The sequence below is a fragment of the Pyrus communis genome, chromosome 2 (genome assembly GCF_963583255.1).
Source record: "Pyrus communis chromosome 2, drPyrComm1.1, whole genome shotgun sequence".
Lineage (NCBI taxonomy): Eukaryota > Viridiplantae > Streptophyta > Magnoliopsida > Rosales > Rosaceae > Pyrus > Pyrus communis.
In genome coordinates this window covers 28,423,627-28,476,700 of record NC_084804.1, presented here as the reverse complement: position 1 = coordinate 28,476,700, position 53,074 = coordinate 28,423,627, and the positions used below count along the sequence as shown (strand labels likewise).

The following is a 53,074-nucleotide window of genomic DNA, read 5'->3' as shown; positions in this document are numbered from 1 at the left end:
ACTAGAGCACACGTATATACAAAATGTTACCATTAAATAAGTGAGATCACATAAAACCATTGCTGACAAGCGAGGTCACTCAAACCATAACTCACAAGTGTGGCCACATCAAATCATCGATCATAATTGGGGCCACATCACCCGCTAGGCTAGACATTACCCGCTAGGTGTGGGACAAACAAACCTACACAAATCCGTGAAATGAAATCTTTTTGGTTGGCTTGGCTCTATCGATTGGCTCATCTCCACTCACAACTTTACATCTTTGAGTAGATGTCGGTGCTGCGAGTCAAGCAAGGCAAGTTCACCAAAAATCTGCCTAGAGAAAATTTAGTCAAAAGGAGCCACACATCCATGAAAATCAAGCCATAGAGCAAAGATCTTGGTGACTTTATAGGCCCATGTTGATCCACCACCAATATCATTGATGTTGTTCCAACTTAATCACTTATTACTAGATGTTGTGTTCTATCACAAAAGACCTCGGTGATATTATGAGTATAAACTCCCATATATTAATTGTACATTATTTCATTTTATGACGGATGTGAGATCCTATTCTTCAACATGCCCCGGGTGGCCCCACACAAGATCGCAAGGGAAACCAATTCCCACACTGGGAACTAGTCAAGTCATAATACTAGAGCTAACACAACTTTTCGAAAGCCCGGTCATCATTTAAAGACTAGAGCCAACACAACTTTCCAAGGGCCCATTCATTTAATAGCCTTAAGCTGAAGCTAGCACAACTTTTCGAGAACCCAGCTTAAGAAGGCAAATTCGAGACATGTTGAAAAGAATAGCATGCTCTATTACCATGACAAACTTTATAGGCTCATGCAAGTCCACCCCCAATATTGTCCTAACTTAGGGCTGGTTTGGTATTGTTGTGCTTTGAAAAAAGCTACTTCTGCTGTGCTGTGAGAATAAGTAGCTGTGAAATAAAGCAGTGGAGTGTTTGGTAAACTTTTTTGTAAAAGTGCTTTTGAAAAAAAAAAAAAAAAGTAGTATTATAGTGTTTGGTAAACTTTTATGTAAAACATATGTGAAAAAAAACCAGTTTTTCAAAGCTGGGTTTTGCAGCTTCTTGTTTTTGGCTTTTTTTCACCCAAAACTGTGAAAAAAAGTTGAAGCTGAATGTTTACCAAATACAAAAACAGCTCCCAGCTTTTTTTGATACCAACTTTTTTCAGAATCACCTCAGTACCAAATCAGGCCTTAATCACCTATTACTAGGTGTTGGGTTTATCACAAAAGGCCTTAGTGATATTAGGATGGAAACTCCCATAAATTAGTTGTATATTATTTGTCATATGATCTATGTTGAATCATATTCTCTAACAGATTTGACCCACCAACAACCAATAAACCAACCAAACCCGCTTATCTTGCCCTAAATCAAGGGAATTGGCCCTGAGACAGTAGATCTCAACTTTTAGGGCAAAGGCTGTAGCAAAGCCATGAAAATTGGTAGTCCACAAAATGGTGAGGGGTGAAGAGGTGTTGCACAACACAAAGACAAGAGAGAAAGGGAAAAGGACACTAGAGAGAAAGGGAACAAGAGAGGAAAGGTTGCAAATGAGTGGTTGGAACAAAAGGAAGGGGATGGGAAGGGGTGGAGAGAATAGGGAGATAGAGAGGTTACAAGGAGGGGGAGAGACTGCCATTGCCCCAAAGCTAAAGGAAAGGACTAGCGACTAAGATTTGTAGATCAATTAGAGTTATTGTTTGGAAAAGGAAAGTAAGGAGGCTCGGGAGAGAGCAAAAAGGCCAAAAAGACTTAGGAATACAGGAATTCTTCTTATCTTCTTTGTTTTCTTGAAGTAGACCCTTTAAACAAGATATTACTTTGAATAAAAATAAATAAATAAAAAAACAACAACAACAGCAACAACAAATTATGTATTTTCTGCTGCCAAAAAAAAAAAAACACTTTGTTGATTTGCAAATAACGTGTATTTGTCCTAACGAAAGATGCCCATTCATGACCCAATAAATATATACAAGAGTTCGAATTTCCACGAAGAGACAGGCGTGCGATGATTTTAGCATGAATCAAACATGAATAATAACTATCAACAAGTAATGATAACCCCATTAGGAGAGTTTTTTCAGTGTGTTGAGAACACAGCCCGTACACCAAGTGTAATAATACAATTGGTTGGAATTTTTTGTTTTTTAATTTCCAACTAATTGTATTATTACACTTAGTATACCGAACGTGGATTACACTTAATGTATCGAGCCGTATTATCGGCAGATTGAAAATTTTCTTCCCACTAAGCATTTGGAAGTTGACACATGGCAACTTTATCTGAATTCAAGCATAAGTTAAGGATGCATCATTGCATGAGGAGTACCTTTCGTATCTTATTTTCCTAGTAACTTTGTTCATCATCATAATGTCCATTGATACGATTGATACAATTGGTTGATACACACACACTAACCGATGAGCACACACTCTGTGTATGTGAATAATTTCATTTTGTTTTTTGTTTTTTTAATTAAGGAAGGTGATTAGTTTTTAAAATTTTAAAAAGAGTATGAAAAAATGATGGTGAGACAATTTCTTTTAATAAGCGCATATTTTATCTTAATATTATGTTTTTTGTTCTCCTTATTTAAATATTGTGTATCAAAAATAAGGGTAAAATAGGAAAAATAAGGATATGATTGTCATTTTGTCAAAAGGTACATAATTACTATTTTACCCTCCTCATGTCAATATTGTGTATTCAAAAGTAAGGGTAAAATTGAAAAAAAAGGGGGAAAAAGTTGACAAGGGCTCTTGTCTTAATAGAATAGATTAGCAGAGAGCACAAACTTTATGTGTGTGTGAACAATTTCTCTTAATAAGTGCATAATTTTTTTTAATATTACATAATTACTGTTTTGTCCTCGTTATGTAAATGTTATGAATCAAAGTAAGGGTAAAATTGGAAAAATAAGTACAAAAAAGAGGGTCAAATTGAAAAAAATATGATTGTCATTATCTAAAAAAAAAGAGGGTAAAATAGGAAAAATAGAGATATGATTGTCATTTTGTCAAAAGGTACAAATTACTATTTTTCCCTCATTTTGTCAATAGTGTATCAAAAGTGAGGGCAAAATAGGAAAAAAGTTGACAAGGAGGGTTTTCTTAATAATAGTAATGGATAGATAGATATATATATTCTTTATTCTTTTTTTTTTTTTTTTTTTTTTAACAAAGCCATGGTAAACTTTATTGTTTAGACCAATTGGCTGCAGCTACATGTTAGGGTTAGGTTTTTTTTTGCTCTAACATGTTAGTGATAGTTTGTCGTTCATTAGTATTTCCTTTTCAAAGTTTGATTCGCTATTTCTATGTTGCATTATTACTAATAAAACAATGCTCGACTATTCAAAATTATATAAGAATTCTTCCTCAAAACATTTCGAAGTCAATCTACAGAATTTCGAACTTATGGTAAAAATATTTTATTGTACGTAGAAGCTTCTTATACTATAAAGTGTTTCAATAAAATCATAAAATGCAAGCGCATAATTCAAAAGAGTTGTTATTATTTTATATACAATTTCTTTAACTGTTATTGGTGCTTAATTCCTAACAATAATAAATTTCCGCAATGAAAATGAGGTGGTGAATTCAAATTGTCGCTTCACCACAACACTAAGGTAGACTTTTGGCGTTTTGATGATGTTTAGTAGGACAACCATTTTTAACGTATTAAGATTACCTTTGTAATTTCCCCTTTTATTTTCCTTTCTCATCCCGGGTTTGCTAGGACTATGTATATTTTAATATGTAATGACCTTTATCGATATAAAACCGAGAGCTTGTATTATGCCACTCAGTACCACGGTTTGATGGTATTACTCTTTACTTGAAAGTGAGAGGTCTTAGGTTCGAAACTTGTGGATAGCGCATTTGATATCAAATTAGCCTGACCATAGTGTAATTGAGGCCACATCAAATCATAACTCACAAGTGTGGCCACATCAAACCTTAACTCACAAGTGTGGCCACATCAAATCATCGATCATAATTGGGGCCACATCACCCGCTAGGCTAGACATTACCCGCTAGGTGTGGGACAAACAAACCTACACAAATCCGTGAAATGAAATCTTTTTGGTTGGCTTGGCTCTATCGATTGGCTCATCTCCACTCGCAACTTTACATCTTCGAGTAGTTGTCGCTGCTACGAGTCAAGCAAGGCAAGTTCACCAAAAATCTGCCCAGAGAAAATTTAGTCAAAAGGAGCCACACATCCATGAAAGTCAAGCCATAGAGCAAAGATCTTGGTGACTTTATAGGCCCATGTTGATCCACCACCAATATCACTGATGTTGTTCCAACTTAATCACTTATTACTAGATGTTGTGTTCTATCACAAAAGACCTCGGTGATATTATGAGTATAAACTCCCATATATTAATTGTACATTATTTCATTTTATGACTGATGTGAGATCCTATTCTTCAACATGCCCCGGGTGGCCCCACACAAGATCGCAAGGAAACAATTCCCACACTGGGAACTAGTCAAGTCAGCATACTAGAGCTAATGCAACTTTTCGAAAGCCCGGTCATCATTTAAAGACTAGAGCCAACACAACTTTCCAAGGGCCCATTCATTTAATAGCCTTAAGCTGAAGCTAGCACAACTTTTCGAAAACCCAGCTTAAGAAGGCAAATTCGAGACATGTTGAAAAGAATAGCATGCTCTATTACCATGACAAACTTTATAGGCTCATGCAAGTCCACCCCCAATATTGTCCTAACTTAGGGCTGGTTTGGTATTGTTGTGCTTTGAAAAAAAGCTACTTCTGCTGTGCTGTAAGAATAAGCAGCTGTGAAATAAAGCAGTGAAGTGTTAAACTTTTTTGTAAAAGTGCTTTTGAAAAAAAAAAAAAAAAGGTAGTATTATAGTGTTTGGTAAACTTTTATGTAAAACATATGTGAAAAAAAACCGGTTTTTCAAAGCTGGGTTTTGCAGCTTCTTGTTTTTGGCTTTTTTTTCACCCAAAACTGTGAAAAAAAGTTGAAGCTGAATGTCTACCAAATACAAAAACAGCTCCCAGCTTTTTTTGATACCAACTTTTTTCAGAATCACCTCAGTACCAAATTAGGCCTTAATCACCTATTACTAGGTGTTGGGTTTATCACAAAAGGCCTTAGTGATATTAGGATGGAAACTCCCATAAATTAGTTGTATATTATTTGTCATATGATCTATGTTGAATCATATTCTCTAACAGATTTGACCCACCAACAACCAATAAACCAACCAAACCCGCTTATCTTGCCCTAAATCAAGGGAATTGGCCCTGAGACAGTAGATCTCAACTTTTAGGGCAAAGGCTGTAGCAAAGCCATGAAAATTGGTAGTCCACAAAATGGTGAAGGGTGAAGAGGTGTTGCACAACAAAGACAAGAGAGAAAGGGAAAAGGACACCAGAGAGAAAGGGAACAAGAGAGGAAAGGTTGCAAATGAGTGGTTGGAACAAAAGGAAGGGGATGGGAAGGGGCGGAGAGGATAGGGAGATAGAGAGGTTACAAGGAGGGGGAGAGACTGCCATTGCCCCAAAGCTAAAGGAAAGGACCAGCGACTAAGATTTGCAGATCAATTAGAGTTATTGTTTGGAAAGGGAAAGTAAGGAGGCTCGGGAGAGAGCAAAAAGGCCAAAAAGACTTAGGAATACAGGAATTCTTCTTATCTTCTTTGTTTTCTTGAAGTAGACCCTTTAAACAATATATTCCTTTGAATAAAAAAAAAAAAAACAACAACAACAGCAACAACAAATTATGTATTTTCTGCTGCCCAAAAAAAAAAAAAAACACTTTGTTGATTTGCAAATAACGTGTATTTGTCCTAACGAAAGATGCCCATTCATGACCCAATAAATATATACAAGAGTTCGAATTTCCACAAAGAGACAGGCGTGCGATGATTTTAGCATGAATTAAACATGAATAATAACTATCAACAAGTAATGATAACCCCATTAGGAGAGTTTTTTCAGTGTGTTGAGAACACGGCTCGTACACCAAGTGTAATAATACAATTAGTTGGAATTTTTTGTTTTTTAATTTCCAACTAATTGTATTATTACACTTAGTATACCGAACGTGGATTACACTTAATGTATCGAGCCGTATTATCGGCAGATTGAAAAATTTCTTCCCACTAAGCATTTGGCAGTTGACACATGGCAACTTTATCTGAATTCAAGCATAAGTTAAGGATGCATCATTGCATGAGGAGTCCCTTTCGTATCTTATTTTCCTAGTAACTTTGTCCATCATCATGATGTCCATTGATACGATTGATACAATTGGTTGATACACACACACTAATCGATGAGCACACACTTTGTGTATGTGAATAATTTCATTTTGTTTTTTGTTTTTTTTAATTAAGGAAGGTGATTAGTCTTTAAAATTTTAAAAAGAGTATGAAAAAATGATGGTGAGACAATTTCTTTTAATAAGCGCATATTTTATCTTAATATTATGTTTTTTGTTCTCCTTATTTAAATATTGTGTATCAAAATTAAGGGTAAAATAGGAAAAATAAGGATATGATTGTCATTTTGTCAAAAGGTACATAATTACTATTTTACCCTCCTCATGTCAATATTGTGTATTCAAAAGTAAGGGTAAAATTGAAAAAAAAGAGGAAAAAAGTTTACAAGGGCTCTTGTCTTAATAGAATAGACTAGCAGAGAACACAAACTTTGTATGTGTGTGAACAATTTCTCTTAATAAGTGCATTTTTTTTAATATTACATAATTACTGTTTTGTCCTCGTTATGTAAATATTATGAATCAAAGTAAGGGTAAAATTGGAAAAATAAGTACAAAAAAGAGGATCAAATTGAAAAAAAATATGATTGTCATTGTCTAAAAAAAGGAGGATAAAATAGGAAAAATAGAGATATGATTGTCATTTTGTCAAAAGGTACAAGTTACTATTTTTCTTTCATTTTGTCAATAGTGTGTATCAAAAGTGAGGGCAAAATAGGAAAAAAGTTGACAAAGAGGGTTTTCTTAATAATAGTAATAGATAGATAGATATATATATATATTCTTTCTTCTTTTTTTTTTTTTAACAAGGCCATGGAAAACTTTATTGTTTAGACCAATTGGCTGCAGCTACATATTAGGGTTAGGTTTTTTTTCTGCTCTTAACATGTTAGTGATAGTTTGTCGTTCATTAGTATTTCCTTTTCAAAGTTTGATTCGCTATTTCTATGTTGCATTATTACTAATAAAACAATGCTCGACTATTCAAAATTATATAAGAATTCTTCCTCAAAACATTTCGAAGTCAATCTACAGAATTTCGAACTTATGGTAAAAATATTTTATTGTACGTAGAAGCTTCTTATACTATAAAGTGTTTCAATAAAATCATAAAATGCAAGCGCATAATTCAAAAGAGTTGTTATTATTTTATATACAATTTCTTTAACTCTTATTGGTGCTTAATTCCTAACAATAATAAATTTCCGCAATGAAAATGAGGTGGTGAATTCAAGTTGTCGCTTCACCACAACACTAAGGTAGACTTTTGGCGTTTTGATGATGTTTAGTAGGACAACCATTTTTAACGTATTAAGATTACTTTTGTAATTTCCCCTTTTATTTTCCTTTCTCATCCCGCGTTTGCTAGGACTATTTATATTTTAATATGTAATGACCTTTATCGATATAAAACCGAGAGCTTGTATTATGCCACTCAGTACCACGGTTTGATGGTATTACTCTTCACTTGAAAGTGAGAGGTCTTAGGTTCGAAGCTTGTGGATGGCGCATTTGATATCAAATTAGGCTGCCCATAGTGTACAAATATCGATATACTAAAAACAAAAAAAAACAAAAGAAAAAGAAAAAAAAAAGAAACAAACCAACTTGTGTTATAAAGTCCTATCCGTGAGTGACCATTTGTGATCCTTTTAACGGTTAAACTATAACTTCCGCCGTGCCAGTTTATTCTTCACGAGCTTAACCATAATTCGAGTTGAAAAGTGATGACCCTCGTTCCCATAATTTCCTTACAAATAAGCATGTCAGGGAGATGCATTTTCTGAAGTTCAGTATCATTGAGACATTGAATGAACAAGCCAAACCAATTGACATAAAAAGCCATAATTGTAGCAACGTGGAATAGCCATAATGCCCCCAACTTCTCTTACATGTTAGTAAGTAAAATATGACGGGTGATGCTATCTACACACTAATTTGTGCTGTTAATTTTTGTCATATGATCCCCTTCAGTTCCAATTTATTTGATTTGACAGCCTAAAATTAGAACTTTGGGGAAGATAAAAAGGGGCACGTTGATATCACCACCCTATATGAAAGATGTTTCGTCAATACAACCCGCCCAGTGCAAACAACCAAATTGTGATTGGGGTAAATCATGAAACGTTATCAAAAAAATCATTCAATAGCATACATACCATCACCTTCATGACTTAATTGACTAATCCACCTGCTTACAATTCTATAATTAACTATCCTACGACAAATATGGTCCTCGTTTGGAATAGATTAGTACTAATCTAATTTCTAATGACAATGGTTGCCTTTGTCACCGCGTTAATTTAAATCCTAACACTGCCACTGACAATGTAAGTTGCAACCAAATGGAAGTTGTTCATCCGAAAACTGGGAGAGATTCAAAACCCAGAAAGAAAGACAAACATAAAAACACAGCATAATTAATGATTTATAGTTTAAAGGATTCACTCAAATCTAAGGTCGGTCAGAGTTGGGAGTTAAATTTACTTATGATGATTTCGATATATTCAGCCACAAGAAAAAAAAATCGAATAACGTAGGAAGCTGCTATCTGCACTTCAAACTAATCCTGCTCTACCTGGTGTAAAAAAATATGAGAGCGCGAATACTAGATGACCATTCCGGTGTGCCAGTGACGATAACTGTAATTCTAACAGGTAAGAAATCGCAAAAAGAACATTTAAATTTCTCAGAAGAAAACATATATCACGTAGCCAAAAGAGCATTGAAAAAGGAGAGGAATAAACACGAGAACTGTTTCTCGGTGTCAACACCTAATGCCTTAGTGACACCTCATCCTTTCTAAGAATGAGAAGGAGAGAATTGAGTTAAGGAGAGAATGAATCAAGGAGGTGGAGAAAAACAACAAGATATCAGGTACAACCGTGTTCCTGGCCTGTTTCTTTCCCCAACATTCCACCATTTTTCTAAAACCTATCCCCTGTGACCAAGAGCAATTCAAACCATGTTCCTGGAACCTAAACATAGAAATCCTGCATCTATAGTAGCATGACGAAAAAACCACAACAAAGTTATAGCAAGACAAATGTATGCATACCATAATCATTTTAGATCAAGCAACGCTAACAATAACACTATTGTTTGTTAGAAGCATTCAGTCTTTCATTCTATTTAATAAGTTCATAAACTAGTGCAGCAACATAAACACCTCAAGTGCATGCATAAGTATCTCCCTACATAGAGATAAATCCTATTAGACATTCCAAGTTTCCAAGTATGGTAATAAGGATCGATCATGATCCAGACAAAACAGCATGGAACATTTACCACACAAAGACACTTGACAAAGGTCACATCAAACGAGCATCTGGCACTTGTTACACCAAGCTTCCTCAACTGGCGTCAGACTTCTCCAAAGCTGTAACAAAACGTAGTGTCACTGTGTCAGTACATAAATTTAGTGGACACCTTTGTAGTAGATTTTGTGCATGTGCAGAGAGAGAGAGGGAGGGAGGGAGAGAGAGATAGAGATAGAGAGGGAGAGAGTGTGTGTGAGAGATTACTATTGTAGTTGAGAAGCTTCTCGATAAGATCAACGTGAGTCATAAGCATACGCCGGCAACAGTAGCGGACCAGACCCAATGCATCAAGTGCATCTCTGTATCCAGAAGATTCAAACCAGTAAGTAAATTTTCTTCCAGGACAAACTGATAGCTTTATTCCTACACTTCAGCCAGGCTGTCTACAACCAGGGAAGAGTACACTTTTAAAATTACTCATAGCTATTTGTCTGCACGTTAAACTCCAATATGTGCACATATCTGTATGCACACAGATTCAAAAGAAAAAATATTGGAAACATATTATGCAGCATTCAAGAATTTATAAACTACACCCAAATGATTACTCTGTAAAAACTGAAAAATGAGCACTGCCCATCAAGAAACCTCGTACCCATGTCATTTAAAAGCCTATTTTATTATGCATGCAGATGCAACAGTACAAATAACGGAAACAGATTCACTGTTCAAAGATCCATAAATTACACCCAACTGATTACTCTGTAAAACTGAAAAACGAGCACTGCTCCTCATCTAGAAGCCTCTTATCCATGTCATTATAAAGTCTATTTTATTATACACGCAGATGCAACGGTAAAATTGTTGGAAACAGATATGCACCATTCAAGGATCGATAAACTACACTTAACTGATTAGTCTGTCAAAACTGAAAAATGAGCATGGCCTGTCGAGAAACCTCTTATCCATGTCATTACAAGGCCTATTTTATTACCCACACTGTTCAAGGATCTATAAACTACACCCAACTGATTAGTCTGTCAAAACTGAAAAATGAGCATTTCCCGTCGAGAAACCTCTTATCCATGTCATAACAAGGCCTACTTTATTATGCACACAGATGCAACAGGAAAAATAATGGGAACAGATAATGCACCACTCAAGGATCGATAAACTACACCCAACTAATTAGTCTGTCAAAACTGAAAAATGAGCATTGCCCATCGGGAAACCTCTTATCCAATATCCATGTCATTACAAGGCCTATTTTATTATGCACACAGATGAAACAGTAAAAATAAGGGAAACAGCACCGTTCAAGGATCTATAAACTACACGACTGATTACTCAATCAAAACTGAAAAATGAGCATTGCTCGTTGAGAAACCTCTTATCCTTGTCATTATAGGGCCTACTTTATTATGCACGCAGATGCAATAATAAAAATAATGGAAACAGGTAATGCACCATTCAAGGATCTATAAACTACACCCAACTGATTACTAAGAACTGAAAAACTAGCATTGGTCATCGAAAAACCTTGTATCCATGTCATTATTAAGCTTATTTTACTATGTCTTTTTTCACCAATCGTACAACATACATATCATCATAAGCCCCTCATAATCAACCCAATTAAATCCTAGGTTATGCTTATGCCAGGCATTACAGAACTGGTTTTTGACATTATATTGTGCAATTCACAACATGGAACGACCGTAAACTTTATGCACGTTCTCCACCATTACCACAAACAAAGTAAGAATCTTTGATATTATTGAATTTTAAAAATCGGGGGGAAACACCTGAAAATTGACCAACTCACCCTTCAGTGTAATCGGCCTGCAGCAGGTCGAGATACGTATCCCACTTGTTTCCGATAACCTAAAATTAAACATATAAACCACCAATTATTCAATCATCCCCAAATTCAACCCTATCGAAACGCTGAATGAAATTAGAGGAACAGAAAACCCTAGGCCTAGGGTTAGGTTAAGGGCGAGTTGGGGGTACCTTGCCGCAGGTGAAACAGCGCACTGGGATGATCATTTTGATTTACCCTAACTCTGCTTCGCGTGTCCGAATGTTTCTCAGTCTTCGACAACCACGGGGGAAAGAGAGACACAGAGAAGGGGAGGAGAGAGTGCCTGAGTGCGGGTTCGCGAGAGGTTTAGGGTTTTTTGTTGATATAATAGGCTTTTACAGGTGGGCTATTGTTATTAAGTTTCCCTTCTCAAGTTTCAAGTTTCAAGTATTAACCCAGAAATTAAAAAGTTGAATTTTTTTTTTTTTCAAAACAAATTACTTTCTTTTTTTTTTAACAATATTATCGACACTAAGTGAGAATGAGTGGTTTAGCCTCACAATAGACTAGTAATAATGTGATTCAATTTCGACTTTAGCGAGAATCGAACCTTAGACCTCTCGCTTATAAGTTATAAGTGAAGATGAATACCACTAAATCGTAGTATTAAGTGACAACAAATTACTTCCATTAACTTGTCCAAAAAAACATTACTTTCATTGTAAAGACTAGTACAAGGAAGATAGAGACCAAAAGGCATCTCATAACCTAAATACAGGCACAACAACAGAAAACCAAAAAAAAAAAAAAAAAAAAAAAAAAAAGGCCCAAGAGGAGTCAGCTAAACAATAACATATAAAGTAAAAGACCTAAGCAAAATGATAGCTTCCACCTAAGATACAACGGGAGACCCATACAAACTTAGGCCGTATGCAACAAAAACAAATAACAAAAAATCCTAATCTCAAGCAGCATAAAGCAACCTACTGCACCGCCACATCCTCGAAGAAAGCCAAACTTCGAACAGAAAAAGTAGACAAAAAATATATTCTCCATTCATCTTTTCTTCATGCATATATACATATACAAACATTGACACACCCCGATCGAAATCGAGGCATGCTGGCCGTCACGTGAGGGTGACGTAGCCATGTGCACAATGCAGAAGTGATAGTATTATGTGAATGTGGGTGAACAAAAACCAAACTAGCTAACTTACACTAGAAAAATATATAAGTGCGAATGAAGGTATTTAAAGTGAAAATACACATATTTAGAGCATAGATAACCTAAGTGCAGTCCAGCAGGCTAAGTATTAATTATACTTTGTGAAATAAAGTTCCTACATTAATTGAAGTCTGTCAAAACCGCCGTAGAGTCCTCAGAAGCCACCAACATGAACGACTAAGTAGAACCTGAAGGGGTGCAAAATAGAAAACGTGAGTGGGCAAAAACAAAGTTTTTTAAAACCATTTATCTTTCCAAAAATAGTAACCCCTCGCCGTAAAACCCCTATAATTTCCCAAAAAATAGTAATACATACGTATGTAGAAATCATGCTCAAGAGTAGTGGAAACCAAATATATGCCTTGTCAAGTATCTCAGAAATGAAATAAGTAAGCCAAGTGAAATAATTCAATGTAAATTGATATGTCAGCCGTAGTCAACTAATGTGACCTATACGGCTGAGCCTATAACTCATCTACCAATTCCTGCAGACGAGTCGGAACCACCTAATGTGGTTTGTACGACAGGCTGGGTGTAAATAGATACGCTCAAGTGCTATAATTACGTGAAGGTTGTGCGAAGTATCGTAAGTCGCCTACGAGTCGAAACCACTTAATGTGGTCTGTACGACAGGTTGGCACTTGCCTTGGATCCAAGGTGAGCGTGTGGTGCGGGAGGTGAACGATCACGTGAAGGCTTGGCCTTGGCCTCGGGTGGAGCATTAACACCGGGGTGCAGGATAATGAGCACTAAATGCATATAAACATAACCATACACACTACAATTATTATCATCAATATGCACTCACCTGAAGCTTACCTGGGCGTCTCTAGTGTCATGCAATAATATGCATATCTATACTAATGCATATACTAAAATGTAATGCAATTGACATGGCATTTAAAAACGTAAATCCATTTAAAATAATTCCTGGGAAAATGGAAAACATATATATACGTATATATAGAAAACCAAAAGCCCACTCACTAGTATATAGCAGGGTCTTAACCCCCGAGTCTTGCCTGGTTACGCTCGTCCTCCAGAAACGTCTCATTTATATGTGAAACAACTAATTTAACGTTAATTTTAAGCACATAACCAAAACCGTGTAATAACTTCTCATACGTTGCTCCATTGGGGTGTTTGAATATACCATCGTGGCCAACTCATACGAGCATCCCTATATTTTTAGAAAAATTTTCTGGTGTGTCACGAGCCGGCCAAGGCACGGTCACACGCGCAGGCACATGTTTGGCACGCTAACGGAATCCCTAATGGCGTTAGGGAATATTCCATTAAAATTACCTGACGCCGTTAGTATATTCCATCAAGGTTAACATAATATTCCCTTTCCTTCTCCGGTGACTCACCGGGAACCGCTGCCGGCTGCTGTCTGCAACATCGGATTCTGGAAAAATTTAAAACTTCATTTTCTCATTCATTTTTCAACCAAATTCGACAAATCTTATATGGACTTGAAGCTCTCAACAAGGAGAACATAACCTTACCTATTTGAAGTCCTAAAACCGACGAAAAGTAGTTGGAAAATCCTTCGAAATTCCAGCAAGGTCTGCAACTTTGCGAACTAGCTTATTCTGATGTCTAAGTCACTTCAAAACTAACCTAGGGTCCCAATATAGTTGGTTAGGACCCTTTTTGGACCTTAAAATCTTGAAAATCTCAAAGATCACGCCAGAGTAACTTTTACCCCACCAGAGCTAGCGAGTTCTCGGGTTCCTGATGTTATTTCTTTAAACCAATGGTACCACCAGTCTTGTGAAGTCAAGAGAAGAGTGATGATGGTCTTAGAAAGGTCGATCTGTGAGGTTTGGAGGGTTTTCTGCACAATTGGTCTACAATTGAACGAACGAAAGAGAGGGTTCGAGAAAGAAGGAGAAGGGGAAGGGTTTAGCACGTGTGTATGTGTGTGTATGTCACGGGATAGGTCAGAAATGAAAGGGTCTCAAGCCCTAGTTGGGCTAAAATGTTTAGGGCTCAAACAATTGAGTACAACTAAAAAGAAACCAACCCAAATTTCACTTATTCCTTAGTAACATTTTCGCTACGAACTTGATCCGGCCCTAACTCGTGTCAACACTCTCTTGGCGTTGAGTACAATTTGATCACATTAGCAAGAAAAATAATTTAAAACTATTTATGTACATCCACATCACTAAGCCAACGAGGGCATAATCGTCATTTTCACACATTTGGGGAGAAAATATATATTTATTTGGGATGGGTAGTCACAACCTACCCCTCTTAAGAAAATTTCATCCCTGAAATTTCTGTACACTAGCATAACAACATATTAATATCCATAAAATAGGCGTGGATATAAATCTCTCATACGATCCTCCCTCTCCCAAGTGGCTTCCTCCATTAAATGGTTCATCCACAAAACTTTCACCGTGCAAATAGTCTTGTTCCTAAAAACCTTATTCTTGCAGTCTAAAATCGTCACTAGCTCCTCATCGTATGTCAATTCTGGATTAATTTCTAATGGATGAGGAGGTATCACGTGTGATGGAATAGAGACATAATGACGAAGCATAGAGACATGAAAAACGTCATGTACTCTTCATAGTTTTGGAGGTAACTCAAGTCTGTAGGCGACTTCACTGACTCACTCGGTGATCTGGTACCATCCAATGTAACGAGGACTTATCGTACTACGCCCTTCCACGGAGATAGCTTCAGAAATACCCAATCTCCAACTTTACACACCTTATAAGTGGCGTGTTTATCAGTAAGGCTTTTCTGTCGATCTTGAGCCTCTTTCAGGTTAGCTTTAATTACCTGAATATTTTGGGTAGTCTTATCAACAATCTCAGGGCCTACTAACACCCTTTCACCAACTTCTGACCAACATAGAGGAATACGACATGATCTACCATAGAGTGCCTCAAAAGGTGACATACCGATACTAGAATGGTAACTATTATTGTAGGCAAACTCCATCAAATCCAAACGCTTATGCCAAGCGTCGCCAAACTGCAGTACCGAAGATCTCAGCATATCTTTTAGTGTCTGGATAGTTCTCACAGATTGCCCGTCTGTCTGTGGATGGTACGCCGTACTATAAAGTAATCTTGAACCAAGAGCTTATTGGAAAGCTACCTAAAACTTAGAAGTAAACCTAGGATCCCGATCAGAAATAATACTAATTGGAACCCCGTGGTACTTAACAATCTCCGATATATATAGCTCAGCTAATCGGCTTAAAGAATGGTTATCTCGAACTGGTATAAAGTGTGCTGACTTAGTAAGTTGATCCACTATCACCTAGATGCTATCATAACCATTTCACATACGAGGAAACATGTACATGAAATCCATAGTAATATTTTCCCATTTCCACCTGGGGAACGGGAAGTGGCTGCATTAATCCAAAAGGCTTATTCTTCTCAGCTTTGACTTGCTGACAAATTACACATCGACTCACATATTCAGCAATCTCTCTTTTCATGCCAGGCCAGTAGTAGAAAGGTCGAATAGTGTGATACATCTTGGTACTTCCAGGATGCATCACATAGGCCGATATATGCGCCTTATCGAGTACATCTTTCTTTAGTTCTGCAATATTCGGCACGTACATCCAACTTCCCTGCATAAGCATGCCATCAGATTCCCGAATTCCGAGATCTTTCTTTTTCCCTCGTAACACTGCCTCTGATAATTCCTGAGACTCTAGATCTTTTGCTTGAGCTTCAAGCACGCGATTTATCAAAATCGGTCTGACCTGGAAACTAGCAAGTAAAGCTTCTTTTTGACCTTCTACCCCTAATTTCACTCTCTCAATTCTGTGAGGAGAGGAATGCGGCTAGCATGCAAAACATTAAGTATGGCACATGATTTTCTGCTAAGTGCGTTTGCCACCGTGTTCGCACGACCAGTGTGATACTCAATTGTGCAATCATAATTACTGAGTAGTTCTATCCACCTCCGCTGTCGAAGGTTAAGATCTTTCAGGGGTCAAAATATACTTGAGGCTTTTATGATATGTGAAAATTTGACACTTTTCTCCATACAAACTAGCATATGGGCACACACAAAGTGTGTGAGAAATTTTTTTATTTTTGTTTTTGAAATAGAAGGAAAGAGGAAGAGAGTGATAGAGAATGTGGGAGTAGAAGTTTGTTTGTTTTATTTATTTATTTATTTTTTTTAAATTAGAGATATGTTAGGATTATATGTAGGTGACGCTTTGAAAAAAAAAGTAAAATTTGGTTGTGTAAAATTACATTCATGTCCCATATTTCTTGTTCATGTTCTGTTTTAATTAGAGGGTTAAACTGGTAATTTCATAAGATTTTGGTTGACAATGAGTGTTTTATTAATTAGTAAAGATAATGCCTCCAAATTTTCAGGGCGAAAATAATGGTTGTTAGCTCAAGAACATGGGTAGGGTAATTCATCTTGTGTGGCTTCAACTATTGCGAAGCATATGCAATTACCCAACCATGTTGCATTAATACGCAGCCTAAGTCATTTAAGGAAGCATCACTATAAATCTCAAAATTACCACAATCGTCTGGAAGTGCCAAAACAGGTGCGTGAGTGAGACAATAATTTAGCTGCTGGAAGCTCTGCTCACAATCATCATCCCACTCAAATTTAACATCTTTTCTAGTCAACCTCGTCAGTGGTAAAGCTATGGTTGAAAAATCTTTAACAAACCATTGGTAATAACCTGCCAACTCGAGAAAATTCCGTACCTTGATGACGGTTAGCGGCTGCTCCCAATTTTCAACTGTAGCTATTTTCTGTGGGTCCACCTAAATACCCTGAACTGATATTACAAGCCCCAAAAATGCCACTTGATCTAACCAAAACTGGCATTTACTAAACTTAGCATATACTTGGTGTTCCCTCAATTTCTTCAAAACTAGAGTGAGATCTCGAGTATACTCTGCCTTAGACTTAGAATACACCAAAATATCATCAATAAAGACAATAACGAACTTGTCGAGGTATGGCTTAAATACTCGATTCATCAAATCCATAAAAGCTGCAAGTGCATTCGTTAACCCGAATGGCATGACGAGGAATTCGTAATGACCATATCGAGTCCTAAAAGTTGTCTTAGGGAAATCTTCACTTCTAATCTTTGATTGATAATACCAGACCTCAAATCAATTTTGGAGAACACGCATGTACCTCAAAGTTGATCAAATAAATCATCTATATGCGGCAACGGATAACGGTTTTTAATCATTACCCAATATAGCTGTCGATAATCGATACACAGCCTTAAAGTCCCGTCATTCTTTCGTACAAATAAATTGGAGCTCCCTAAGGTGAAGTACTAGGCTGAATGAAACCCTTATCAACCAATTCCTGCAACTGTGTTTTCAATTCCCTCAACTCAGCACGAGCCATTCGATAAGGAGATAAGGCAATAGGATCTGTAGTTGGAAGTAAATCAATAGTGACCTCTACTTCTTTATCTGGTGGTAATCCAAGTAAATCATCAAGAAAAACATCAGAGAATTGCCTAACTACCCGTACATCCTCCACATGGATAGAAGTATCCTCATTCAATACCACGTGAGCCAAATAACCTTGACAACCTTTCCTCAGTAGCCGTCTAGCCTTCACGGCAGAAATAACGCCATGTTTCAGTCCACTACGCACACCCACAAAGGTAACCACAAGCAAGCCTAGCCGATGGAAAACGACTGTCTTCTCACAACAATCCAATTTGGCATGATTGTAATTTAACCAATCCATGCCCGGAATAACATCGAAATCAACAATATCTAATGGAACCAGATTAGCTGGCATAACAATGTCCTTCACCAGAACAGGACATCTTTGATATGCCCAGCTAACATAACATGTCTCATCCCTAGGCATAGAAAACTCTAATTTATAACCAAGAGGTGTAGGGTAGGGTTGCGTCTTCTGAGTAAACATATGAGAAATAACAAAGTGAGTGGCACCAGAATCAATTAATACTCTAGCAAAATGGCCAAGAATATTCAACGTACCCATAATAAGATCAGGATTACTCTACGCATCATGCAGAATAATGCAATGAACACGGCTCTATGGCTACTGCTGTCCTCCACGACCTCTGTTAGCTTGATTTCCACATCCCTGCAAACCACGTCTTGACCAGGCTGATTAGGCTGCCTCGATGATCATGCACTGCTAGAAGTAACCTCAATGTTCTGGGACAGCCTTCCTGGATACCATTGTGATCCACCACCTGGATATGGTGGATATGGCGTGTAACCTCATGGGTATTGAGTGTAACCACCCTGGTGATACAGATCGTGTAGGTACTGATACGGTCCTCCAGAATATGGGGCTATATCTTCCTGATAATGATATGCGCCCTCATAACCTGTCGGGATATAACCACTAGGCCTTAGCACTTGCTGAATAGGAACTAATAGTGGCAAGGCAAGTGGTTGGGGCTTCTACTGGCTCTGAGGGCACTGATTAGCCTGGTGTCCCGTCTGACCACAAATAAAACATCATTTGTTGCCTTGTTTACAATCCCTAAAATGTCGACTATTACATCTACGGTAGAATGGACCACCAAAACCACCAAAATCTCTCTGTCTCTGGAAGCGAGAACCTCCTGAACAGCCGCACCTCCGCAGCGCAGTGGAACTCAAACCCCCATTAGAAGAACCAGAACCAATACCACTTCTTTTAAAACTCTGCGTCTTGCGAGGTCCCTGTGATGATTGTCCTTTATCTTTATTATTATTTTTCTTTTGGCTATTATCTTTTTCTTCTTCCTCCTCACTACCATCTGGAGCATTCTCAGAGTCATCAACCCGAAGTAGAACTTCATAAAACTCCTGATATGTAGAGCAGGAAGTCGTAGTAGCCATAAAACGCCACTTCTTTCAAGTACCTCACTTAAATCGTCGAAGTATTTCAGCAATCTCTGGACAATATCGGGACAAATTAGTAAACTTTCTATAGTACTCATTAGCTGACATTTTCCCCTATTTCAAACGTGAGAATTCTTCCTTCTTACGATCCAAATACTCTGGAGATACAAATCTCTTCTGGAATAGATGCTTAAAAACCTCCCAATCTGCAGCTTCTTCCGGTGACAACTAAAAAGATTCATGTCTCTACCAGGATGCAGCCTCCTAACCCAAAAACCAAGTAGTCGTCTCGACCCATCTATCCTCAGGGAAATTCTTCTGTCGCTGCACCCGATAGGTTTTCTCGACATGATTGAGCTAATGCTCAGCTCCCTTGGGCCCTTCAGTACCAACAAAATTATTAAACTTTAAGTTATATACAGTCTCCAAGGGAGTTCTCTAGGGAGGGTGAAGTGTGGACTGAATGGCATTAGCTATAGCTTCAACAAGTTGGGTAATATCCAGAAAATTAGACTCGGAGGAAGTATGTGGCTCTCTATGTGGTGGCATGGTTCTAACATAAGACATTCAAAATGAGTAGAACACCCACAAAATATACAGGATTGCCAAACCTGGCATTGATACCAAACTGACACACCCAACCGAAATCGAGGCATGATGGCGGTCACGTGAGGGTGACGTGGCCATGTGCGCAATGCAGAAGTGATAGTGTTAAGTAAATGTGGGTGAACAAAAACCAAACTAGCTAACTTACACTAGACAAATATATAAGTGTGAGTGAAGGTATTTAAAGTGTAAATACACATATTCAGAGCATAGGTAATCTAAGTGCAGTCAAACAGGCCAAGTATTAATTACACAGGTTATGAAATAAAGTTCCTACATTAATTGAAGTCTGTCAGAACTGTTGTAGAGTCCTCGTAAGCCACCAACATGAACGACTAACTAGAACTTAGAGGGGCGTAAAGCAGAAAACATGAGTGGGCAAAAACAAAACTTTTTAAAACCATTTCTCTTTCCAAAAATAATAACCCCTCACCGTAAAAACCGTATAATTTCCCAAAAATTAGTAATACATATGTATATAGAAATCATGCTCAAGAGTAGAGAAAACCAAGTATATGCCATGTCAAGTATCTCAGCAATGAAATAAGTAAGCCATGTGAAATAATTCAATGTAAACTGATATGCTAGTCGGAGTCACCTAATGTGACTTGTATGGCTAAGCCTATAGCTCATCTACCAATTCTTGCACACGAGTCGGAACCACCTAATGTGGTATGTACGACAGGCTGGGTGTAAATAGATACGCTCAAGTGCTATGATCACGTGAAGGATGTGCGAAGTATCGCAAGTCACCTATGAGTCGGAACCACCTAATGTGGTCTGTACGACAGGCTGGCACCTGGCTTGGATCCAAGGTGAGTGTGTGGTGTGGGAGGTGAACGATCACGTGAAGGCTAGACCCTGGCCTCGGGCAGAGCACTAACACCGGGGTGCAGAATAATGAACAGTAAATGCATATAAACATAACATTACACACTGCAATTACTATCATCAATATGCACTCACCTGAAGCTTACCTGGGTGTTCACAGTGTCATGCAATAATATTCATATCTATACTAATGCATATACTAAAATGTAATGCAATTGACATGGTATTTAAAAATGTAAATCCATTTAAAACCATTCCTGGGAAAATGGAAAACATATATATATATATATATATATATATATATATATACACACACACACGTATATATAGAAAACCAAAAGCCCACTCACTAATATGTAGCAAGATCGTCACCCTTAAGTCTCGCCTGGCTACGCTCGTCCTCCAGAAACATCTCATCTATATGTGAAACAACTAATTTAACGTTAATTTTAATTTTAAGCACATAACCGAAACTATGTAATAACTTCTCATACGTTGCTCAATTAAGGTGTTTGAATATACCATCGTGGCCAACTCAACACCACGAGCATCCCCATATTTTTAGAAAATATTTCTGGTGTCTCACGCGTCGGCCAAGGCACAACCATACGCGTAGGCACGTGCCTAGCACGCTGACAGAATCCCTAACGGCGTTAGGGAATATTTCGTTAAAATTACCTGACGCCGTCAGTATATTCCGTCAAGGTTGACGGAATATTCCTCTTCATTTTCTAGTGACTCGCATGGAGCCGTCGCCGGCCGCCGTCTGCAATGCCAAATTCTGGAAAATTTTAAAACTTCATTTTCTCATTCATTTTTCAACCAAATTCCACAAATCTTATATGGACTTGAACCTCTCAACAAGGAGAACATAACCTTACCTATTTGAAGTCCTAAAACAGATGAAAAGTAGTCGGAAAATCCTTCGAAATTCCGGCAAGGTCTGCAACTCTGCGAACTAGCCTATTCCGATATCCAAGTCACTTCAAAACTAACCTAGGATCCCAATAGAGTTGGTTAGGACCCTTTTTGGACCTTAAAACCTTGAAAAATCTTGATGATCACGTCAAAGTAACTTCTACCCCACCGGAGCTCGCGAGTTCTCGGGTTCCTGACGTCTTTTCTTCAAACCATTGGTACCACCAGTCTTGTGAAGTCAAGAGAAGAGTGATGATGGTCTTAGAAAGGTCAATCCGTGAGGTTTGGAGGGTTTTCTGCATAATTGGTCTATGGTTGTCAGGATGAGAAAGAGGGTTCGAGAAAGAAGGAGAGGGGGAAGGGTTTGGCACGTGTGTATGTGTGTGTATGTCACGGGATATGTTAGAAATAAAAGGGTCTCAAGGCCTAGATGGGCTACAATGTTTAGGGCTCAAACAATTGAGTCCAACTAAAAATAAACCAACCCAAACTTCACTTATTCCTTAGTAACATTTTCGCTACGAACCCGATTCGGCCTTAACTCGCGTCAACGCTCTCGTGGCATCAAGTACAATTTTATCACATCAGCAAGAAAAATAATTTAAAACTATATATGTACATCCACGTCACCAAGCCAACGAGGGCATAGTCGTCATTTTCACACATTCTAGGAGAAAATATATATTTATTCAGGACGGGTCGTCACAGACGTAAATATCTATATGAGTACCTGAACCATATTTATATAAACTTATCAAAATATATGTAGTTAGTGCTTCTCCGATCTGGTGTTTTCACTCGACCATTGTGTTTATTTATTTTTTTTTTTATAGTAAAACGATATATTTTACATTAAGGGAAGAAAGAGTTTGGCTAAGCTGCACAATGGGTAATCTAATTTGATGTCGAATTCGCCATACATGAGATTTGAACCCAAGACCTCTCACTTACAATTGAAGAGAAATACCACCAGATCGTAGTATTGAGTGGCACTCGATCATTGTGTTGTGTTGGAGATGAATGAGCATAAGTATGGTTACCCTTGTCCACCTCTTCAAGGTAAGTACGTGCGTATTTTACTTGTTATTTTATTCTTTTCTAACTACCAAACTATATATGTCACTTAGTATTACGGTCTAGTGATATTTCTCTTCACTTGTAAATGAAAAGTCTTAAGTTCAATTCTCACTAAAGGTGAATTTGAACCACATTATTGATAATCTATTGTGAGGCTTAACCCACTCTCCAACCCCCTTAGTGTAAATGACACACCTTGATCCCGGTGTCTGAAGGACAACGGGATGGCCACGTGCTAGCTGACAATGCAATAAAGTAGTCAAGTACAAACCTTAATAAAATATAATATTCAACTGCCAACAAATTAAAAGTGATAGTGCATGACATGTTCAAAGCATACTACTAATTCGAAATACAAGCAGAAGGAATATTAGAAAGTGCAATTACAAGAGATGTCCTATGCAGAGAGGAGGACACAAATTCACTGATATGGGAATGCCTCATAGCTCATATCGTATGCCTCGTTCCTAGGTACTGAGGGGGGCGCAAAACAAAATATGAGTGGACCAAGTTTATATATAAGTAATACTAAAACAATTACTCTTCAAACGTACTAACCCCCAATTTTAGAAAAACTCATATAACAAATAAGTAATAGGTTTTCCGAAAACCTTAACATGTCATAAAACCTTCATAAAACATATATCTTATAAGGTGAGCTTAGTAGTGGTATCACAATTGCCCGAAGGCATATATAAATATCTTCCGCTTGAAGGCATGTATATCATTCGCTCGAAGGCACTACTTCGCCCGCCTGAAGGCACATATGTATGAATATCCACTAAGTAAACACATAAAATCATGAACATAATCTTTCCAAAATATATCTCATCGGAGCTCAAATAGCTCCAGCATCATATCATAAATCACATTCATTAGTACCTCAATAACGTAAATTTGATAAAGCTTGATATTTCATAAAGTGTAATTCCGATTTACTCATAAACGTTTAAAAAACGTAGTCATAAAATCATGCTTTTCATGTATGCATTTCTAGTAATTAAATCATTCATTTTGGAAGGGGTCCACTCACAGATACTTCGTCGTCGAACAACCGTTCGAACTAGGGAGGATAGAAACGCCACTAACAAACGCACCTAAACACATAAAGGGACCAATTAATAAAACTCTACTAAAATAACTGAATTTGGAAAAACGGACATCGTAATTAGATTCAGGACGTTGAAAAACCTAAGGGGAACCTTAAGTTCCCCCACTCGCTGCCATGGGCTACTGCACATGCTAGAAAAATTTTCAGCACCGCCATGGACGGCGGAGCATAATACCTCCAACAAAGACGATTGTGCTCCATGTGCCGGCCATGGTAGCCCTCCACGCGCCACCTTTGAAAATCTGGGAATCTCCAAGTTCAAGAGCCCATTCCAAGCTTGATACAAGTCCAAATCAAGTGATTGAAAAGACAAAATGTAGTTAGGAATGTGGAGAAGAGATTCATACCAAGTTGGGACCGAGTGGTGGCTGAAGTTAGCTGGAAAAATGGCTAGAAAATGGCCAAATGACTACAGTTTGGAAAATTCCAGATTTGCACAGTGACTTTCTTTGAGCATTTCCCTGCTTCTACACCACCAAAACCACCAAAAAACTTACTAATCGTGAACCTAGACACGATCTACAATGATAGGGACCAAATTCGAGGCTTACCTTCGTCGGAAATGGCGAGAATTCGCCGGAGAAGTTCCTTGCACAGTGTAGCTTGGGGAAGGGTTTTCAAATGATTTTTGTTTTCTTTTCTGGTTCAAGAACTCACATGAACTACAAGGGACGGTGGTGGTGTAGTCATGGTTATTGTTGTTTGTTGTTATGTGCTTGTGCCTTCGGGGAGGGTTGGTTTAAGAGAGAAAGGAGAGGGCCAAGAGAGAGAGCTTAAAAAGAGAGATATTTTTCAGAAAACAATAAAGGGAAGATGGAAGAGAGGGTCACAGGGGAAAAGGGAGGGGATTGGGGGACAAGAATCCATTGTGGGCCCCAGTGGCTCACACATTGAGGTCGTTAAAGACAAAACATGAAATATTTAAAAAGCATTCGACATTTCTTAACGTAAAATCTTCGTTACAAGTCCAAATTTGAATCCGTTTACGTCCATGCGTACATGGCGATGAGTACGATAAGAATAAACTAAGAAAATTAGTCATACGCGTTACGTTGAGACGATCAACGAAAGTCAACGTTCATGCCTCAAGAGCAATTTGGTAATTTCATACATTCGATAATATAAAATATACAACAAATTTATGACAGGGTATCACAGTAAATAATATCGTTTGTACATAAAAAAGAAAAAAAAAACTACCAAACTATATGATTATTGCCGTGTTAGTTGATCGATCCTTGTTTTTTTTTTTTTTTTTTTTTTTTTTTTTGTGGTCAAAGGTAACTTCATTACCAACAAAGAAAAACTACAGCAAAGAAGGTCCAAATACAAAAGTAAGCACAAGACATTGGATTGGATCCTCCATATAAACAGAAGTAAGGGATAAAGATCCTCTTCGGATCCTCTTTGTGGGGATCCTAGAAATCTTCACATCCTAATCGTTTATCATGCATCGTGCGATCAATTTTCATCAGGTACTATTTGTATTTAATTTTAAATAAAGAAAGTTAAATGATTTCTGACCGCATGATATATGATGAATGATTAAAATGTGAGGATCCTTACAATTTGGATCTAGATGAGATCTAAATGAAAAAGTAACAGCCCAATTTAGACATTGGAGCCCATAACAGAAAAAAAAAAAACCAAAAGACAAAGAAACCTTAACATCTTCTGCAACCTTCATGTTATTGCCGCCAGCAGAGGCCCGAGCATCAAAGAGGAGACTGAAGCCTCGACAGTAGATCTTGAGATGATGGTGTTGTAGCATCCAACAGGAGCTAGCAACCGGCATCATCCTCAATCGATCAAAGATGGGTGCAACATGACCCTTGAACTAAATCCACCACCGTAGATGTGAAATCCACAAATGTTGTAAGGTTGGAGAACGACACCAGCAATAAATAGATACAAGAAGACATAAAAACAGTGGGCTCAAAAGTAAAAACATCTGATAAAATCTTAATCCCCATCAAATAGAAGCAGCCCAAAAACTTTAAGATTTGATGTTTGGTTAAGGGAAAATGAAGATGGTAGGAAGAAAATGATGGAAATGGTCGGATCTACAGGTTGGTGGTGGAAATATGGAAGGTCTAGGCTTGAGGGAAATGGATTGCAAGATGGGGACTAGGATGAGAAAGAAACGCATAAAGTAAAAAGGAAATTCCCCGGCCGTCGACTCTCAAAACGGTAATCGGAGGGAAAGACTGATGAAGGGAGAGGAGGAAGAAGGAAGAGAGGGGGAGAAACTGAAGCTGTTAAAAACTCTCACAACCAGAGAGAAAAACCCCCATAGACTGATGGAAAAAGGCGCTTGGTTAAGCTAGTGATCGATCCTTCTTTTGCTGGTGATAATCATATTATTTGCTATGTGTTTATGTACAATCTGAAGAATATATTTAGGTTTCGATATGATCGATGCATACATATGTATAGCCATTTTCCCTAACCAAACTTTATAGTATATAAATAATTTGCTGCATCTCTATGTATTAGCCATCTCTAAATTATTTTCACCTTTTTGGTTTTGTGCTAGGAATGCTTGAACTACTTCTAATTACATATGATTTGATGATCAAATAATTAGGAGACCGAGATCAGGATGTAATTTAGTGTGAATTAATAGCATTTAGAAGCTAAATTATTGATTAACATAGTTTTTACTTAAATCGATAGTAGGATTGCAGTAGCAAAAATATGTCGTCTTCAATCTCTACGAATCAAATCCTCATGCGCCCACGAGGTTTTGGGGGGGTGGGTTTGGCCAATAGATCTCCGATATCTGATTTAGTTTGTATGAAAAAAAAATGTGAGTGTTTAGGACTTAATTGCATAGGGGACTTTAAAGTATTGTTAATATGGATGAGAAAGTGGAAGGGGATAGAAATCTGAATATGTACATGACAAATTTTACAAATTTTTTAAGAGATGGACATTTGATTTCTTTAAATGCTACTGGAGTACCTTTTACTTAGTGTAGTAGAAATCACACTGGGCAAGATTATTTTGAGCCTACTAGTCAACACTTTCGAACATATTTTAAAAGTCACATTGCAAGATTAATGGGTCGAAGCTATGTCATTTCAAGCAGATGCTTCGTTTTTGGAATGAGTAGGGGACGGATTGAATGCAGTTATTACATTTTACAAATTTATTTTCTCGATCCAAACACACTAATTAAAACACTTCATTATATAACGAGATATTAATTATTGGGATTTGTTTATCACTTTCGTATTGGGAAAAAACCTTGTGTGTGACTTAACTTGTCATTAAATCATGCTGAGTTGCAATATCACATCGTTTATAACTTGCCAAGTGTTAAGCATTGTTGCATTAGTACAATTTCTTATTTTCAATTTTATATCTTAATTAATAAAAAATTAATTTGAAAAACTATAAATTTTTAAAAATCACAAGGTTCTCTTTCTCTCACGACTTGGCATGGCTGCTGGAAAATTGTGTAGATCTTATGTAATTACCAATTCAAAGGTTCATTAATCCATCTTATATGAATTAGGTGTTTCACTAACAATATTGTTTCTATAAATTATCAAATAAGCATCGTGGAAATATAAATTCAACACTCAAATCCAATTTCCATCATTTCAACTCTCAAATCCAATTTCCAAATTCAACACCCAAAGGTTGTCTTAAAAGTGAGATTTTGTATGAACTCTCTGTCACTTCATGTTTTTTTTTCCACAATTTACGTGTCAACATTATAAAACATTATGCCAAAACATAAGGTGACGGAAAGTCCATGAAAAGTCACACTTTAAAAAAATCTTCTTAACATTTCTCTTTCCTTAAATAGACCACTCACTTTTGGAGTAGAATTCTCTCTCCTCTTATTATCATCCCATTCCATTCCCTCCTCTCACTTTTTTTTTTCGTCTTTTTGTCTTTTTTATTTTTTGTTTTTTATTTTTTTTTATTTTTTTATATATAAAAATTTCAAATAAGATGGTGATATGACTTTATCATGACTGTTTAAATAGGAGTGAACAAAATGAAAGAGAAGGGGATAGTAATTAGGAGGGGAGAGAATCATTCTCCCTCTCTTTTTGTCCAAATCATGTTGCTAAATGATGCAGTTCTAAGAATCTTAATATTTTATTTTTATGAATAAATACAAACGTATCAATACAACTATTTTACCATAATTAACAACCGAACCGCCATTTAATGCTATGGTCTGATGATATTCTTCTTCATTTATAACTGAGAAGTCTTAGGTTTGAATCTTGTAAATGACAAATTTAATATTAAATTAGGTTGCCTATTGTGTGACTTAAGTGAAACATTCTATTTTTTTATTTTAAAATATATCGTTGTACTAAAATTAATAATAAAAAAAAAAACAGAAAAAAACACACAACCAAACCTGCGCTTCCAATTACAATTATCCAAATTAATTAATCTCACTCATTTCTCTAGACTTGCGGACCATTATTATTCAACCATACACTAACGCGCACAAGATCATAAGAGGTAGACATAACAATTTCTTACACGACCTGTTAACACGACACGTAATTGACACGAAAATAACGGGTTTCGGGTCAACACGATAACTAATCGGGCCATTATTGGGTCACACGATAATAACCCGTTAATAACAGATCCTTAACAAGTTTACACGATAGTGACACGCAGGTAACTTGTTTCGACATGATAAGAAAAAAAGTTATTTTGATGATTTTAATTTTTTAAACTACTAAAAAAAACTTACTATAAAATGCAATTTATATAATGAATATGTATATATTGTTTATTAATTATTATTCTATATAAATTTTAAAATTTAAGTTTTATTTATTTATTTATTTTTATAGTATATTAGAGGTAAATATTGAGATTAAAAATCATAAATGTAACATCCCACATCGTCTAGGGGAGTGATCCTTATATGTATATTCACATCCCTACTTAGCACGAGGCCTTTTGGGAGCTCACTGACTTCGAGTAGCAAGTGAGGCACTAGGAAGTTTTCGTGTGAGTTCATAGAAACAAAACCGTGAGGTCGTGGTCGAGGCCCAAAACGGACAATATCGTGCTACGATGGTGGAGCGGGCCCATGATGTGTTGGATCCCGGGTCGGGATGTGACAATAAAACACATTAAAAATAGAAATATCAAGTAATTTAAAAATACCAAACACATAAAAAAAAATTATAATAATTAATTTACATGTGCTAAAAATATAAAAAAAATATACAAACGCTCGTAGTCGCATCCTTTACGCTTTGAGAATGGATATATGATCGTTTGAATTTTTAAAATCATACAAACTCTCATGAATAGTATTTTTAAGGAGTTATGATAATCATTAATGTATAAGTCTGAAAGCTGTGAAAGCATAATAAACGTTCATAATTGCATCCTCAATGTTTAGACGATGGTTACATGGTCGTTTAGATTTTTGAAACCCTCCAAATCTCATGAACAATGTTTTTTATTTGAGTGCAAAATTAATAAAATTAATAAAAATTATTGTAGAAGTGTGAAAAACGTAATCACTCGTTATGAAAAGTTTTACAGTTTTCATAAAAGGGTCAACTCTGAAATTTAGTATGTATATACGAATTTAGTATTATGTTTTACATTTTTTTGGGTCAAATTATGTTTTTCATTTTCATTTTTATTGATTTAAAATATATTTTTCTTAACAGGTAACGGGTTGGGTCATATTACCTGATAATCTTAACTGGTTGATTTCGAGTTGGGTCATATTACCCGTTTACTTTAACAGCTATTATACAATACGACCTGTTAAGCTAACGAGAAACACAACACGAATGCTAGATCTAATAACAGGGCTTATATTTTGAGGAATTTCTTTTAAAAAAGAAAAAAAAATTAAAGCGCAGGTGTTCTTTTATTATTGTTTTAAATTTTTTCTGAGCGTGAAACTCTTGTCGTTTCAGGTGTCGCTACGAGGCTGGATATAAATTGCCGTTTCTCGTAACCCCGTTTCTCGTTTGCATTTACCAAAGTGCCCTTGAAAACCAAAGGGAGTCTCGCACGGGATCACTGCCCCCCTCACTGCGCGTGTGCTTAACTTCTCGTTTACGGCGGAACGCACAGTCCCACATGACCCAGCCCAGTCCACGTCATCGGATGTGGACCCCACGCTTCACTTTGGAAAAGCCCTAAATGCACGAAACATTCATTCCAAATTCACTCCCAAATCAAACTCCAAATTACAGATCCCGCCTCGCGGAAACCCTTGCTGGAAATCTAACGGTCCACATTCGGCCACGTGCGCTCGCCTTTTCCATCCCTACCGTCCCTGCCAGAACACGCGGTCAGTTCCACGGGCAGCAAGGAATTCATGTTCTACCGTCGGATCAACGGTCCTAGCCCAATTGACGGTCATATAGGTGCCCGAAACGTCCTCGGGTAGATCTGGCCGCCTTTAAGAAGCGGCCTGGTCCTCCTCTCGTTCCTCGCTCAGAATAAGGGTAAAATCCCACATACCCTAACCTCTCTACGCAAAGCTTCTTCGTCCCTCTCTCTCTCTCTCTGCCAATTTCTTGGAGGCGCGTGTGGGTCACGTCGGGCCCGATTCATGGTGCCTCGTCCTTCACCTACATTGAGAATCCCTAGCCGGAGCTCAACTGGAACCCTAGCCGAGGGCGAAGCTTCGAACACCGTACAGCTATGGCGTCCGCCGTCTTAGCGAACCGGAACGAACCCAATTGGCCGCAACAACCCAGAGGTGGAGGAGCCGGAGCCCGAGGAGGATTCATGGGAAAAGTTCCCTTTTCTTCTTCAAACACTCACCGTAACCCTAACCCTAAAAAGCGACAATTCCAAGCTCATCATTCCGATTTTAACGATGAGTCGCCGGCCGTCACTCAGACTGCATCAGACGACGCTTCGTCGATCAACCACCATCGGCGATCGAACACGAACGACGTCAATCCCGTTCAGTCCCAATACGTCAGCTTCAACATCGCGAGCTATTCAAGAAAAGAGCTGGTTGAGCTCAAGAACCGCCTCCTCTATGAGCTCGACCAGATTCGCGTTCTCAAGAATCAAATTGAAGCCGGCGACTTCAACCCTAAGTCGGCTCACAAGAAGCCGATCGGCAATAAGAAGATGGCTGGGTCGAAACGGTCCTTGCCGATCGCTCACGGCAAGGAATCGAGTTCGAATTCCAAGAGGTCGCATTTGGAAAACGGGGATTCTATGAAGAATTGTGGGCAGGTTTTATCCAAGCTGATGAAGCAGAAGTACGCCTGGATCTTCAACAGGCCGGTTGATGTAGTTACGTTGGGCCTTCATGATTACTACGACATCATCAAGAAGCCGATGGATCTCGGCACTGTTAAAACCAATCTAGCCAAGGGTCTCTATTCATCGCCTTCTGATTTCGCAGCTGAGGTACGATTGACTTTCGAGAATGCCATGCGGTACAATCCCCAAGGCCACGAGGTGTATAATTATGCCAATCAGCTTCGTTCGAGGTTTGAGGAGTTGTTTCAGCCTCTGATTGACAAACACGGAGATGAATTCCGGTCCGAAAAGGGTTCTGATGAGGAATTGCAGGCGAGTTCCTGGAACCATGTTGAGCCCGAGAGGGTTTCGAGGAGGGAGACGCCTGTTCGGATCGACAAGAAACCTGAGCCGGTTCGGCCTCCGCCAGTCCGATCATCTCCCGTTCCAGCACCTGTGAGCTCATCAAACCCGTTGTCAAATCCAGCATTGGCGCAATCTTCTCCTGTGAGGACGAACTCACAATTGAAGGGGTCTGGAGTGAAGCCATTGAAGCAGCCGAAGCCAAAGGCGAAGGACCCAAACAAGAGGGATATGAGTATGGAGGAGAAGCAAAAGTTGGGAATTGGGTTGCAGAGTTTGCCTCAGGAGAAGATGGAGCAGGTTGTGCAGATTATAAGGAAGAGGAATGGGCATTTGAAGCAGGATGGGGATGAGATTGAGCTTGACATTGAGGCCGTCGATACGGAGACCCTTTGGGAGCTTGATCGGCTTGTGACGAATTGGAAGAAGATGGTTAGCAAGATAAAGCGGCAAGCATTGATGGGCAACACCAACAGCAACAGCAATAGCAACATTGCTTCAAACAGAGGCCACTTGGTAAGTGCCTGATTGAGTTTTGAAGTTTCTTTACAATGGCATTGTGTTTATACTACGATTTTGCTTGCACAATGTTTGCTTACTAGAATTGCGATTTTTTTGCTGTTCTAGGATCAAGCTGCGAGTGAGAAAGTTGAAGTAGCAGCAACAGCAGAGCCAAAGAGGTCTAAAAAAGGCGAAGCAGGAGATGAAGATGTGGACATTGGCGATGACATGCCAATGAGCAGCTTCCCACCAGTGGAGATTGAGAAAGATGTAGGTGGCCATGCAAGTAGTGACAGTTCAAGCAGCTCTGGTAGTTCGAGCAGTGGCTCCTCCTCATCAAGCGGTATAACCCAAAACTGAAATATGGATTTAGATTTGGTGTAAATGAAGTTTTACTGTTTCTGAATTAGAATGAAAAAAACAAAACAAAGAGAGAGAGAGCTTAAATGTCTTGCGGGGTGGGATGTTTGCAGATTCAGATTCTGGTAGTTCTTCAGGGAGTGACTCAGATGACGATAACGTTCAATCCTAGTCTGTGCATTCAATTGCATTAGAATTGCATTAGATTGGAAGGCAGACATGGAAGAAAAGATCCATGTGGGAAGGAAGCAAGCTGGCTAAAGAGTATGCTCTCCATGTGGGAAGGAGGGCCTTTAACTGTTTGGGTCGATTGCTTTGTTGAGGTAAGGTTTGCTGTAATTGCTTCTTTACGATATTATGATGTTGCTGCTGCTGCTGATTATGGTTTGTGAAACGTGAGCTGAATTGTATTGTTGACTGTGTTGATGCGAGCAGGATCGGGAGTTGTCGGAATCGGAACTACTGAGCAGAAGTTAGATGTGTGAGCTACTTCTTGTGTGATGGTCGGCTGGTGGCGGTGGCGGTGGTGGTGGCTGCTGCATGCATTGCAGTTGTTGGGGAATTTGGTAGAAGTAGTAGTAGTGGGAATTGGTAGTTTTGCTTGGAGGTGTAAAAACAAAGAAATGTGAACAAAAAATTTGTTGTAGGTGGGTTAGAGAGAGAGAGAGAGAGAGAGAGAGAGAGAGAGAGAGGTGGTAAAAATTGTAGTGAAACTTACTAGTAGTGGAAAGAAAGAAGGAAAGAGGAATGGGGGTTAGTAGTGGGAAGAGAGAGATTAGAGAGAGAGATTTGTACACAATATTTTACAGAGTGAGTACATAATTTTCCCCATTTACATTATGCTCATGTTGTGCCTCCTCCTGCCTCTCTACTCCTTTTTTCATCTTTTTTGCTTTGATTTTGATTAATTAATTTAAGCACGGAATTAAGGGAGGGATGGGATCATTTGATTTGGTTAAGTAGAGCCAGAAAAGAAGTGGCCGTTACCTCCTCTCCAAACAAAGAGATTCTACTCTCGAGGGCCCATGTTCGGCTCTCGTTATCATCCCAAATCAAATTTGCAAGTTAGGTTGGAAATTCTTTCTATAATAATCAACCCGTGATGGGTGGTGAGGTAATTAAATATCAATTTAGGCATGCGTTGGATATATAATATATGATGAAATAAAAATGACCAAGTATTATTTGCAGTCGAGGAGGCATGATAAGTTGCCAGCCCTTGTATCTCTTTAGAGCAGTTCTACCGTGTCTAAGGCCCTGTAGGGCTATCTACCCAGGTGTCTAAGGCCCTGTAGGGCTATCTACCAAGGTGTCTAAGGCCCCACAGGGCTATCCTTTTAGTGAAAAGTAACTGTCTTTAATGAATAATAATTGTCTTTTGTATCTCCATCTTTACATTAAATAACCCTAGAAATAGATAATAAAATATTAGTTTTTTTTTTTAAAAATAATACAAAATAATTTTATTTATAATTTCGAATATAATTTTTAATCGGTCTCGTTGTACCACTTTCTATTAAAAAATTAATTAATTAAATATTAAAAAAAAAACAAAAAACAAGAAACCAAAATAAACACCCACACCCAGATTTTTAACCTGTGTCCCCCCCAATGCATCCAAACCCTCCTCGCCTCTCTTCCTCCATCTTCACCATCCCACCCACCCTAGCCTCCATCAACGGTCCCGATCTTCCCCTCTCTCTCTCTCTCTCTCTCTCTCTCTCTCAAAAACAAATCCCAAATCGTGTGATCTGGGTGCGCCAATGGAAGGAGGGGGATCGCGAGTGCGTGGGGGTGAAGGCAGTGTGGGGTGTGGCGATTGCTGTGGCGGAGGAGGCACTGGATCTCTACCATTTGTTTGTGGGTGTTCATCAACCTCGACGACGAACTCCAGCAAGAGCTGTTGAGTTTGAAGCCTGTTGGGTTTTACAATTTTTTTTAATTTTTCTTATTATTTATTTATTAATATTATATATTTTTATTAATTTTATATTGTGACAGACGTCGCCCTGATGTCAGCCCACGTCACGTTGCCTTTGGTCTCTCAGGCTAGCAACTCGTTATGGGCCTCTCCCTTAGGCCTGCTCAGGCTCCATCGCTAGCACACGTTGGACCAAGTCCCTCGGGCTATATGGCCCTGTTCCAACGCCAGTCCACCGTGCAATAGCCCACAGTGGAACTGCTCTTAGAGCATGTGTTCTGCTACTCCTCCTCCATTGCCACTAAGACTAGCTGACTATCAGCAAACTTGCGCCTTCATTTTTTATCGTTGGATTGAATATTATATCATTTTTTATCATCGGATTGAATATATATCAAAATAAAAGTAACACACATGATTAAATAAGTGTGAGAAATTAAAAAGAGTATCATTTTCTGAAAAAAGGTAAGATGTGGCTGTGCATCTGCTTCCTGCCGTAATAAAATAGAAAACGGCTGCCAGCCTGCTTCAATCAAAATTGATATTCCAAATTCTAATCCCCAACAAAGTTAAATTGAAAACTGAAAATGTGTATTCTCTACGGCTTGATATTCCAAATTAATGCCTTAATATTATTATTATTATTATTATTTTCATTATTTTTTCAGAATCAAAATCGGAACCCCCTGTACTGAGATCCAAAACAAAGGGATCCACCTGCTTTTGTTTCCACGGGCTCATGAGCGACTAATTCTAGCAATATCTCGTAATGAAATTACGAAACCAAGCAAGATGATAAGATTCCTAACACATCGGAAACTCAAAACAGTAGTACCACCAAGTCTTGTTCGTTCAGTTTTATGCTGTTGTTGACCTCAATTTCGGGTCATTTTCGGACTTGGGAAAAAGGTGTCTCCATCTGCTGTTCCATGGAACAGAGGAAAAAGAATTTTAAACATTTCGAAATGTCAAAATCCTGTTTGCTTTTGCAAATGGTCCCAATCTGTCATTTGATAGTGTGTTCAAATTCAAAATGCTGATCCCAAAACAGAAAGCGTCAATACTCGAAACGCGTGCACAAAATAGACCAATCAGCCCATCACCTCATGCAGCATACACTTGAAAAAACAAATTATGAATCAAGTACAATACAAGAGATGTCCGGGAATTCTAGCACCGCAAGGTTCTTCGATTGAAAATAAGTGAAACCTTGTTCCAAGTACGTACTTTCCTGTTACCCCCTAAACTCTTCCTGTCTGAAAAAACTACTCATATAAATAACTGCCAAATGAAATCACAAACTCAAAAATGTTTGACCGACGGAAAGTTCCTTCAAGTTATAACACGTACCTGCCTCAAGAAACTGGCGTCGAAGAGCAAGTATCAGCTCAATCTTGTTCCAAAAGTCAAAAATGGTGATTGGTATTACCACAAACTGCTTCTGAGTATTGTTGTTTGGGGACTGAAAGAAGCTTCCCTTAACATAAATACGAAACATAATTCGTTCATGAGCTCAGCAAGTTTCACTCATGTGGTACTGTCTTCATTTTAATAAATTGTGCACTGAGTTGTGATTCACACTTGGCATGAGCATCTGGAGATAAATTTTTAAGGAAAGACTTCGTCAGCTTAAGGGTTGTTATCATCTGAAGGATCCTGCTACAAAACTTCCGCGCTTCAGCTTGCCTCGACTGTTTTTCTGATATATTTGTCAGCAAGTGTTCTATCAGACGACAGAGTTTCGGCAGATGGCTTTTCATGATATTCTTCAGCGCTTCCTGGCTACTTCCATCAGTGGAGCCCAGGGACTTCAATATTTCACTCACCAAATCAAGTGCTTCCACTCGCCGAAAATCTGACTTTGAAGTGCCACATTTCTCCAACAGGAAGCCAAACAGATGGTGCCCTACCCATGGCCTTCTTCTAAATATTTCTTTCAAAAATCCAGATTTGATTTGAGACTTTTTACTATTGAAATACTCCACTAGAACTCCCTGGAAAATATCAAAAATCCTCCGCAGCTCAGACTCCGGAAAATTTCTTGCTTCAACGATCTTCAGAATCCAGAAAGTGGAGCTCTGTGCAAGGCTAGTAATCATTTTGTGTCGGTTCCACGAAGCTGACTGTTTCTTCTTGGACAGGTTGGTTGCGGATTTCTTTCTCTTAATAGGTTTTGAGGCCAACTTCAGATTCTTTTGCAGCAAAGATTCTAAAGTAGATAATTGCACATCTTCACCCTTCGGATAGTCCTTTGCTTTAAAAATTTTCTTTTGCAGTATCCCCCATACACGCTGTCCTAGCTGTTCACTACTTTCTGCACTGGGTGGTTCAATAAATGCCCGAGCTAAGTTTGAGTACACCAACAAAACCTGCGGCTTGCCTGTTTAATTGAGTCAACCAGGTGCACAAATACAGATGTCAGATCTATAAATCCCAATTTCATTATAAAACACATAACCCAACGAGCTAAATTTAAATGAAAGAAATATCTTTTTTAATTCGTGCTTGCAAAACATGTTGTAAGCCATTTCTGTATTTCAAGTAATTTGAATAAAACACACTTGCCTGGATTTTCATGTAGGTAAATTTCTAGCAATGAAAGAACACGAAGCTTAAACAGCATGAGTTGGTGATGTGCAGTGTCACCCCCAGCTAGATTCTTTCGCTCTTTGAAGATCTGGGTAAGATAAGTATCCATTCGAAACATTGCATCGTCATCCATTCCTCCATCAGAATCATCAGAAGCTTCAGGATTTTCTTTGCCAACTGCCTCAACCGCATCAGCAGCCTCAGAGTCGGCCTCAGAGTCATCTGGCTGCTCATCACTGTCACCTGTTTCACCTGTCTCAGCCTTGTCAATTCCCTCATCTTCTTCAATTTTAAGAAAATCTTCATCATCTTCTTCATCATCAAAAATGTCATCACTATCAGCATCTTGATGTCTAGCAGGTTTCAAATTCTTCCGGATGACCCTCATCATCCGCAACAGACCATCATCCGTGATATCATCACAGAAGCATTTAAAAACCTACAAGACATGGACTCCAGATAATTAGTCTTTTTAGGTTTTGCTTAAAACATCCCCACACGCGTGCACGCACAGAGGCACACATACACACACAAGTATACACACATACACAGGAAGATTTCTAAACAAATATGCACTGCAGTATTCTAGTTCATCAATTTGGTATCTAATAATGTACCTCCAGCACAAAATATACTAGTCTAGCATCAGAAGAGAGAATTAAACAGCCCAACTAATCAAATTACAGAATTAAAAAGAACAATTCCAGTAAAGTATCAGTGAAAGCACATGATTATCATTCAGAGATAAATTGTCTGACTACATAAATAAAATTCAAAACATTAACATTCCAACATAGCATATATGTAAGATAATTCAAGTATCCACAGGAACATCCATCACACCTGCTCGATTGCAGTTCGCATGGGAGCTGATGACTCTGGCAGCAAAGAAAGCAATGTATCCACAAGAACATCCATCATGGCAGGTGCACCCTCATCATCCAAGTCATCTTCTCCAGGGGCATCAAGAAGATCAGAAACAGGAAAAGCTTTCTTACAACATATCATAAGCTCAGAGACTGCTTCTAAGTATTCCTTTGGTCGAAGGAGCATTTGCAAAAGCAGCTGGATGAGTAAGTATCTTAGTGCATGCAACCTATTTGCATCACTAGTAAGCTGACAATTCCTTTCCTGCAATTGAAGCATTCAAGAAGCTTCATGTCATGCCAAAAAACATGGAAAGGACAGTACAACCAAGAAACTGAAAGACTAAAATAGAATTAATTAACAAGCATGCATCTTAAACTTGAGTTCAAAGTAGTTCTGCCGAAGATGGCCTAGAAGGTAAGACCACACCATTTACAAGACCCCGGAATAAGGCATCAATAGAATTAAACCTATCTTGAGTCGGATGAAAACAACAAAAAAAGAGGCCTTTACTAGGAAATAACGCATCAGAAACACCATCCCCTAATTTTAAAAATCTCACTGATTCCAAGTTTTATGACATATTGGGGGTCATATCCAACTTATTCCAATCTAAAATTTGAAACTCAACTTGAAATCAAAAGAAATTTAGGTTGATCAGATGCATAATTACGTGGAGTGAAGTACCTCTTCTGAGAAAGTACCTGACAAATACTTACATGGAACTAAAAACGGCCAAAGAAAGTACCTCTTTTGAGAGTGAAGTTTCCATTGCTTGCAATTTTTTCAAAGTGTTTTCTTCCTCGGTTTCCAAAGGCCGAAAATATGAGACGGAAGGAATACTGCACAAAGTGCTAAGGAACCGCATAAAGTATGAGCCAAGGTCACTTTGCTCTACGCAATTTAGCAAGGGACGTGACCCCTCTCCTTTCTGAGAGTTTGCAAACAGTAACTGGAGCTGCTCAATACACATCCTGCAAAGGGCACTCGAGATGGCAGTTTTTGGCCACCTAAATGTCTCTTGTAATTCAAGGGATGTTACTTCAGACCCAAGAGATGCGGTGAACAAACCCTGAACTGCTAGAAACTTCAAAATTCCTTTTTGGACCCTAAATTTTGCCTCAGGATCCAGTTTCAAAATTTTCAATATACTGGGGAGGGATTCCACAATCCATGTTTTCAAAAAATCAGAATTTCCCATGGTTCCAACAGATTCCTTGTCTTCAACAGAACCTATATCTGAATTGTCATCTGTCGTTTGACTCTGATCTGAAGGCTCCTCAGTAGCATGCTTTTCATCCAGAAACATGTTCAACAGGTTCTGAATGAACAGCATGCAACCAGATTCTGTTCTGAAATCTGACATCAAATCCTTAACTGTTTTTGTTCGAGTAATGCAATCAAATTTTCCGTTGCTATGTTTCTGTAGAGCCACAATGACAGAAACCCTTCTCACATCATCATCCCCAACCCAATCAGTTAAAGTTTTAAGAAAATGTTGCACAACTTTATAGAGCCAAGAATCCTTTGTAGAAAGTATATCAATCATGCACTGAACAATCTTGTATGACAGAGTAATTGAAATAAAAGATGAAGGCAACTTTGGTAGAAGAAGAAGCAGAACATCGAAGGCCAAGTGTTTGCGGTCATGAGATGATGTTAGAAGCGATCCCTCAAGGATCACCTCACAGAAGCACTGAAAGTTCTTTGCAATTTCTTCATCAGAAGAGCTAGACTTGCGATTCTTTTTGGGCCTCTTCAAGGAATTTGAAACAGAAATTGCATCTTCAGCCTGCAAAACTCTATCAGGTAAAAGCATGTCTACCAGAACAGGCCACACATTGTGAACACGAGGCTGACAAAAGGTGGATTCCTGTAATATTCCACACAAACCAAAAAGTTCAGGAATGGTTTTGTTAATAGTAATATTTTCCTCCATAATGAAGTGTCCATCATGCAGAAAAATATGCACGCCCACACATAAATGGAACACACCAACACAAACCCACACATTTGGCACACAGAAACACAAACCCACACTACCTTCAAGCAGTTAGCAAGAGAAGACAGATGGTCAGCAGAAAACAGTTTGTCAGGGCTGAATGGAACTGGCAAAAGGTTCCCAAAACTTGAACTTTCAATAAGAGTTTTTCCTCTGATTTTCAGAGCCAGAAGCAATGCATCAGGATTTCCAATTTGAATAGCTCCTTCAAACCACTGATTAAGGCCTGGGGCCTCTAGAATGTGATTCAGCAAAGCTTCTGAGTGCAACTGCAAATATAGAATACACAGAAGTAAATGTATTAGGACATGATGATGGCAAGGACCTATGTATTCACAATAAAAAAAAATCAGGTTAAAAAAAAACAAGGAGCTAAAACAAAGCAGTGGAAACAGAAGCAACAGAAGCAACAACCCCGTCTCTGCACATAGAAGGACACATTCTAGAAGGGGAAACGCTTCAACCCCTCAAAATGATGGCAAAATGTACGTACAAGGACCATTCACTAAAGTGTAGAATACAAAGACTTAAACTCTCTGTCTATATCCCACCCCTTCAATTTCGGGCTGGATTCTTATCAAGGAACTGGGACTAACTGTTATAGCCTGGGCTGATAATATATTTGAATGAAAAATGCTTTTCTTTTCCTTCTAGTTCTATATCATTTAACAACTTGAACTTGACTAGAACTACAAGCATGAAAGTCCTGTTAGAAGACAAAGAAAAGAGATCCTCAATCAAGCTGTAAAATGTAGACTTCAAAGCATAGAACCACACCAGTTGAAACCACCGCTGCAGCCTACAGATGCTGTCTAAAGGCTACAATGTTAACCAGTTCTTATACACCAAAGCATGATTTATAGTAAAGTACAAAATTTAGGTACGAAATTGTCTTACAAAATTTGCACAAAGGAAGGCTGTATTTAGAAACACATAATCACAGACACCATATTTATTTTTACAGTTGATTTATCTATTGTGGATATTCAATAAAATAATGTAGAATACATTATAGAATAATGCAACTAAGATATAAAGTCTGCAATTGTGAGTGAAATAAACTTAACAGGATGATCTTCACTAAATGAAAGCAATGCTGAAAAGAAATAAAAAGACACAAGTTTTACTAGCTTTTTCTGTCTTCTAAAATAAATTGAATATGAACTATGGCATGTCCCTTAAACAGGACAACAAGCTATAAACAGTGGCATGTCCCTTAATGAGATGGCACTTGACGAAATGCAGAGAAATTAATCTGCATGAAAAGCTTCGGCAACTGCATGACCAAATCAAGGGCCATTTGAATTTAATGTACATTTACATCTAGGATAGAACAATTTAATAAAAGCCCAGCCTACTGTACTACAGAGGCATAAACAATTGGAAAGCTAAGACAAGGTCGAGAATTTTGGCAAATTTTAAAGCTACCTAGTCTGTGCTGATAAATAAAATCCGAATAATTGATGAAAAGTTACCTGCAGATCAACTAAATTCATGGATTGGTTGGTAATTTGGCCAGTGCTAAGAAAATCATTTCAGAGATTCACCACTAACAAATGTTGACTACTTTCTTACACAAACAATTAAACAAAACCCAAAATTATATTCAACAAAAATTTAAGACTCAAAAGACCATTTGCATGGTGTTGTAACTCGATCAACAAAGTCAGGTTTGGGAGCTGACAAATAATTAACACACAGTCCAATGACATAACATGCTAAGTTTATACAGCCAGTCTAAATATTTCTGTTTATTCAATGAGTTGAAAAAAGAAAAAAAAAAAACTTAACAATCATGTTGCAAACATTTGATTGGAACTGAATTTTGTGGCATAGATCGCTGAAATCATCATCGTTATTGACCAGGCATAAAGATTATATATTATCCACATGCAAGGCAATATTTCGTTTATCAGGAAAATTTACCTTCTCGATCAAGTCTACAATAACCGAAACAACAGGCTCTTGCAAGTATCGCTTCTTTGATGCAAGGGCAATGAGAAGACTAGTGAATTCCTTTATGAGAGGAGTGTTTCTATCAGAAACCCACTCCTCAGCTAGTCTTCCTGATCGGGCAATAGCACCATAAGCAAATAAGCGACCCAAAAGATGATCCCTTTGTTCCTGCAATGCAACGAGGAAGCAATAACTAAACTTTCTAGGGAAAATACAGCAATTGAATCAAAGAATTCTTTGAAATATAAAGCAAAGGTTTTGCCCACCTGACCCTTCATCGATGAAGAGACCTCTAAGAAATCAACAATAAGTTTCAACAATGAGTTCACCTTGATGCTGGGGATCGTACTTACTAAAATAGTTAAACCTAATGCAAACCCTTGTCTTGCACACTGGAAAAGAAATATAGTACATATAACAAAAGTTAGTCACACAAGTTGAACTACATTAGCTTCTCAAATTTATTTCAGCAAGATCAAACTGTTAAATACATGCATTTGTGTGATATTCAAAGGTTTTCAAGTTAATATCAGAACACATTAACTCATGCCAAATTCTCAATGAAAAATATTTAACAAAACTTATTAATGTAAGTAGAATTTCAGTAAGATGTTGAGCACATTCTAAATTGCCATGCCACAACTGACATATCAAAAATTTTCAAACTTTCAAATACAGTCTCTAACCATGAAATGGTTCAAACTAGTAACTATATTATAATAATCTGCAGAACTGACAGATTTAATAGAAAATTACCATGTATAGATTTTAACAAAAAAGCACTACAACAACCCACAAAATTGAACTCAACGCATTAACATATGCGTCTCCAAAACTTTATTGCTCATTTTATAGGTACATAAATGAATTACAAAACATCCTGTATGTACCCCCTAAACCAAGCCTCTTGCATGCAATTGGAAGCTTTCAATATTGAACTTGGATGAGATTCAGGACAGAAAAACAAAAATGCTTCTGGTTGCATTTAGTGAGATATAATAATGAACTTCACTTAAGAAAGCAATTCAACTAAATAAGTTGAAGAACGAAGGCTTCAAAAGAAAGAAACAGTTTGCATCGAGAGAGTATTAAATCATATAATAAACCACAGCCTATAACAAAGGTCAACCAATGACTAATGTAAATATACCAAAGCTCCAAAAGCTTAGATTCCTTAAAGACTAAATACTTCCAAGACTTGAATACAAATGTGTCCCACATTACACTCTTAAAAGCAACAACAATTAAATCAAGGAGCATACAAATCAAGAGAGCCTAAACTTAAAACCATAACCATGACACACAAAAATTCGAATACACGAATACCATGCCACATTCACATATCAAGTAAGACAAAGTAATGGTGGAAAATGAAAACCTCTCTTGATGAAGAAACGCCGCGAATGAGTCTCCGCACAGCATATCTCAAGGAAGGCGCACAATCATTCAACCCATCATCCTTCTCGGCATCCAACTTCACTCCACCTTCAATCAACTCCTTATTCTCAAGGCCATCATAAGCTCTCTGTACGGCCACCAACTCCATAGCCAAAGCCTCCGCCGCGGCTTCTCTAAGAGACCCATCAGCCGAAGCCAAGTCCTTAAACACACCCACATGGAACTCCGGAAGAACCCCGCTCGTTGAAGACGAAGCGGGCACCTCCATTGTTTTGGGTTCTTTGGGTTTGGTCTCCGCAGTGTGGAGGCGCCTCACTTTGTCCAAAGCTTTCCTTTTCTTTTGTCTCTCCATGGGTTTGACGGCGGTGGGAGCGGTAGAAGAAGAAGGGGCAGAAGCTTCTGTTGTCTCCTGCTTTGTTTTGCCCTTCTTCGATTTCTTCAGATTACTGAAGCCGCCATCGTTAGCGACAGCATCAGTCGCAGCTTCCATGGAAGTGGAGCTTCTCTTTTTACTGCCCATATGAATCAAAATTCAATCGGAGCTTAGGATTGTGGAAATATGGGAGGCAATGGGAGAATGAAAGAAAGAGGCTGATGGGAAGGGAAGAACCAAAGAAGAAGAAGGGTTTAGGTTTGGGGGGGTTTAGGTTGGACAGAAGAGGCGCTGCTTCTATAGTACGAAGGTCATTTTTGTGGGGCAAGATGCGTTTTTAAGAAGAGCCACACGATAGATCTTGACGGCTGACATGTTACGTGGGGCAATGGCAATTGGAGGGCAAAAACAATAAAATTGTTCTTTTTTTTTTTTGTCAAACGATAAATATTATTAGTTTAATTACGGACGGAATTTAAACTCATGTTGTTATACAAAGGCTTAACTCATTTCTATTACTGTAGTAAAGAGCCATTTGCGTACTTAATATTTATATTTTGAGAATAAAACTCCGTGTTAAATTCCGATAATTTAATTTTAATTACAAAATAAAACACAACATTACAAAGAAGCATAATTAATTAAAGATAAAGGCAAATGAAGAAGATGGTTGAACTTTTTAAGTTTCTTAAGTGCGTTTAGTTTTAAATATGTTGTTAAAAACATTTGAATTTTTTTTAGAATTATTTGGTATTTTATTTTTATTTTTTGTTATGTTGAAAATCCAACAATCCATATGTGATTACTTCACCTTGAAGAAAACCTTTGTGTTTGACATTTGTGTTTTTTTTTTTTTTTTTTTTAAATAATTAATTGACTTAATTAGTTGGGTGTAAAGAGAAATTTCAATAAATTGGGTTGAAATTTCAATAATGATAGATAAATAAAATAAAACGTGGGTATATATTGAGATAGGATACCTTCAAGGCAAGTTTTATCAGCAACATTCAAATCTCGTAACAAAATTCTTCTGCAAGTACTTAAAAGAGAAAGAAAGTGATTCATTTGGCTGAAATCCTTCTCCTTCATTCTCGCATGAATAGCAAATGCCAAAATTCTAAAAGCGTTAGACCCTAGACGGATGCTGAGTAGAGGCCATGACACACCTCAATCCGAAATGTCCATTTGGACTCTGAATCGAGCTGTGATGGCCGACACCAAGAAGGTGTCGAAGCCATAAAGTGTAGTTATGTGGAAAATGTGTATAAACCTAAACCTAAAAGTACCTAAGTAATAGAGTGCGCGATGAGCGGGAATGAACTCATTTCACACGTGATGTCAGAGCATAAGTACAGTACAGTAAGATAGGGTGAGAATTATACCATCGAAGGTAATCGTCTACACCAAGATTTGCCAAGAATCCTCGTCGACATGTAAGCTCAGCAATAAAACCTGGAGGGGCGAAAAACAAGGGTGAGTGGGCCTAGAAACAAATATTTGTAAAAACCTTTTCGAAAACATAATAACCTTTCGCTGTAAAACCAGTATAGTTTCCAAAATATACATACTACGTATAATAAGAAAATACTTACCATAGCCTGCAAAATCTCAAGAATTCATTACGGCACAATATCTCGTAAATAAGGGCATGACATCCATAATCACAAAATGTCACATAAGCAACATATCATATTGGGTGCTCATCGACACATGTTGACACACAAGTTCATGCAGAGGTATTCTGACATGAACAGGACTAGGTGTAATAATAATATACACTATAGTACTACAATCATGTGAAGACTGGCACTATGCGCAACATATACGAGTCGGAGTTGCCTATGGCAACTTGTACAACTGGATTGACACCTATAATGGATCCAGAGTGAGTGTATGGTGCGATGTGCACATACACGTGAAAGACTGGCCCTGGCCCGGGCGAGTACCAACACCAGTGCAACAAACGATGAGCAGATAACATCAATATAGTCATGCCACATCCATTCATCAATTCTAATCAATATCGTACTATTCATGACCATAAATATAATCAAGGCATCTCCTTATAGTAAGCTTACCTGTGCATCCCGTAGGATTATTTCATCATTTCCCAACAATAAGGTATTTCTTATAAACATTAATTTAATCATGGTAACTGCATAAAGAATTTATTAATGCTTGTATATATGGAAACTAACCGATATATATATATATATATATATATATATATATATATATAAAGAAAAGACCTACTCACAGATCATGTCACTGAGTTGAACCCGCCTTCTAGCATTGAAAGTCCTTGCAATGCATTTTGCCTAGAAATGAAACCATTTAGGTAAATATAACGTGCTAATGAAATTACGTGTTTTCGTACAAAGTACTACTAATAAAAGTACTATCCTAAAATGGTAGAATTTCAGAAAACGGACGGCGGATTCGGAATCAACGCATCAAAATACGCTAAGAAGGGTCTGAAGGAAAAATTTTGTCCTAGCTAAGAACATGTAAGAACATTTGAATACATAGGCATACTAATAACACTTTAAAGTAGGCATGCATTCAAAAACAATTCATAAAACCCATGACTTTCAAAGCCTAGTATATGGTGAACCATAAGACTCTTTAACAATATTAAAGAGAATAAGAATTTAGAGATTTTTTACCCTTGAAGCTCATCCTTGATTACAGTAGGGATTCACCCAAGTGGAGGGCCTTCAAGTCACCTCCTTGCTCCTTGGATCTTCCTTGTGATTTCCTCCCTTTTAGTGCTCCTTTTCTTCTTTGAGGATTTGAGGATTTGTTCTCCAAAAACACCAAAGGTTTGGTGTCTCTAAGTCTCCACACCAAAGATGTCGTGTGAAGATGAAATGGATGACTTAGGGAAGAAGAAGATTGCTAGATGTTCCTCCCCTAAGTGGCCGGCCTCTATGTAGAAAATGAGAGAATAAGTTTCACCCAAATTCAATTAGAAAACCCTTATTAGAAACAAAGCTATAAAGATGACTTTATACTTCATCTCTTAGGTTAGTGGCAAACTTGCAATTAAGCAAAAATTCTCACTACCCTTGATATGGCCGGGCTCCATTTGTTATTGGGCTTAATTGCCCATTTTGTTTTAGTTGTCATACAACTTAAACATAATGGGCCTTGTGGACCAAAACGTTTTTGTGCCCCGAAGCCCAAAACTAACTTAAACGCCCAATACGAACGTTTCGTATAATTAATTAACTATTTAATTAATCTTGACCATTCTTCAATTAAACCATTTAATTGCTTATCCATTTCATATAATTTCTTCACTTATATCCTTACTCGGTGTACGATCCATTAGGTTCCAATTAGCGAGGTAGTGGGCGATGTTACTCTTAACGATCGATTGTGAATTGAAACCACATTTCAATTCTCCCTTAAAATTAGTGTTTGCTAATCTTTAGGGCTTCCACAAACCATGGGTGACGCCTAGCAGCATGTCATGGTTACCCAAGCTAAGTAGAAGTGGTTGGAGAACCTATCCAGTTACAACTACAATGCAATACGGTCCTTCTCTAATACAATACTCTTAATCACATTGTTTAAGTGATAGTTTGTTTCATGTCTACTATCCAATGTGATATTTCTCTATATGATTCAATTGAATAAGATTTGGAACAACCTTCCTTAGTCATATTCATATGCTTTGGCCAAAGACTCTCGAATCATATCTTAGAGTATTCTCCTTCCACCATGGAAGGTTAGAGATCCCTTGTTGTGCATTCATATGCCTACATGACTAGATAGCTTGACCCCAACAATGCCGTGGACACTCCAATGGAATGCCGTTGACATAATCAAAGATCAAGAACCTAACCATTAGACATCAATGATGCCTCAGGTCAAAGGACTACTTTGCATATTGCAACTATTGAGTTCTCACATGACATGTATGTTCGAACTCTCGTTTGATCGTTGTTCAGTGTACTCGATTACTCTTTCGAGCACCTATGTGTTTGCCTTAGTGTCCAACACCAAATGACTTGAGACTAGTTCATACTCACGCTTGAGTCGACATAACACATACTAACCTTAGCGGATTGTCAATGCCCAATTGGCAATCCTATGGCTAGGAACGTTTTAGGAATGAACATAAGAGAAAGGTCTCGTTAATTTAACTAACTTAAATCACTTGTCTCTTAGATCAAATACATTCCTTGGATTCCCTTATTGCTTAAACACAAGATACTATAAATAGTGATTAACAATAAGTTTTGCCCTCTATTAAACATATAAAAGTTTAACACAATAAGTATTCCAAAAAGCTATTACATCAAATGAGTGGCTTTGTGGGCATACTTCCAACAGGGTCCCCGTCAAGTTTTACAAAAAGTCAACGGTTAACCCTAAAAGTCAACCAATGTATATGTTATCTGGGACAATTCACTAATCAATATAGGCCCACTTAGCCCTACATAGTCTCTAATAATACTGATTTTAATATTTAAGATCAATTCCTAGCATATTGTCCAAAAGTCAAGTCTTTATCGAAGGTAAGGTCCACAACCTTACATAAGTCAATCTGGAACATCTGCCCATGGATTTATGATCAGTAACTTCCCAATGTCCACACTACGCTTTTAGAACAACATACTAAAACTTCTTTACGATCCAATGGTTGGATCTTCGCCAATCGCAAATTCAAGTGGTGGTCAACGTTGGATTTTACAAACTTTAGAAATTCAATTCGGGAAGATCCGTACATCGGATTCCCAATTCGTAACTTCATAATGTCCACAAATAATATGTACTATCACGTATTAAAGTTTGGTGCTGATCCAACAGTCAGATCATCCATTCATATAATAACCAAGTGGTGGCCAACAAGGCGGTCCACTACAAAACTATATTAAAACATTAAGATTTCACTAAATGGATGTCAATTATGGAATTGGGGCATCAAATTAGCCTAGAATGGTTAGGTGGGATCTCGGTCCATGCGCCGCCGCACGCGGCCTTGCCGGAAAAATCAACTATTTCCAAAAATTACCAAATTTGACAGAAATGAAGATCTTAATGAGTAGAGAAAGTTTTATATATGTGGCTAAGGCCAATTTGGCTAGAAAAAGCTCTAATTCGTCTTGAACCCGCTGGAAACCCTAAAAATGGTGGCCTTTAATTTGACTTTTCCGGTGCTCCACTGCCTCCAGGGTTATTTGGGGTTTGTTTCTAGGCTCAAAGAGAGTCTAATAGGGGTGGTGGTTGATGGAGTTTGCTTCAGGAATGGTAGATCACCGCCATGAGACCTGTCGCACCCACTGTGCGGTCTTCATAATTTCCAGGCCAATTTCCGTTGGTTTTTGAGCGGAAATGGGAAAGGATAGGATGCTAGGTCAATTCCAAGGGGAGAGCAACTTCAATTCACCATAAAAATTGTTGTGAAAGGCATCGGGAATCATGGATTCCGCCGGGTTTGATCGCGGGTTGAAGGGAGACGTGTTTGGCCAATTCCTCTTTCTCTCTACTTTCCCTCATTTCCCCATTCTAATTGATCCATCCTCCTCATTTCTCTCCCTGTTCTCTTTTCTTGATTGGGCAATCCCTTCCCCTATCTCTCTTTTCTTCCTCATCTCAACCGTCCCTTTCTCCCTTCCTCTTCTCCACTCTTCATCACAATCGTCTACGTGGCTCAATCAGATTGCTCCAGAAAATCTGGAGCCTTTTAGAGGGAAGGTTAAATTTACTAAAATGCCCCCAACTTTAAACGTTAATAACTCCTTCGCTAAAGCTCCAAATTACATTCCGTTTATACTCACGTGTTTGTAGTGACGAGCACTACAAGGAAGCGCTTAAAGAATGTTTCCTACATCTCCCAATACACTGGTCAACGAAAATCGACACCCTCGCCTCTAGGGGCATTTTCGTGAATTCACTCATTAAAAATTTATAAAAATGTAAAATTAGGGAAGGGTTGTCACATGCCAAGCCCTTTGGAACTAGGCAAGGCTAGGTGATTTTTTTTTTCCTTTTAGTAGACTTATACTTAAAAATATATATAATTACATTCGAAAAAACACAAATTACAAAATAAAAAGATATATAAATTACTAAATATTAGTACATACTGAAAAATGGAGAACAAGCGTATATTAAATGTTAATCAAAGTATCCAAGTCTTTTACAATTTATTGAAAACATAAAAAATGCAAAATGCAAATTGAGAGTGGCGACTCTAAGCCATTCCTTAAATGAAAATAATAACACAAAAAATGTCACTAAACCACCACCAACATATGTCCAACTAGTTTATGAGGCTAGGCAGGCACCTAGACTAATCTAGATGCTCGTTGTTATTTTTTAGAAGCATAATAATTAATCACGATGATGACCAACTGCCTAATCATAGCCTTTTAGGGGGCGTTTGTTTGCCCTCACTAACTCGGACTGGACTGGATTGGACTAGCTATTAGTCCAATACTGTGTTTGTTCCATTCTGGGACTAACATTAATGAGACTAAAGGGGACTAGCATGGACAAAACCCTTCACTAAGAGGTCTTAGTGAGACCCCCCAATAACCATGAGACTAGCTAAGATTATCCTCTATTTCTCATCCTTGTCATGCTCAACGACCACTCCCGACAGACTCCTCGTCATCGTCGGTCACCTAGATCAATCATTAACTTCCCGACTCTCTTTCAGATCCATTTCACAACCAACTTTCATATAAAATATACCAAATTGAAGCTGGGAGTGACAAGATTACGATTTTACTTGAATCGAGGCCAAAATGTGGTCGAATGTGGCTGGAAAATGGCTTGGAAGTCTCGGCCTGTTTGGGCTTCTTCAAATCCATGACAAATTCGAGCATGCAAAGCTAAGATCTCGGTCCAGGGATGGTGATGAATTTTTTGGTGGTGCTAACTTCATCCAATTTAATGAGGGTTGGCCAAAAAACACATCGGGAAACCTGCAACTCGTCGGGAAAATTGGAGCCGTGAGGTTCCGTTCGAACAATGCATAGCTAGAGAGGGAGGTAGGACAGAGAAATAGAGACTGGAATCAATAAGGAGTTTGACCAGGAATGAGAAAGAGACATGAATTGAAAGGTCTGAGAGGAAAAAAAGAGGAAGAAGGTGGGACGATGAAAGAAGAGGAAAAGAGTGGGATGGAAATGGTAGGAAAAGATGGAGAAAAAGATAAGATCATAATAAAATATTAATAATTTATATATTAAATAAAATAATATTAGAAATTGTTATTATCCAGCTTCTTAGTCCAATACTGCACCAAACGCTTCACTAAGTTAGTCCAGTTTAGTCTAGTCTAAGCCAGTCCAGCTTAGTCCTTGAAGCTAATCCAGTCCGAGATAGTCCGGCGCATCAAACGCCCCCTTAAAACATTGGTGGGTGTTTAGAGTCATACCCCCAATGAATACCATAACTTGTTATCACATAAAGCTCACATCTCGAATTTTTTTCTAAAATATAAGCTGTTATTTTTTTTGTTGGGCACATGTAAATTCATTACCAACAAAGCAAGATTGCAAAAAACGAGGCCTAAGTACAAATGCAAGCACAAGGCATAAGAATGAATCCTTACAAACAAAAGTCAGAACCTAATACATGAGAAATTTTTTATCATGGCTGAAATACGGGTGATACATCACGTGTTTTTATATAAATAGTGAGAAATTTTATTTTTTAAATTATTAACTTTTTAACATACATATGCCACCATTTGTATAATGACATGTGGTGTACTATCATGTATACCGGTTTAATTGAAAAATCTCTCGTAATACAAAAACTGGAGCCCACAACTGAAAAAACAAAACACAAAGAACCCTGGGAACTTGTGCTCTCCCCACTAACGCTGTCGCCTGAAATCCGAGCACTAAGGAAGAGACTGAAGCCTGGCCAAGAACCACCAAAATAGCCGCCGTGGAGCCACCAAATTCAAAGTGGATCCGCAAAGGCCAAGGCACAGCCAAATCAACCCAAAAATGGCAAAGTATATCCACAGCCAAATCAAATCTCAAGTTTCATTGATCGAGATTGTCCAAAGCTGTAAGATGTAATTTTTGGTTAAGGGACAAGGGTGGGAAAGAAAACAATTGACATGGACTGATCTGGAGGTTCGTGATGGAAAAATGGAAGGACTCGGGTGTGAAAAAGAACGCAGAAAGTAAAAAGAGGAGTCCCAGGCAGCCGACTGTCAAAACGGTAATTGGAGAGAGAAACTGAAGAAGGGAGAGGACGAGACGGAAGACGGGGTGACAAACTGAAGCTGTTAAAATTCTCACAACCGGAGACAAACCCCAGAGGAGGGTAAACCTCTCACAAACGGGGAGAGTAGACTTCTACTAATTAGCTTCACAAACAATATTACAGGGTGGAAGCGTGAGCGAAACCTCTCAATAAAATATCAATAATATGATTCAAATTCGTCTTTGACAACAATCCAACCTAAGAACGATATTAAATATAAGCTGTTATTGACACTGATAGAACACATCCTATGCAGATAACCCTTAAACAGACCGAGCAAGCATTCTGAATCTATTTCTTTATTCAAAATACAATGAACAGTGATAAGTCCGGACAAAACCAGGCATAACTTGCCAGAAGAAAAAACCGCCCACTGAGTCACCGACTACAAGAAAATCTCAATTAATAAGCCTACTTACGGGCAAACTAGATTATGGCTATCCTAATACATTTTAAAACTCCCAGCAATTAGATACAAAAAACCCACATAAATGATGACGTCTTACGAGCCCGTAAAAATTCAGGAACTACTTCCTCGACAGTGAATCAGAAACCACTCGTAAGCAAAATGCCGAGTTACCAGCTTCAGCCACCTCACTTCTTCACTTCTTCGTAATCTGCCTCAGGAGCTTGGTCTCCTCCACCCTGTGATCCACCAGAAGAAGAGTCGCCACCAGAACCCTTTGACATGTGTTCCCCAATCTTAGAAACAGCTTTGTTTGCAGCTTCAAGCTTGGCCTTGATTTCATCGGCATTGTCCTCTCCCATTGCCTTCCTCAAATCTGCTACCGCATCCTCAATTTCTTTGGCAACTTCACTTGGAACCTTGTCACGATACTCGTTCAAGCTCTTCTCAATACTGTAGATGGTTGTATCTGCACTATTTCTGACGTCAATCAATGCTTTCCTCTCCTGATCCTTCTGAGCATGCAGCTCCGCTTCCTTCACCATCTTTTCAATCTCCTCATCGCTAAGGCCCCCAGATGAGCGGATAGTAATCTGCTGCTCTTTGTTGGTGGCCTTGTCCTTGGCAGAAACAGTGACAATACCGTTGGCATCAATATCAAAGGTGACTTCAATCTGAGGCAGGCCTCTTGGTGCTGGAGGAATTCCTACGAGTTCAAACTCTCCCAGCATCTTGTTGTCAGAAGCCATCTCACGCTCTCCTTGTAGCACCTTGATACCCACTTGGGTTTGGTTGTCAGCTGCAGTAGAAAACACCTGCAATGATACAAATACAAATTAGGAACACAAGATGCACAACAAAAGGAAAGAATCCAACACTTGGCCATAATAT

The 53,074-nt window shown here is 38.1% G+C and overlaps 4 protein-coding genes across 5 annotated transcripts in view; 1 reads left to right on the top strand and 3 right to left on the bottom strand.

Moving 5' to 3' along the window:
• Positions 1–9,378: 9,378 nt before the first annotated feature.
• LOC137725620 (DNA-directed RNA polymerase subunit 10-like protein) lies at positions 9,379–11,737 on the bottom strand. The gene is made up of 4 exons (XM_068464373.1): positions 11,568–11,737; positions 11,380–11,438; positions 9,819–9,913; positions 9,379–9,673 (listed from the first exon to the last, which is right to left on the bottom strand). The coding sequence occupies exons 1-4, from the start codon at positions 11,601–11,603 to the stop codon at positions 9,648–9,650; spliced, it is 216 nt and encodes a 71-aa protein (XP_068320474.1). The 5' UTR covers positions 11,604–11,737; the 3' UTR covers positions 9,379–9,647.
• An 18,777-nt stretch (positions 11,738–30,514) lies between these two features.
• LOC137725430 (transcription factor GTE7-like) lies at positions 30,515–33,270 on the top strand. Its single transcript, XM_068464103.1, has 4 exons — positions 30,515–32,085; positions 32,197–32,413; positions 32,544–32,753; positions 32,866–33,270. Exons 1-3 carry the CDS (start codon positions 30,649–30,651, stop codon positions 32,600–32,602), a joined length of 1,713 nt encoding a protein of 570 aa, XP_068320204.1. The 5' UTR covers positions 30,515–30,648; the 3' UTR covers positions 32,603–32,753; positions 32,866–33,270.
• Positions 33,271–35,335: 2,065 nt separating this feature from the next.
• LOC137725952 (rDNA transcriptional regulator pol5-like) lies at positions 35,336–43,816 on the bottom strand. 2 transcript variants are annotated; one of them, XR_011067565.1, is made up of 9 exons: positions 43,144–43,816; positions 42,032–42,157; positions 41,736–41,933; positions 39,851–40,078; positions 38,556–39,680; positions 37,784–38,071; positions 36,917–37,379; positions 35,702–36,731; positions 35,336–35,607 (listed from the first exon to the last, which is right to left on the bottom strand). XR_011067565.1 is itself a non-coding variant. In XM_068464799.1 (8 exons), exons 1-8 carry the CDS (start codon positions 43,681–43,683, stop codon positions 35,875–35,877), a joined length of 3,825 nt encoding a protein of 1,274 aa, XP_068320900.1. In that variant the 5' UTR covers positions 43,684–43,816; the 3' UTR covers positions 35,336–35,874. The 2 variants fall into 2 exon arrangements, 1 of the variants encoding a protein (XP_068320900.1); XM_068464799.1 differs by having other exon boundaries at positions 35,336–36,731.
• An 8,240-nt stretch (positions 43,817–52,056) lies between these two features.
• LOC137725640 (heat shock 70 kDa protein, mitochondrial-like) overlaps positions 52,057–53,074 on the bottom strand; it is a 3,493-nt gene continuing 2,475 nt past the window's right edge. The window contains exon 6 of the mRNA XM_068464395.1: positions 52,057–52,998. Within this exon, the coding sequence (XP_068320496.1) occupies positions 52,372–52,998 (627 nt within the window). The 3' untranslated portion in view covers positions 52,057–52,371. The remainder of the gene's footprint in view (positions 52,999–53,074) is intronic.

What these genes read in the sequence shown, in the direction of transcription:
- LOC137725620 (XM_068464373.1), bottom strand. Translation starts at nt 11,603, where the DNA reads ATGATCATCCCAGTGCGCTGTTTCACCTGCGGCAAG. An exon ending in GCTGTTTCACCTGCGGCAAG is followed by an intron (nt 11,439 to 11,567) that starts GTACCCCCAACT and finishes GTTTAATTTTAG; the next exon opens with GTTATCGGAAACAAGTGGGA. An exon ending in CAGGCCGATTACACTGAAGG is followed by an intron (nt 9,914 to 11,379) that starts GTGAGTTGGTCA and finishes TTCTGGATACAG; the next exon opens with AGATGCACTTGATGCATTGG.
- LOC137725430 (XM_068464103.1), top strand. Translation starts at nt 30,649, where the DNA reads ATGGCGTCCGCCGTCTTAGCGAACCGGAACGAACCCAATTGGCCGCAA. An exon ending in CTTCAAACAGAGGCCACTTG is followed by an intron (nt 32,086 to 32,196) that starts GTAAGTGCCTGA and finishes TTGCTGTTCTAG; the next exon opens with GATCAAGCTGCGAGTGAGAA. An exon ending in TGGCTCCTCCTCATCAAGCG is followed by an intron (nt 32,414 to 32,543) that starts GTATAACCCAAA and finishes GGATGTTTGCAG; the next exon opens with ATTCAGATTCTGGTAGTTCT.
- LOC137725952 (XM_068464799.1), bottom strand. Translation starts at nt 43,683, where the DNA reads ATGGGCAGTAAAAAGAGAAGCTCCACTTCCATGGAAGCTGCGACTGAT. An exon ending in CTCTTGCTAACTGCTTGAAG is followed by an intron (nt 39,681 to 39,850) that starts GTAGTGTGGGTT and finishes GGAATATTACAG; the next exon opens with GAATCCACCTTTTGTCAGCC. An exon ending in TTACCTACATGAAAATCCAG is followed by an intron (nt 36,732 to 36,916) that starts GCAAGTGTGTTT and finishes TCAATTAAACAG; the next exon opens with GCAAGCCGCAGGTTTTGTTG.